The sequence below is a fragment of the Helianthus annuus genome, chromosome 2, assembly GCF_002127325.2.
Source record: "Helianthus annuus cultivar XRQ/B chromosome 2, HanXRQr2.0-SUNRISE, whole genome shotgun sequence".
NCBI classification, from domain to species: Eukaryota; Viridiplantae; Streptophyta; class Magnoliopsida; order Asterales; family Asteraceae; genus Helianthus; species Helianthus annuus.
Window position 1 is genome coordinate 113,873,992 of NC_035434.2, and position 72,089 is coordinate 113,946,080.

Below are 72,089 nucleotides of genomic sequence, written 5' to 3' on the forward strand. Positions count from 1 at the left end.
CTTAAAAGTTCAGACATCTTACTGGTTCAGCATTTAATGGTTCAGACCTCTTACGGACCTCTTACTGGTTCAACACTTAACCATTCAGAAGTTGACAAAGAGCCCCTAACTATGAGATACTCTGCAGAGAACAATGGACCAAATAATATAGGCTTATTTATAAACAGAATTAACTTATAAGTTATAAACATTAACATTTTTGTTTAACTTATATGGGTCAAACGAGCAAGCTTACCTTGGCATGAGCACAGCTCACTTACAAATTGATCTTAGCTCGACTCCTTTATAAACAAGTCGGTTTCAAACAAACTTATCTCGAACGAGCTTTGAGCCATGAGTTTTTTTACGGCCCTAGACATCTACATAAAGTAATGGAAATACCATCGAGTTAGTGGATTTCGGGTTAAAAGATTTTCTTAAACAAGATCATATGTTACTATATTAGGCTTGAATCAGATGTAACATGTTTGTCTTTACATTTCTCAAGAGGGAAATGTTTATTTCACAGGAGGCAGACCATGTTACATACAAACTTCTAGTTATTTATATAAGATGAAGAACTTGTACACTCTATTTAAAAAAAGAAAAAAAGAAAAAAAAAACTTGTACATTAAATAAAAAGACGAAATTGCCCTTTGGCTTAACAAAATTTTGGATGAGATTAGCAAATTGGAAAACAATGACAAGATATATGAATGATCCTTATTTGAATGCTCTCGTACATTTTCTTCATCAACATTAACTATCCATGTGTTCACTTTACACTTTACTCGTACTCGAATCCCATCTAAGTTGAAAAAATAAATAAGGGAACATCAATAGATGGATATTACTATTTTTTTTAACGTTGTCTAATTTAGGTTTTATAAAAAAACACAAATAACATCTAGTTCTGCCCATGGCTTTATAGCCTAGTGGCATCTTGGGGGTGTGATAAGGCTTTAGGATCAATAGGTCCTGGGTTCGATTCCCACAAAGGGGGTTTTTCCATATTTATTGGGTTTCCTTCTGAATTGGTGTATAGGCATTATGCCTAGTGAAGATGGATATGATCGGGTGGTTCCGCTGGTGGCACGATGATACTTCAGTGATCCGTCAGTGATCCAAAGTTTGCCGTTCAAAAAAAAAAACATCTAGTTCTAATATTTAATTGACTTGTTTCATGTGTCTCATAGAATTCCTGCCATGTCTCATTTGTAGTGAGTGATTCAGTTCAAGTGGGTCACTATATTTGTAGTGAGTTATCACAAGCCCAGCCGTTCCAAAAAGAAGTTATTACAAACCCATAAACCGAAACCAACTCACACTAACTGTTTAAAAATTTGGCTAAAACAAACTATGGTTTCCCATTTGATTCACTTATGGGTCTATATTTCTTCTACCAACCCTAGCTATAACTAGGGTATAGTGTGTTAACAAAAGGGTCCTAATATTAATACATGGCAAAAACTTATTTACACATGGTGTATACAGGCCCCGTATACAGTTATACGGCCCGTATAGAATAAAATAAAACTAACAAAGTTTGTGCCTTCAGACCTTGTCAGTTTTTTCATTCCATACGGGCTGTATAACTGTATACGGCCCGTATACACCATGTGTAAAGAATTTGCCTGGTCGTATACAATGGATACGAACAATGTATATGGGTCGTATAACTGTATACGGCCCGTATGAAAAGAAAATTAGATTTTACTAATGGATTTAAGGTGTCAATCACACGAGACATTTTACAGTCGTTAGGTGGTCAAATCTTTCCAAAAGTATAAAAAAATAAAACTTTAACAAGTAACAAAGATTAAAGAACAAAAAAACGTGTCATATGACTGTAATAAAAAGGAAGGGTGAGGCATTTGATGAAATTTGTAAGAAGAAGCGTTTTAATCACTTGTTTTCAACGGGGATGTAATGCAATGATTCTGCTAGTGGTCGGGCTTCCAATGCTTACACAGGGTGATAAACAACGCTGATATGAACACAAACCAACTGCTTTGTCTTGAGTCGTCGGGAAAACTTTTCCTCAGGGGAGGGTGAGTAGTATGAGTCTGAGTCCATTGTGGTTCGTGAATGTTTCGAATCATCATAGAAGACGTGTCGGGTTATGCTAGAAGAGTATCAGGATTTTGTTGGTTTGTTTCCAAGTAGGGTTTAGAATGTTTGAAGTATTCTAGGTTCAATACCAACTCTTCTGAAAGACAAGAATACAACGTTCATGTATCACAAGAAATGACCGATCTAAGGCAGAGAACCTGATTTAGATACACAAATTCATCACCGGTTTCTACAGCACAAGCACATACACAGTTTGTTGGAAGAACCCGACACGTCTTCTGCTAGTTACTCTTTTCTTCGATTTCAACAAATCTTTCAAGGTCTTAAGTGATGGACAATTGGTTAAAAGATGTAGAAGAGTTTGTGTAGAGATCTTTACGTACAAATTTGCATCATCCTTACGGTTATAAATGAAGTATTAAAAGATATTAGTTTCTTGACAATATGGTTTCTCGACAAATGAAGTATTATCTGTCCTTGCTGCCTCTTCGGTTGGTAAAAGACATAGGATGGTTTCTAATACAGGCTCTTTTAGAGAAGCGTTGGGATTCAAGGGTTTATGAGTAAAAGATGGTAGTTTCTTGACAGTATGGTTTCTCGACAAATGAAGTATTATATGTCCTTGCTGCCTCTTCGGTTGGTAAATGTAACACCCCGTGTTTTCGAATGTCAAAGTCAAAGTCAAAGTCCAAGTCAACTTTGACCTTCTTTGACTGTAAATAGTCGATTTTGTGTTTTAGTTGTATTATGTGGAGTAAGGGTTGTAATCAGCAAGAATCGAAGTAATCGAATGTGTTTTAAAGCGAACCTATCTACGACTGTGAATAATAGGAAGTAACAATGCGATAAAGTTAACTAATCAGTAATCAAACCGATTTAACAATCATCGAACTCGAGACTCGAAGTATGCGAATTTTGGTATTGTTATACGTGTGTGTGTGCCTTATGTGTTACTTGTGTGTGTTTACCTTATGTTTGGTGTGCAGCAAGAATCGAAGTAATCGAATGTGTTTTAAAGCGAACCGATCTACGACTGTGAATAATAGGAAGTAACAATGCGATAAAGTTAACTAATCAGTAATCAAACCGATTTAACAATCATCGAACTCGAGACTCGAAGTATGCGAAATTTGGTATTGTTATACGTGTGTGTGTGCCTTATGTGTTACTTGTGTGTGTTTACCTTATGTTTGGTGTGATATTCAAGCAAATCAATCGAAAATCGAATCGAAACTCGAAAGGCAATCAAACTCCAATCGAAACCGACATCGAAACGTGACTTAACGAAGATTGTATGTTAGATATAGTGGTTGGGATTAAAAGTAATTTGACTAGGAACTCTATCGAAATCATATCATCATACGTCGGAATCGAAACGTCGAAAAATCGTCGCAAAATACTCGAAGTGCGTGGCGGATCGAACAGGAAACATCCTGATCGATCAGGCCAGCCGATCGACTAAGCACCTTGCCAGCCGATCGAGCTGCTCACTCGATCGGAGTTCCCAGCCGATCGGCTGCCACTTTCCTCTTTTGGAAGCCTATAAATAGGGCTGTCATTGTCATACTTTCCATTTTTGGAAAGCTCTGACCGAACCAGCTATCTTCTTCACCTTTTCTCAGATTTCTCTCAATCCCGGTAAGTTTTCACTCTAATTCTTGTACGTTCTTGATCATTACTTGATTCTACACCTTTCTATCTTTCAAAACTTGGATTCTAACCGTGAAATCACCAAGATCTAAGTGTTCTTGGGTGATGTCATCATGGTGTTCTTGAAGAACATCATGTTTTGGCCTCATTCCACCATGATTAGCTTAGATCTAACCGATTTCCACATAAACAAGCTAAGATCCATCATGGATCTAAACATGTTCATAATATAAAGGATTGAAAGAAGGATTTCCAACTTTCTTTCAACTCTTTTACACTCAATACCTTCAAATCAATAGAAACGGAGCTTGAACCGGCTAACCAATCCTTCTAACAGTTAAAAGGTCCAAGATCCGGATTCTATATACAAGGTGAACTCGATTTCGAGTTAAACTCTAAACCGACATTCCAAACCGTTCAACCGGCCGGACTTGGGTGATTCCTGTTCGAGTCAAGGGAACAGGTGGGAACGAAGGTTATCATAGTTCAACATGTTGTCAAGACACCTTGAAAGAATGACAAATAAACAAACAACCAAGTGTTAGACGGAGACCCTACCAGGTCAGAAACGCTGGCCGAACGGCTAGGCTGTTCGACCAGCCCAGCCGATCGGACATGCCAGCCGATCGACCGGGCCAGCCGATCGGCTAGCACATGGTCATACTTTTCCAAACTTTTGAAGTATAGTATTAACGAAGTAATGTTCGATCGAATAGGTCACCCGATTGGTAAACATTACTGTTCGGATCATGAGATACTGTGCTTCAACACTTAATCGTTTTCACAACTTGTTCGTAGTAGAGAATGCCAGCCGATCGAACAGACTATTCGATCGAGTGACATTCCGTTGAGGGCTAACTTTGAAGCTCCTAGCCGATCGAGTGAGCTAGCCGATCGAGCGAGCTAGCCGATCGAACGAAGCGTTCGACCGAACGACTTGAAAAGGTAGGAACACTTCAGTGTTCTCAAATACTACAACAAAAACTTCAAAAGTTCAAATCCTCTAACACAAACACACTAGAGGAAGAAACAATCCACTTGAATGGTTCAGCCGATCGAGCCAACCGGCCGATCGAACAGGACTGTCCAATCGGATATACCAGCCGATCGAACAGGCCGTCCGATCGAACCTGTCGTTCGATCGACCATCCCATTCGATCCATCCATACTTGTTTACTTTTCCGCGTTACTCATCGTTATGCTATCGAACTATTCAGGCTAATCTTACTCTCAGCGCTCCTTTCAATCCACAATCAATCACTGTGAGTATACTCGATCCCTTTTTGCTTTTAGCACTTTTGGGTGTTACATATGTTACCTATCAAATCACAATCAAACACAAACTATTTGAACGCTAACCAACTTGCATGTGCTATTTGACTAAATGAATGCTGTTTATTATGTTTACACGTGGAGTGCTATCTACCTGCCTTAGCAACATAGTACTATAGTTTGGACTCAGCACCCGTTCACACGGGGGTTGTTAAGGACAAATACTTGCATGGATTACGGTGGTAATCATGTATTGCGATCCGTCTCGGACGGTCAACCCGCAGTCGTTGGTACCGATGGTCCCATGTCGATAGTTAACATGCATCGTTTTCCTCTGTGTACGTGCCTGGTTATGCGTAAACTATTCGAACTCTATATGCTACTATCAAACTTGTGTGCTCACCTTTACATTTTTATGTATTGACTTTATTTTAACGTATGTGACAGGTAATTAGGATGCTTACTTGCTAGGAAAGCGAGGCAATAATAAAGCTTTAGAGCCCATCTAGCAGTTGTAGGTCGTAGCCTACCTAGGGGTCTCTAGAAGTGAATAAACTATAGCCATGGAGCCGTTGGAGTTGTTCGATCAAGCATCTATGGCATTAGTTGTCTGTAGATCTTGTCCGGACGAGTCTTAATGACTCTGGGCTGTACTTTTAAACATTTGGTTTGTAATAAATTAAATCTGAGTTGTCGAAACAGTACTATTTGTTTAGTTGTATTCTATGATAACTTGTTTATTTATTTGGGATACGGTATGGGACGTATCACTTAACTGAATTTGTAATAATAGTTGTTGTGGAAACTTCTGGACAATCTGTTTCGCTCAGTGTCGCGCCCCGATGATTCCGCCATCGGTTGGGGTGTGACAGTAAAAGACATAGGATGGTTTCTAACACAGGCTCTTTGTCAGTTGTGGTTGATTTATAGGAGGAGGTTATGAAACGAATATATGTTTATGCGAATTCACAACATCCTTGCTTTATTCTATTTAATCTATTAGAACGATCCTTGTTTTGTCACGTACATGCGTTTAATTCCCAACATCCTTATTGTATCAGACTATCTCACCTCCTTTTCTCTCTCTGACAACCTAGACCCAAACCACCGCAATCCACCACGTTCTGCGAAAAAAAAAACATCATCTGTTCATCATTGTTCTTGTAGATGAAGATGAAGATGAAGAAACGAGGGTTTTTTATCTTTAATATATTAGAACGATCCTTGACTTGAATTTGTGGATTTCGGTTGGGTCAGAAAAACTTAACAAGAGAATCAACTAAAAAAATACAATTGATTACTCGGTCGAATAACCGGTCCGTTAAAGTTGAGCTTCCTGATGCAATTTTCACAGTGGTACCAATGCCTACTACTACAATCCTTCCAACGCCTGATTCCGATACAACCCTTGATGTTGAAACCGGTTTTACCTCATGAAAAGGAAAGAAAGAAATATTTTTTAGAGAAACGTTGGGATTAACGGTTTATGAGTGAAAGAGTTAACATTCGTATTCAGATTCAGGAAGCAAATGTTTAGTAGTGTTTGAGAAACTAACAAGGTAAACCTGAATTTTCAAAATTTTAGACACTTACTTGAACCGTTAGTAATGCTAGATGTCATTTTGGCTGAACCACAACCTATTACAGCACTGTATGAACCTGTGTTTTGAAAATAGGCTTTGTTCTTCGTTTATTGGATCGTTCTAATAGATTAAAGAGGTTTTTACCATTTTTTACCATGCGTATACGGGTCGTATACCGTTTATACGGTCGTATACGATTGGTAAAAAATATTTTTACCGATCGTATACTATGTATACGATGATTGTATACGGGCCGTATATTGTTATACGACCCGTATACTATGGGTAAAAAATGGTAAAATTGGTTTATTCTCTTTAATCTATTAGAACGATCCTTGTCTTGAGAACCTGATTCCGATTTAAACAATGGAATTTGTGGATCAACAGAATAACTGAAAAGAACTCGCCATTCTCTTGCATCTGTATACGTTGATTGTGGATTTAACTTGCAAGAATTGTGTCCGTCGCATGGACTCAGACTCATACTACTAGCAGAACCCGACACGTCTTCTGTGATGATTCGAAACATTCACGAACCACAATGGACTCAGACTCATACTACTAGCAGAAGAACCCGACACGTCTTCTGTGATGATACGAAACATTCCGAATCACTAGTAGAAGAACCCGACACGTCTTCTGTGATGATTAGAACGATCCTTGTTGTAACACCCACCCCGTAACCCGGGTGATTGTGCACAATTGATACACTTACAGCGGAAACAAACTAAACTTTCATTAAAGACTTATAATAGTCTGAGTACAACACTTTATTTATTCACAACTTTTGGCAACTAAGAACTCCTTGATTTTCTAAACTCCACAACTGTCAAGTAGTTCCTATAGCTTTCCTCATGACTCACCTGAGATAAGTATACTCAAAACGACGTCAGATATATACTGGTGAGCTCATACTATACAATTTTTATAAAGACAGACCCCGGTTTACATTATATGCATACACAATATGGGCATGTGACCACATTATAGTCAGGTTGGGCCTCATTGAACCTTATAGGTCACATTTGACTTGTCACAAACCACCGTACAAGAGACATACTGGTCCTCCAGCTGTGTCCCCCTACGGCCGTCACATAGGTATGAGTGTGTGTCGCTGGACCTTATAAGCACGAAGTGCCTGTAGGTACAACACCTTATTACCCTTCCCAGAGTGACACATCTCATTAAGCATAATAGGATCCCATATACCCCTACTGACACATGCATACTGTAGCATTCTCATTATTACCGGTTATGGACGAGTATACTATCACAGTTTAAAAGACAAGTATGATGACTCGCCTGATTAGCAATTGCTTAACAGCCGCTAGTAATACTGGGTTATGTCTCAAGGTCCTGACACAATTACATAATCCTAGGTTAGGTAATGGTACACCTAACTAGTCATTATCATGGTTGGATATTGGATAACACTGCCTTGTTTAAGCATGGGTGATCAGTCCATGCCTAACTAAGGCTAGGCTACCCAATACCTGCCCCTGACAATAACCCTAGTACCTAAAAATAATACTAACACTACTACTACTAATATATTATTACTAATAATAAAACTAATATTAACTACTAAAAATAAATAATAAATAACTAGACATAAACTTAAACGAGAGTATACCTCAAAATTATCTACGGCACGTTGATGTAGAGTTTCCTTACTCCTGCTCCTACTCGCGCTCCAAAAACGACTACTAACAACACCCAACGGGGTATCGTATACTCAGGATTCTCTATACTAGAGCATTCCCGTTAAAGAAACTGGTACCTAAACAACCTACTAAGACTCTTATTTAAAGCAAGCAAGCAGGCACCTCAAATCCCTATTTGGTCGATGTGGGATTCAATTGACGTGCCTACCTACCTGCTTGACCTGCTAGCTTGCTTGCTTGCTTATATATATTAATTCAGCTGCTTAACTCGTTTTTCTTGTATAACTTTTAAAATATGACGTTTTATAAAACGACGAATATGTCATTAGAACGAGCATATTTTTATCTACGTTTTAACCTAAGTTTCATTAAAAACGGAGTAAGGTAAATAAAATAATATATTTAATTATTAATATTAACGGTCTCCTATATTAGCCAAGGTTTGTCAAGATATTTCACCTTTCACACAATTATCTTACTCGTTTAACAATATATGAAATATAAATTACATATTTCACACGTTTATAACCAGCACATTAAGATTCGGGGTATTACATCCTTCCCTCCTTACAAAAATTTCGTCCTCGAAATTTGTCATTACTTAAAAAGATGAGGGTACTTATCTTTCATTATGTTTTCTAGTTCCCATGTAAAGCTGGGTCCATGACGTGCGTTCCACTTGACTTTGACTAACGAGATTTCCTTCTTGCGTAACTTTTTAACCTTCCTATCTTCTATTTGTAGTGGTTCTTCAATGAAGTTGAGTTTGTCGTCAACCCGTACGTCTTCCAGGGGTATTTGTTGGGCTTCGTCCACTAGGCACTTCCTTAAATTTGATACATGGAAAGTATTATGTATTCCTGCCAGCTGTTCAGGAAGTTTTAGCCGATAAGCCACTGGTCCTACTTTGCTTGTTACTTCAAACGACCCAATATATCGGGGTTTCAACTTTCCCTTCTTTCCAAACCGAATCACTCCTTTCAGAGGTGATACCTTAAGCATTAATTTATCCCCTAGTTGGAACTCTAGGGGTTTACGCCTCTGATCTGCATAACTCTTTTGTCGATCTTGAGCACTTTTCATCCTTTCTTTGATTTGCTGGATCTTTTCTGTGGTCTCCACAATGATTTATGGTCCTGATAGTTGACTTTCCCCTACTTCCGTCCAACAAATAGGAGTTCGGCACCTTCTTCCGTATAAAGCTTCATAAGGTGCAGCTTTGATGCTGGCGTGATAGCTATTATTGTAAGCGAATTCGATGAGTGGTAGATGAGTGTCCCAACTTCCACCAAAATCAATTACACAAGCCCGAAGCATATCTTCTAATGTCTGAATAGTCCGTTCACTCTGCCCATCCGTCTGAGGATGATATACAGTGCTTAGATTAAGCTTGGTTCCCAACTCTTGTTGGAAACTTTGCCAGAATTTAGATGTGAAACGACTATCTCTGTCTGATATGATCGATACAGGCACCCCATGTCGCGAGACTATTTCTTTGATGTAAATTTGAGCTAGCTTGTTCATCTTATAGTCCTCACGAATTGGCACGAAGTGTGCAGACTTGGTCAATCTGTCCACTATTACCCAAATAGTATCATAACCGTGACTTGACCTTGGGAGCTTCGTGATAAAATCCATGGTGATTTTCTCCCATTTCCATTCTGGGATCTCTGGTTGTTGCAAGTATCCAGAGGGTTTTTGATGTTCTGCCTTCACCTTAAGGCATGTAAGGCATTTTTCCACATAATGGGCAACAGATCGCTTCATTCCTGGCCACCAATAATCTCTCCTTAAATCCTTATACATCTTGTCACTGCCAGGGTGAATGGAATACTTAGACTTATGAGCTTCCTCTAAGATTGTATCCTGCAGTCCTCCAAAATTAGGAACCCATATCCTATTGTTGAACCTAAGGATATTATCATTTCCCATTGTCAGTAGCTTCAGTCTCCCAATCATTCTTTCTTTTACAATATGATTCTCTTTTAAGGCTTCTTGTTGTATATTCTTAACTTGATCTAAGAGACTAGTTTTAACCTCTATTCTGGTTGCACGAATTCTTATTGGTTGAGGTTTCTCTTTTCTACTTAGAGCATCTGCTACTATGTTTGCCTTACCTGGATGGTATTGGATCTCACAGTCGTAATCACTTAATAACTCCATCCATCGTCTCTGACGCATATTGAGCTCCTTCTGCTCAAATATGTGTTTTAAACTTTTATGGTCACTATAGATAGTGCACTTTGTACCGTAAAGATAGTGCCTCCAAATTTTCAATGCGAACACTATGGCACCAAGTTCCAAATCACGGGTTGTGTAGTTCCGTTCATGAATCTTCAACTGTCTAGAGGCGTAGGCAATCACTTTGCCTCTTTGCATGAGTACACATCCCATACCATAGTGAGATGCATCACAGTAGACGGCAAAATCTTTTATTCCCTCGGGAAGTGACAGTATTGGGGCACTACATAACTTATGCTTTAACTTGTTAAAGGCTTCTTCTTGTTTAGGTCCCCAATTAAACTTAGAGGCTTTCTGGGTTAGTGTGGTTAATGGTGTTGCAATCTTTGAGAAGTCTTGGATAAACCTTCTATAGTATCCTGCTAACCCCAGAAATCTTCTGATTTCAGTGGGATTCTTCGGTACTTCCCATTTCTTAATGGCCTCGATCTTTGCAGGGTCAACTTGTATTCCACATTCATTTATCACGTGGCCTAGGAATTGCACCTCAGGTATCCAAAATTCACACTTAGAGAACTTTGCATCTCAGGTGTTGTTCATGTTCTACCTCGTTCTTAGAGTAGATAAGGATATCGTCAATAAAAACGATCACAAACTTATCGAGGTAAGGTTTACAAACCCTGTTCATGAGGTCCATGAACACTGCAGGTGCGTTGGTTAATCCAAATGGCATTACCAAAAATTCATAATGACCATACCTAGTCCTGAAGGCAGTCTTAGGTATGTCTTCTGGTGCAACTTTCACTTGGTGGTATCCAGACCTCAAGTCTATTTTAGAGAAATAGCTTGCCCCTTGTAATTGATCAAACAAGTCGTCGATCCTGGGCAAAGGGTATTTATTCTTTATAGTGGCTTTATTCAAGTCTCTATAATCGATGCACATGCGCATCGTCCCATCTTTCTTCTTGACAAACAAGATGGGTGCTCCCCATGGTGACGAACTAGGTTGGATAAACCCCTTGTCAAGCAACTCTTGTAGTTGCTTCTTGATTGCATTTCTATCGGGGCTAGTCTGTACGGCGACTTAGCAATCGGTGATGTACCGGGAACTAGGTCAATGCGAAACTCAACCTGTCTATCCGATGGTAGTCCCGGGAGTTCGCCGGGAAACACTTCGGGGTATTCTCGTACTACTGGCACTTCCTCGACCTTCTGCTTTTCTGTAGTGTTTACGACATATGCTAAAAAGGCAACACACCCTTTCCTTAGGCATTTATGTGCTTGTGCTATCGTGATGAGGTTCTTAGTCTTGTCAGTGCGGTCTCCCGATACAGTTAGTTGTTTGCCGTTAGGTAATCGGAGTCGGACGATCCTTTTGTCACATATAACTTCCGCATGATATGGTGTCAACCAGTCCATTCCTATGACTATGTCGAATTCTCCAAGTTCCATAGGCATTAAGTCTATAGGGATAACATGGTTGTTTAAGCTTATTTTACAATTCTTAACTATGTCAACTATCTCTCTTTGACTTCCATCAGCCATTTCTACTGTAAAGGTATGATCTAGGGTTTGGGACGCCTGGTTCAAGTAAGGTCTAAAGGTAGTCGACACTAGACTTCTATTTGCACCGGTATCAAATAACACACGCGCATATACATCATTTACGAGATACGTACCCGTGATAACGTCTGTATTGGTCTTGGCTTCTTCCGTGGTGAGTACAAATGCCCGCCCTTTTGGCTGATTTGGTTGTGTCCTATCATTTCTTTTAAGTTCGGGACATTCAGATCTCATGTGGTTAGGGTCTCCACATTTGAAACATTTCTTCTTTTCCTTGCATTCTTGAAGAGCATGACCCGTCTTTTTACAATTTGGACAAGGAAAACGACCTTCCCCTGTATGAAAGCGTTTGCAAATTTGACATTGAGGAAATGTTTTAGGCCTTTTAAAGTTGTTATTCCGGGTGTCCCCCTTTCTTTCTTCCCACTTTCTTTTTGGTGCGGGGGAGATTCTGCCTGCCGCAGAATCATCTCAGCAGCCATGACGGCGCCAGCCTCAACAGTTTCTGCAAAAGCCTTGGGGGATTTGGATTTGATAAACACTCTCATTTCAGAGGGTAGACCCCAAATAAACCTATTGCTCAGTTGTTCCTCAGTCAATGCTAAATAAGAAACCAGTCGAGATATGTCGTTGAAACGAGAAACATACTCTCGATAGGTTTTATTTCCCATTTTTAACTGAAAGAATTCCACTTCCAGTTGCTCAGTCTCACTGGGAGGACAATACTTAGCAAGAAACTTATGAATAAACTCCTCCCACTTCATCTCCTTAACCTTTTCTTTTCCCTCTGTTCGGACCACAATGTTCCACCAGTGAAGGGCTTCAGCTTCAAACATATGTACGGCGAACCGTACTTTGTTGCGGTCATCACACTCACATATGTCTAATACTGACTCCATTCTGTTGAGCCAGTCTTGAGCTTCTAATGCTCTCTTTCTTCCGTCAAAGGACTGAGGTTTACAGGACATGAAGTGCTTATAAGTACATTTCTTTGATTTGGAATATTCACCTTTTCCTTCTAGTGGCATGGTTGCAATAGTGTTTTTCCTTTCGCCCATTCCTTCCATTCGTACTGGCGTGGAGGCTGCTGAGCTTTCTTCATGTCGTTCTCCAGATTGGTTAACATTACCGGTTTGTGCATTCTTCATTACTTAGCCACTTCCATAGCTATATTGTGGATATCCTCGGTATTTAGACGTATACTTGTACTAGACCGGGACCTGACACTATGAGAGGGAGTTCGAGTCCTATAAGAATCTTCCTCTCTCCTTCTGTTATTCTGATTATTTCTAGACCCTTGTTCATCTCTATGTTCAGACATTCTCTCCTTCCTATAGGAATATGAGTATAAAGAGTTACTAGTATTTATGATACATCATTATAATATAACAACTATATACATCACATAGATATATATATATATATATATACATACGTGTATATATATATAGCACATAGAAAGGCACAACATAATTTACTTCTTCTAGCGTCACTCAACTGACTATGCAAGTACTTTTCCTGAGAACATGTTATTTGGCCTAGTCTGAGTGTGCTATTAATCTTTAAAGAACTACTGGTTAAAGCTTAGGCATTCCTGCAATACCTAATTCGCTAAAACCTTGGGCTCTGATACCAACTGTGACACCCTCACCCCGTAACCCGGGTGATTGTGCACAATTGATACACTTACAGCGGAAACAAACTAAACTTTCATTAAAGACTTATAATAGTCTGAGTACAACACTTTATTTATTCACAACTTTTGGCAACTAAGAACTCCTTGATTTTCTAAACTCCACAACTGTCAAGTAGTTCCTATAGCTTTCCTCATGACTCACCTGAGATAAGCATACTCAAAACGACGTCAGATATATACTGGTGAGCTCATACTATACAATTTTTATAAAGACAGACCCCGGTTTACATTATATGCATACACAATATGGGCATGTGACCACATTATAGTCAGGTTGGGCCTCATTGAACCTTATAGGTCACATTTGACTTGTCACAAACCACCGTACAAGAGACATACTGGTCCTCCAGCTGTGTCCCCCTACGGCCGTCACATAGGTATGAGTGTGTGTCGCTGGACCTTATAAGCACGAAGTGCCTGTGGGTACAACACCTTATTACCCTTCCCAGAGTGACACACCTCATTAAGCATAATAGGATCCCATATACCCCTACTGACACATGCATACTGTAGCATTCTCATTATTACCAGTTATGGACAAGTATACTATCACAGTTTAAAAGACAAGTATGATGACTCACCTGATTAGCAATTGCTTAACAGCCGCTAGTAATACTGGGTTATGTCTCAAGGTCCTGACACAATTACATAATCCTAGGTTAGGTAATGGTACACCTAACTAGTCATTATCATGGTTGGATATTGGTTAACACTGCCTTGTTTAAGCATGGGTGATCAGTCCATGCCTAACTAAGGCTAGGCTACCCAATACCTGCCCCTGACAATAACCCTAGTACCTAAAAATAATACTAACACTACTACTACTACTACTTATTATTACTAATAATAAAACTAATATTAACTACTAAAAATAAATAATAAATAACTAGACATAAACTTAAACGAGAGTATACCTCAAAATTATCTACGGCACGTTGATGTAGAGTTTCCTTACCCCTGCTCCTACTCGCGCTCCAAAAACGACTACTAACAACACCCAACGGGGTATCGTATACTCAGGATTCTCTATACTAGAGCATTCCCGTTAAAGAAACTGGTACCTAAACAACCTACTGAGACTCTTATTTAAAGCAAGCAAGCAGGCACCTCAAATCCCTATTTGGTCGATGTGGGATTCAATTGACGTGCCTACCTACCTGCTTGACCTGCTAGCTTGCTTGCTTATATATATTAATTCAGCTGCTTAACTCGTTTTTCTTGTATAACTTTTAAAATATGATGTTTTATAAAACGACGAATATGTCACTAGAACGAGCATATTTTTATCTACGTTTTAACCTAAGTTTCATTAAAAACGGAGTAAGGTAAATAAAATAATATATTTAATTATTAATATTAACGGTCTCCTATATTAGCCAAGGTTTGTCAAGATATTTCACCTTTCACACAATTATCTTACTCGTTTAACAATATATGAAATATAAATTACATATTTCACACGTTTATAACCAGCAAATTAAGATTCGGGGTATTACACTTGTTTGGTCACATACATGGAAAACAAGGACCATTCACCTCTTTCAACCTACCAAAACACCAAAATCCGTACCGGTGATTGTAAGAGACGATAATACTTCATAGCCATATCGTCCGTTCAAGTTGAGCTTCCTGATACATATCGTTTGTAAGAAACTTTTCGTGCACTGAACCTTTAGTTGTGTACCCTTCAATCTTCTTGAGTATTTTTCTAACTTTATGCTTGCATCCACCACAGTGAATATTAACTTTTAGTGAAAGAGTTTGGAAACCGGACGGAATCTACGAAGAAACTGTTGGAATTTGTGGATTTCGGTTGGTTCAGAAACTTAACAAGAGAAGTAACTAAAAAAATACAATTGATTTCTCTTCCGGTTACCAGGCCTATCATCTCCGTCTATGTTTGGTTTCCTCAACGAAAAACCATCAGCCATTATCACATGTCGATTGTTGAAAGTTTGAACCGATTTGTTATCGGGTGAGTTTCTGCTTATAGTTCTTTCTCGGCACTTTTATATTTAATCTGATTTCTTGAAGTTAAACAACATGAATTTATAATGGCCAATATCCGTTCATAATCGTCGACGACGTCACTGCGGTTTTTTCGCTTCCGGTTACCAGGCCTATCATCTCCGTCTACGTTTGGTTTCCTCAACGAAGAACCATCAGCCATTATCAGCACTTTTTCCTTTGGTTTCTGGTTGATTTTGAGGGTGAGGGTTTTGAATTGATTCCTGCGCTCAAGTTTCAACTACTGGAGTGAAATATTTGTTAGAATTTGTGGATCAACAGAAATAACTGAATACAACCGGTCAAATCACACACTATATAAAATGTAAAGTTATCGTGTGTTGTAGCTTGGAAAAATGACCGAATAGAGATCTGAATCAAGATTTACGTCAGATGTCCAAGTTTGATCACATTTGACTTTGTTCTTCGTTTTTTGGATCGTTGTAATAGATTAAACAGAGTAAACCATTTTTTACCCTGTTTATACGGGCCGTATATTGCTATACGGCCCGTATACACCATGTGAAAAAAAATTACTGGGTCATTTTTTACCCTTTAAATACGGGTCGTATACTATTATACTACCGTATACAGTATGTGAAAATTTTTTTACCGATCATATACTATGTATACGATGATTGTATACGAGCCGTATATTGTTATATGGCCCGTATACTATGGGTAAAAAATGGTAAAAATTTGTTTATTCTCTTTAATCTATTAGAACGATCCTTGTAATCATCAACCGGCTTTGAACGACTGTACAACACTCGTAATCCTCAACCGGCTTTGAAACCAGACGGAATCTACGAAGAAACTATTGGAATTTGTGGATCAACAGAAATAACTCGCCATTCTCTTGCACCTGTATACGTTGATTGTGGATTTAACTTGCAAGAATTGGGTCCATCGCATGATAGAAGATACATATCGTCCGTTCAAGTTGAGCTTCCTGATGCAATTTGTTGGAATTTGTGGATTTCGGTTGGATCAGATCTCGGAAGTACTGAACAACAGAAATAACAGCTTCGGTTTCATCAACCGGTTTTTTTACAAATCATCTGTTTCCTGAATCTGAATCTGAAAGTTAACTAGACCCCTCAAGTTGTCATTCATAACAACTAAGCGTCTGGAGAAGAGTATGTTGATATAGGAGAGTTGATACAATTTTACAAGCATTTTGTCGTGTGTTGTAATTCTAATGAAGTAATGAATATTGAATATGCAAACCGCATCCGTCTTCTGTGATGATTCGAAACATTCCGAATAACTAGCAGAAGACGTGTCGGGTTCTTCCAACAAATTGTGTATGTGCTTGTGTTGTAGAAACCGGTCGGGTTCTTCCAAAGTTGTTGATCTTTGAGTGGTGATTTACTCCCGAACAAACCATGCCTACCTTGACCAAATAGATAAGCGTATCACTCGATCCACTTACATTAGAATAACGCTGAGAATCCACAATGCTTATGGCCAGATTCTTTCCTTCAATCTTGGCAAAATCAATGCCTGCTTGTTTTATTATCACGAAAGTACTGAACAACCGAGATAACAGCTCCGGTATTTATCACCAACTCAACTTTAGTAGTGTTTGTTTGAGAACCTGATTCAGATACACAACGGTCTCTTTGCTTCGTCCACTAGAACTATTTGTGTATGCATTCTTTTGGTAGTTAACAACGATAATTAGAAAAAAATCTGAAAAAAATTAATCATATCGATTGCTATAACAGGATGGATGTGATACACACAGATAGATAAGCTGTCACAATTATCAAGACTGTTTGTCGGGTTTCCAATGCTCACACGGGGTGATAAACAACGCTGATACAAACGCATGTGTTTCGAAATAGGCTTTGTTCTTGGTTTAATGAAGTTACACGTAACACCTAGTTATATTCAGATTTAAACAATGCCCGCCTAAACTGAGATAACGGACATCCATCAAGCTCAAAAAGAAAACTTGTGTTTCCCATAGTCACAAAAGATTGCGGTTTGTATTTCGCATAGCCACCGTTTCCGTAGTAAAAAACGGTTGGGTTTGCACATCAATACTTCATTAAAATACCACTAGTAGAAGAACCCGACACGTCTTCATTTTACGGAGAATGTTCTAGAAATTGAAGGAAAAGGAAAAGATTTGTTGAAATCGAATTTGACAACTATGACAGCTTATTAAAAGTAGCAATCACTTCCAATCATTTCCCTGGTCAAATCACACACTATAAAGTTTAAAGTTATCGTGTGTTGTAGTTTGGAAAGATGATCGAATAGAGATCTGAATAACAAACTGTGGAGAACTTGTTTGTGTCGGGTTCTTCTGCTAGTTACTCGATCAACGGACTGATCGGTAACGTTACTCTACTTGTGCTCCGATTTAAGCGGCGTGTTCCGATCAACGTTGTTTAAAGGTGATGAAGAGTTTAGAAACCCTGGAATGATGGTGTTTTTACGGGAAAAACATGATACTTGAAAAACATCCATATATACGGCCCGTATACAGTTATACGGCCCGTATACATTTGGTAAACATCAAAAAACCTCCCAAATAAATCCATTGAGCCGTACAACTTTTATAAATCGTATACACATGTATACGGCTCGTATAACTATATACGACCCGTATATAGTAAAATCAAAAAAACATTCTCTACGCATTTTCCTATTAAAAAACATTCTATACGGGCCGTATATTTTGTATACGGCCCGTATACACTAGGGATGTGAAAATAAGATATAGGGGGTGTGGGAACAAGGCACCCCTAACAAAATAGTCCTCAAGTGATAATGTAGTATGGTGATAAATGTGTTCTCTCTCTCTCTCTATCTTTTTTTTCTTTACTGGAAGGTATGTGTTGTTCTCTCTATCTTGAATCTAGGGATGGCAATGGGTCGGAGTTGGATCGGGTATTTGTAATCTCATACCCATACCCGGTTATAAAATCATGTCCCATACCTGACCCAATACCCGTCGGTTATCGAGTATACCCGCGGTTATCGGATATACCCATTAGTTTGTTAAAAGATATACGTTGAGATTTCTAAATAAATTTATTATATAATTTATTGATACAACAACTATTATAAATTAAAAATGTACATTACATACATATAAGTTTTATCATAAATTAATAATAACTTTATAATATTTATACACTTACATGTATATATTTCACAGTATACAAAAATGTAAATACTGTTATCGAAAGCATATACTAAAAGAAAAATTATTTTTTTTTTCTTTATAAACATACTAAAATAAATCATCAATAGACAAGGGTTCATGGAAAATAAAAATATAAACTAAAAAAATCGGGTATATGATCGGGTATATAGTTCAGGTAAACGGGTATGTGGTTTCGGGTAATCAGGTCGGGTATCACCTAATCCCATACCCGATCCATACCCGCGAAAATTTTTTAAACTAATCCTATACCCGGCCCAATACCCATCGGGTATCAGGTATACTGGTCCTATTTGTGTTGGGTTTCGGATATACCCGTCGGGCTCGGGTATTTTTGCCATCCCTAGTAGAATCTGAAAAGTGGATAAAAGTAACTAAGAGTTGGTTTAAAAAAATCAAATAAAAATACATTTGACCAGTGTCAAAACCTCCAACACCTCACAACATGCTGAAAACACCCCCACTGGCGACCCCCAAACCTCGACTCCAATTCCTCCGCACCACCATCAATTCCGTCACTAATCACCACTCTCGTCGGAAAATCATCCGGTGTCAACATTCCAATACCATCACAAACCGAAAACCCAGAATCCTCTGCCTCCATGGGTTCCGAACAAGCGGCCAAATCTTCAAAACCCAAATGAACAAATGGCCACAATCAGTACTCAATAACCTCGACTTGTTCTTCCCCGACGCGCCCTTTGATTCTAACGGCAAATCGGGAGTTGAAGGGGTTTTTGATCCGCCCTATTACGAGTGGTTCCAGTTTCATAAGGTTTGACTCGTTACTTAGTTGGTTGAGATTGGAAATGGTGGTTATTGTGTGTGATGAGTTTTAGGGTTTTTGGATTGCAGGATTATAAGAGATATGAGAATTTTGATGAGTGTGTTGAGTATATAGAAGAATGTATGATTGAACATGCACCCATTGATGGTTTGCTTGGGTTCTCACAGGTTTTTATGTTAATTTGGTTATTCCATTATCGCTTTTTCATATTTAAAACGGCCCGTATAGCTAGTTATCAACGGCGTAGGATAGTCGGGGCGGGAGAGGGGGCTAACCCCTGAACTTTTCGTTCAGCAGTGAAGAGTATGCAGTTTTCATATATAAATTTTTGGGTATACACAGTGACGGAACTAGCCCATTAAATCAGGGATATCCTAAAAAAAAAATTTTACCGTGCAATCAACAATATTAAAAAAACGATAATAAATAAATTATTAAAAATAGACAATAAATAAATAAAGTAAAATAAGTGCCTAATAAATTTGTTCTTTTCTCATAGCTTGAAATCGTTTAATCACATCGTCGTCTTTTACTTTAAAAAACAAATACCCAAGCAGGGGCGGAACGACCGGAACCAGTGTTATCACAGCAGCAAACAACAGGATTGTGGATTCTTTTATCGAACCGGTGTTATTGGCAGCAGCAAAACAAGAGACCAGTGCGTAAAGGATGACCAGCGACTTTTGGTTTTCTTCCAGAACCTAAGCGACGATGAGAAAGAATGCCGCCATACGTATTTTTGTGTTTTTTGGGCTAATCTAATCAGTTGGGCTTATCTAATCAATTGAGTCATTGTTGCAATCGGACTCCCTTATTTTATAAGTTTGGGTTGGTTAGGGGTATCTTTTGTATAAAACCAAAAAAAAATATATAAAAAATACACTACGCATACGGACTTCAGCCGTAGCCCGTGCTACGCCTCACATACCTTTAGTTCCGCCCCTGGGTATATATGTTTTTGATCCCCCGTTTTATAGAAATTTTTGGGTGTGTACGTTTACGACCCCCCTGTCGGACATCTCAAGCTTCGCCACTAGCTATACCATCCATGTAAACAAACGCACTTTAGTTCTATGTGCAGTATATGTATGTTACACAGGGCCGTATGCTACATGTTATACGACTTGTAAAGCCTTTTCTTAATAAGCAGCCAAATCAATTAGGGGTGCATTAAGTAGTAGCAAGGGGTACATTCAGCAACACTTGAATTTTATGGAGTTATTTTTGTATGTTCGTTTAGGGAGCAATTTTGTCAGCTGCGTTGGCAGGACTGCAAGCTAAGGTATGTTCGTTTATTCTTTCAATAAGCACCATAACCATTAACCACCTCTATTGTTTATATTTATATCTATACAAGCAGTGACTGCTAGTGTTAAAAATGTGTATTTATATGCTCAGTCTATAGAATTTAATGTTGACTTGTGTGATTTTGTGGCTTATAGATTTTGGATAAAAATGTGTGGTTATATACTTATATTCCCTGTTTCCACGTATTAGGATTTGATGATGAAAATATACTAGTGTATTTTACGATTTGATGATGTAAATCAAAGGTCAGGAATTGTTCATTTAGTTCACAAATACACTAATGTTCACTCTAGAACTGCACCCTATATATATATATATTTACAAAAAGGTCCTGAATTTAAGTTATCTTTAGACCCTCAAAGAGGAAGAGCCGGCCTTGTATGCGCGCGCACACACACACACATAATTACCAAAGAGAAGGGTTGTGATCTAGTGGCGAAGTCAGGGCCGGCCAAACGTTTTTGGAGGCCTACGCGAACTATAAAGTCGAGGCCCTTTTGAAGTGATCCCTTTTACGATTCGACATTGAGTCATAGTTATCAAAGGTGCGAAGCGCACTCAAGGCACTTAGGCTCCGCTTAGGGCCTAGGCGACAGGCGCAAAAAAAGCGTGGGCCTGAGAAAAAAAAGCGCACTTAAATAAAAAAAAATAAAAAAGTTCATTAAAGCAATAAAGTAATCAAAACCAAAACAAAAAATGTTCATACTCGCATTTAAAAAGTCTCAGATAACAAAATACTCAAAACCAACATGTTAATATCCGAAAACAAATAGTTCATTAAAGTAATAAAAGAGTAAGCAAAAAAATACTGCAGTAAAAGCCCTATAAATACTGCAGAAAAAGTGGAATTTACGAATTAATACAAACTGAGTATTACTAAACGAGATTTTGATCTTTAGTGATATTATTTGTTAGTAAAATCCCTATAAATACTGCAGAAAAAGTGGAATTTACGAATTAATACAAACTGAGTATTACTAAACGAGATTTTGATCTTTAGTGATATTATTTGTTAGTAAAATTCCCTATAAATACTGCAGAAAAAGTGGAATTTACGAATTAATACAAACTGAGTATTACTAAACGAGATTTTGATCTTTAGTGATATTATTTGTTAGTAAAATTCCCTATAAATACTGCAGAAAAAGGGGATATTACGAATTAATAAAGAAAAATATTAAATATCATTAGGATTTAGGTTGCGCTATAATTAGCTTGGAAGCAAAAGCGCAATTACTGGGAATCGCCCAGAAAAAACGCCTAGGCGCCAAAAACGCACGCTTTTGATAACTATGCATTGAGTTATTGGTAATATCATAAAAAATATTACAGAATATTAGGCAAATAACAATCAGATTAAATTATCACAATGCCTATATTATCAATTGCAATGAAATAATCAGATTATCATAATGCTTATATCATCAATCACAATGAAAAAAAAATATGATGAATCGAATTGTGAAAAAAGAAAAGAGAAAAGAAGTGGAAATTAGCAGGAAAAAATCCGATTAGTTACCAGGTTTATTAGACAACCACACCAATAATCAAATTGGATATTTTTGGGCCTACAGGGCTTGTTCAATAAAAATGTAAAAAAGAGTATTGAATTGATTCGAACTAGAGCCTAGACGATGATCAAATGGATTTTTTTACCACTAAACTACAATAACTGTTTGCTTATACAAACAAATTATATATATTAATACCCACATTAAATTAATATATAGGTTTTTTTTTTAAACTGAAGCCCCAAAACTTTTGGGGCCTAAAGCCCTAGCTTCACTTGGATGACTCTTGGGCCGGCCCTGGGCGAAGTTGTGTTGGAAAGGTGTTCCTCTCAAGTGGTTGATGGCTCTAGTCTTATGGTGAACAAATGTGCAGATTTAGGAGTAAGATTATATTGTATGTGCCTGTAAAAGAATAAAAGTTATATATAATTTCTAGTGATAGTTTTCTTTTTGATAAAACACATTATACAGGGGATGGCATTGACAAGAGTACCAAAGATCGGATTTTTAATGATAATTTCAGGGGCAAAATTGATAAATGAGGCATTGGCTGAGAAGGCTTATTCACCCCCACTCCAGTGTCCATCTCTCCATTTTTTAGGTACTTCTCTTGCAATGTTATTGTAATTGGATCTGTCGCCTATACGACCCATCTGGTTGAGGACTTTTGAACCACCTTTATTTGGGTGGCTCGGTTATAACGCTGACCAGTTAACTGATGAACTGGATCGACGGTTGGGCAAGATTTTCAAATCTTTTTTCTCGTTTACCACAGGCTTCATGTTTTAATAGCATTTAAAACGAGAACAAAAAAGTAAAGTAGTTTCGTATGTGGTTTTAAATTAGTTATAGTATTTTTAACTATTTACAACGTAATCCGATTTTTAAAACACGTCTAACCAAGGTTAATGCTTTTATACAAGTTTATAAAAGTACGTTTGATAACCGATCCTATTATGAAAACATTTGATTTTTGTTCCCATTCTGTGTTTGCCGGGTTGATGTTTTTATACAAGTAGGTCCCAGAATATTTAATTTTATAATTTAGGGTCAACTTATTGTGCTTAGTAGATTCACGAGCCTAAACGACCATATCCTGTAAAATATTAATAATACATGTAATAATAACAATAACGATGATTATTAAATTATAACAGAAGTAACAAAATGATATATATTATGTTATTTGTAAAAAATAAATTACAAATGTATATAAAATATTTATACATGTATATAAATTAGTTAATAAGTAACAAACGAATTGAGTCCTAGGCAAACTCAAGCTTTAGAAATATAGCGTGAAACAGATCGATTTCGAGCTTGAGTTCTCGTTAGTCAAACCAATTGAACTTGAGCATTCGGACTTGACTCAATTACACCTCAAATTAACATATATGATCACACATAAAAAGCAACTAGACTCATCTAAAATATGATCGAAATGTTAAACTCAATTAATATTGTAAGTATTATTATTAGGGGTGTAAACAAGCCAAGCCTAGTCTGAGCTTGTTTAACTTAACTGAGATTTGGATCGAGCTTTGCTCGTTTAGAGTTTTATTTTTAAAGTTCGAGTTCTGCTCGTGAATAGATTTTCAAGCTTGGACCCGACTCATTTATTGTTTATTAATTAACCAATTTTTCAATATATTTTTATAATTATTTTAATTATTTACTTGTTTATAATCATAAATTTTGTACAATATAACATTTATTATTTAATTATTTGTATCATGCTTTTATAGATAATACTTATTATAAAAATATATGTATATAATATAGGGGTGAGAATCAAATAGGAAGTTTATTTTGGCTAAGAAGGATAAGAAGCAATAGGATTAGGACATGTGGCAAAATTTAAAATAAAGAGGAAAGGTATTTTAGTCAATCTTATCATTTCCTTCTTCCTTCTTCCCAGTAATATCAAAACCCACCATTTTCAAAACCCACAATCTTCAACCATTTCTTCACTTTCTATCTCAATAATCACTACATTATAGTGCGATTTTCGTCACCAATCAATGATTCAAACACCCAATCAACGTGTTCTTCAGCTTTTTTTGAAGAAACCCAATTTAATTTCATTCAAAATCTCGTTTTTTCCCGTGATTTTAAAGATAATGACTCGAACCGTTCGATTCGATCGCTGATAAGTGTTTCTATCATTCAAATTTCGTCAATCGTTGAAGAAATCGGCTTCGATCCATGTAAGAAATTCTTTAATTTCATTTTTACGATCTGGGTTTTTGATTTAGTCATTGCGTTTTACGATCTTGGCGGGGGACCGGGGGCAGCGCCCCTAGTAGCATGGTCCAAGGGGCGGCAGCCCCTGGCGGGGTCCAAGGGGCAGAGCCCTTGGCTCATTTCGAAGACAGTAATTCGTAGACAATTCAAACAATTTTTGATGGTTCAGACAATTCACAGACAGTTTTATGTGTCCATTGCGTTTTAGAAATAAGATAGTTTTATGTGTTTCTGGCTATTGCGTTTTAGAAAAAACACATTTTTAAGTGTTTTTAGTCATTGCGTTTTAGGTAAAACACATTTTTAGGTGTTTTCAGTCCATTGCGTTTTAGATAGAACACTTTCTTTTGTTTTTTTAGACCATTGCGTTTTAGAAATGAGACATTTTTAAATGTTTTCTGGCCATTGCGTTTTATAAATAAGACATTTCTTTGTGTTTTTGGTGCATTGCGTTTTAGGTAAAACACATTTTTATGTGTTTTTAGGCTATTGCGTTTTAGAAAACAAACATTTTAAGTGTTTTCTGGCCATTGCGTTTTAGAAATAAGACATTTGTTTTTGTTTTTGGTGCATTGCGTTTTAGGTAAAACACATTTTTATGTGTTTTCAGTCCATTGCGTTTTAGAAAGTACACTTTGTTTTGTGTTTTTAGGCTATTGCGTTTTAGAAATAAGACATTTCTTTGTGTTTTCTGGCCATTGCGTTTTACAAATAAGACATTTCTTTGTGTTTTTTGTGCATTGCGTTTTAGAAAAAGTCATTTTTTAACTTTTTTTTTTCATTGCGTTTTACGCAACTGGGTTTTCAAATTTTTTTTCGAAAATATAACAATAGTATACTCGTTTTAAAGATTAAAAAAACGCTCGTTTTTTTGGTGCAATTTTATAAAAAAATAATGCCGTATGAAAAAGTTATTAACGTTTAAAAAATGGGGGGAATTGGAGGAGAGAGAAACTATTGTTCTGGATTGACTACAATGCCCTTATACAAACCCACGCGCCTCTTTTTCTTCTCTTCATTTTCCCTCATTTAATCTTGACTCTTGATTAAATCAATTGATGGTCAAGATTACTTCCTAGCCAAATAAACTTCCTATTATATCCTAACCCTATAATATAGTAAATATAAAAATTAAGAGTTTAGGCCCGCAAGACGGCTTGAGCTTGTTTATTAAGTGAGCCTCCATAAAAGCTCAAGATTGTTTAAGCTCGGCTCGATTTGAGTTTTTGAAAAGTCAACGTTGAGTACCTTATGGATGGCTAGACGTTCGCTCTCCCAATTATTATTCAAATAAACAAGAGTCATAATATTTCACCGGTCAATGTTTAAATGTGATTTGAAATTCTTTTGTAAACCGGATACTTTTTCTAATACCCCACTCTCATAAAAATATGTGGAGGTTATTCCAACATCTAGACGATTCTTATCCACAAAATTCAACTAACACTTGTAAAAGCCTAGTAATTGATGACCTATTGACGTGTATGGTGTAAATAGCTATAGCTATTCACATTTTCCACATGTTACGTCCATCACAATTGTGCATTTATTTTTTTTAAAAGTAAACTTCATTAAAACACACCTCCGACCCAAGCGGGCAAAAGGCCAAACAACAAGACAACACCCTCGACCTAAACGGGCAAAGGGCAAACAATTACAGCATATACATCGGGTATTTACACCAATCCATCCAACTAATATCTATACAAGAAGATCTATTTTTAATCCACCCATAACCCTTCGACTTTACCTCCCCTAAAATATCTTGCGGGCTTCGTCTAATCTGGTTGAAAACCAATTCATTTCTCCCTTTCCAGATACACCAACACGAAATAATTACCAGACCTTGAATAAGACTCTTAGCTTTCTTACCTTGTTGCGTGAAATTGTGTATCTCCATAATGTCTTTGAAATCGAAAGCGTATATCTGCGGCAATTTACACCAAGCACTGAAAGCCGACCAGACCCTCTCCACCACAGACATGCAGTAAATAAGTGCTCCACCGTTTCCTCGAATTCTTCACAATAAGGGCACATAACCGAAGTAACATTCACATTCCTTCTTCTCAAGTTAACTCTTGTAGCTAATCTATCCACATTACCTCTCCACGCCATAATATTGCATTTGAGTGGGACCCATTTACACCATTCAAAGTTAGGGGGGTGACTAACTCCTCTGTCCTCAATGAGAGCCAATTTGACGGACTTCACCGAGAATCCTTCCTGTTTGTCTACATTCCACAACCATATATCCTCATTATTTGAAAAAGACATCCCACTGAGAACCTCCTGACATTCCTGCCATTCCTTAAGCTCTACGTCCAACTCTGGCTGCCTAGACCAATTCCATACAAATCCGCTATTCCCTTGGTTCGCATCCGTTTTTTCAGCTACCCTGCACATTTTAAACAATTCCAAACCAAACAAGTGTGGCCATCTTTCCACAAAAGGCATATCACCCATCCAAGTGTCCAACCAGAAACGAATCTCCTCCCCATTCCCAACCTTACCCAAAATCAACCCGTTTATACCCTTCCCGTTAATTTTCAATTTAGATATCGTATTCACAATATTTTTCCAACAACCCTTAATATTTCCATTAATCGGAAGGAAGTTCTTATGACTGTTTTTACCATGACACGCTTCCACCACCTTTCTCCACAAATTCTGATTTTATGTTTATTCAATAAAATCACAATAGTCTAGATATGGTGAAGCCCTAAATACCAGTTGAACATTTGAGTTAGGGTAAGCCAACCCTAATGTGCATCAACAAGTCATTGGCCTAGGCCTAAGCCTAAACCCTAAGTAACTAACCTTTCCATCAAACCAAACAGGGTTTATTTTAGAGTACACTGTCAAAATGATCCCAGATGTTTGGTCATTTTTGCCATTTTATTTCAAAACTTAAACCTTTGAATTTGGGCCTTGTGGTTTCAATTTTGTTGGCATTTTGAATCAAAATCAAAATCTTGACATTCAGTTTTTTTTGTCTTTTTCCTCCCTTTTAATAAAGGGCAAAATGGTATTTTTAACGTTAAAAGACCATTTTACCCTTCATTAAAAAAGAGGAAAAAGACAGAAAAGCTGGATGTTAACCGACAAATCTGACAAGATTTTGATTTTGGATGAAAATGGCAACAAAATTGAAACCACATGGACCCAATTCAAAAGGCTTGAGTTTTGGACTAAAGTGACAAAGGTGACCAAACCTCAGGGACCATTTTGGCAGTTTACTCCATTTCTTTTATAATAAACTAGTAATATGTTTAACTTGACAAATCATAATAATTAATATATTCTATCGATATATAATAATAGAAACTTTGTAAAGTAGCATTTATAATTAATAAAAAATGTAACAAGGATAATTAAAAGAAATTTAATTATAACTTCTAACTATGACAATGATGAACTTTTTAGGTGATAAAGATTTCATAAAGCCACATGGGATAGAACTCCTGAAATCGTTTGAAAATCCTATGGTAATTCATCATCCTAAAGGCCATACAATTCCAAGACTTGGTAAGCCTTTAATTTTTTCATCCATTTCACTTTATCTTGTATTAAAGTAACGTATTCATTTTCTTACCTCATCACAATCACATACTCAAAAATGACAAAATAGGCTTACTTGGATTCGTTTTCGTTAACTTACACATCATGTTTCAGATGAGGAAGGCTTGGAGACGATGTTAAAATTCATGGATAGGATTCAAAAAATTGTTTCCGACAAGGAAGATATAGTCGCATGCAATAACAATTAAGCATCTTGTTATAGTCATCATCAATAAAACATGTATCAATTCAATGTTTGTGGTTAGATCTAGATTAATTGAGAATATTCTTGTCATGTGAAATCCACATTCAAAGTTACTTGCTATATCGAGTTTATAGTCCCTTCCACATACTCGAATCACAATCTAGTTTCTAGCTCAGGTGGACACTTGCATTTTCCGCCGATCTTCGCTTTCTCTTGTAGAGTTGTTATGGAGTTTCACAAGCATTTGAAGCTGGATAAGAAGCAAGTGGAAGTCATACATGCTTTGGCTATCATTGTGTGTTGGTCCATTTTGAAGTCTAGGAATTTAAAGGTTTTTTCTAACATTAATCGGAGGGGCTTGGATATTATTGGCGAGGCTAAGTCATTAGGTTTTTTATGGTGGAAGCGTATGTCTAAACATAAGTCTCTTGTTTGAAGAGATTAATGTAAAGATCATTTGTATATGTTGCAAGTGTTGTTTGGTTGGAGGTTTTGCGTTTTTGTGGGTGCCAGCCGTTTTAATGAAGTTTACTTCTAAAAAACAATAAAAAACCCTTATACATTAGATTGGAGTTCTCACTCTTGTACCTCATACATAAAATTATGTGGAAAACTAACGTAAATGCCTACATTTGGGGTTCATTATTCATCTATCATCCCGTTTTTTATAGGGTTGTGAGTGGAAAAATGTATTATCTAATTGATTATGAATATAAAAGAGGAATCAGATGTGAGAGGCTTTTAAAAAATGATTTTTTTTTCAAGAATAAATATGTATTTTAATTAATTTTGGATGATTTTAAACATCAAAGCGGTACCAAAGTGGTCAGGTACCAAAATTGAGGTACTGAACCAATACATTCGATAAACCGTCCCTAATATTCTTGAAACATGCCAATTCCGTCTAAAAAAACATGAGTTAGCTGCCATTTCCGTCCTTGTGGTTTGTCCAATTATTTGATCCAACCTTAGTTTTTTTGGACAAAACTGACATATTTCAAGAATGTTAGGGACGAAAATGGTACAAATTTGAAATTTGGCCTGAAGTGGTATAATTGAACAAACTATAAGAACGAAAATAATAGTTAACTCTAAAAATAAACATCTTAACTAAATCTAAATCCAAAAATTTTATGGTAGTTTCTTGTAGAATTTCACACCACTCAATTAAATGAGTGTACTTCAAAATTTATTACAAGTATCCCAGATACGTAACGTTTTATCATCATTAAAATAACAAAATACAAACGTAAACGCTGCATGTATGTTTAGCGTGTTACATCTGGTATCTGATTAAGACATTTCGTTAAAAATTAAATACGCATATAAAATTATCATATCCTGCAATGGTTTTCGTTCTACTTCAATTTTCACGCCCTTAGCACCTACTACTAAATTACAATGTTAAGAGTAAGAGACTAAGATAACCAATCCTTAAACCAAAAGGATGGTATTTATAGCTGAAGAGTGTGGAGAAGGAGACGGGATGATGGGTCTTGGGCCCAGGGTCGTAGCTTCCTTGGGGCGGGAAGGGGCGCCCGCCCCCCGAACTTTTCGACGCGTAGTGTTATGAACAGATTCGTATAGAAATTTTTAGGTATATACGTTTTCGCCCCCCAGAATTGGGAAAAATCGACCCCCCCAAGCTTTGCCAATGCTTGGGCCGGACGTCGCCAACAAGGAATATCTTGTTTGTTTCCTCTGACACGACCGTTAGTGTTTGCAGATGATAGAGACGTTGGCGCACAATGATTGGAGCCACGTGGACTAACGGTTGTTCTTGTTGTCGAGTATGTCACCAACTGTGGGTGGACATCATGGAGCAGTGAACGACACCACTTGATTGGTTCCACGTCACTGTCCTTTTGTACTTCTTATCACCTGCACGATTGGCTATCGTGGGAGTTGTCTAGTTAGGGCTTGACACATGTTTATTGGCTACAACCCCTACCATTAGTACTGTTGTACTTGTCACTGCGCTGCACGCGCCGGTCTGGGCCTGCGCGCATGCTCTTGTTGTGGCTAAGTATAATTTTGTTAAGGCTGGATATGGATTTGGGACTATACCCCTTCAGAAAGCGAAAACTCAATGCATTATTATGGTTGCGTGTTTGAGTTTTGTGGAGGTGAGAAATGACAAAGGTTTTCGAATATTGAAGTTAAAATAGAAAAAATCATCAAAGATGTTAAGTCCTTAGGTTTTTTTGTGGTATAGAAATAGATCGAACGATAGGAATGTCTCATGGGATTTGTGGTGTAATTTTGATTTAACGTAAGTCGGGGTCTTTGTTTGATTGCCTCCCTCCGATTTGGTGGGTTGGTGTTGTGAATAATACTTACATTAAAAAAACACCAACTCCTTAGTGTACACTTCACCGGATTGTATGATGGGAAAAAAACATATACAAGTCGTATATATTTATTGGTGGTCACATCACTAATTTTTTTATTTAAAAGATCATACGAGCCATATGACTTTACCCTCATACAACTTATACAACTTATCTGACCGTTTTTCATCATATCATATAGCCCACGTGACTATACAACCTGTTTTGGCCCTATTTACGACCCCTATGACCATACTCCCGTATAGGGGTGTGCATAGGCTGGTTTTGACCAAAAACCATAACCGTGATGCCGGTTATTGGATAACCATAACCATAACTGATCGGTTATGGTGGTTATGGTTATTCGGTTTTGATGGTTATAGCGGGTCGGTTATGGGTGATTAACCGTGTATTTAGCTTAGCTAAAAATAACTTAATTTTTTTTAACATGAAATAAATTGTTATTGCATATTTGTACTATATTAGTAATCTATAATATTAATATCAGTTATTATCGAATATCCAAAAGAGTCATATGATACATTCCATAAATTCAAATAAACATTCAACCAAAACCACAAATTGATATGAAAAACTCATAAGTACTAAAAATCTTCAGTCAAAAACATAAAATATTAAAAAATATGGTGAAAAGTCCTAAATCCTACAAAGATTTATTACATGTCGGGTTCGGTTCCGTTATGGTGGGTATAAAGAAAATGATAACCATAACCGACCCGCTACTTTCGGTTTTCAAAAAAACCATTGACCGACCCATCGGTTTTTTATTTGGTTTGTTTTTTTCGGTTCGGTTTTGTCGGTCAATTCGATTATGGTTCGGTTAATTTGTTTTTTTGCACACCCCTACTCCCGTACGTCTCGCATGACACGTCATTGGTGTCTAAATAATGTCATTGACCAAATTTGCACGGTACTGGTACTCGTTAGAGTTTACGACACCAAATTACATTCGTTTAACTTTTTTTTTTTAAGAAAACAAAATTGTATTTAAATTTGGTATCGTAAACTCTAACGAGTATCAATACCATACAACGATATAACAAACAGATACCGAACGATATAACAAACAGATACCGACCGAAACCAAATTCTCAATAACAAAGGTTATGGTTGACCAATCTAGAAAGTCAAAACACCAACCCACCTCATAACCCCCAGTCTGTTGGCTGTCCATTCCACCATAAATAACCAACCTTCAACTCTCCATATATAACACACATCCTTCCTCCAAACTCTCCGGATCATCCACAATCACATATCAATTCAACAATGCTCGATCAAATCATCTCGATTGAACCATCCGATCGGATCGTAAACCGAAAGCCACGGATCCTCTGCCTCCACGGCTTCCGCACAAGCGGCGAAATCCTCAAAACTCAATTGAAAAAATGGCCGGAATCCGTGCTCCAAAAGCTTGATTTATTCTTCCCCGACGCTCCGTTTCCTTGCAACGGTAAATCGGAAGTCGAAGGAATATTCGATCCGCCTTATTACGAGTGGTTTCAGTTCAATAAGGTTCGATTCGTTGTTTATTGTGATTTACTCTGTTTTGAACAGTTAGGGTTTTGAGATTCGATTTTGTGAATAAATTGCAGGAGTTTATAGAATAGTTATTGTGTTTGATGATTGAAATTGCTCTGTTTTTGAAGAATTATAGTTTTGAGATCCGTATCGGTGAAATTGCTCTGTTTTGAATAATTAGGGTTTTGAGATTCATTTTTGTGAATAAATAGCAGGAGTTTACAGAATATTTGTTGTGATTGATAATTGTTATTGCTCTGTTTCGATTAATTAGTGTTTTGAGATTCGTTTTTGTGAATAAATTGCAGGAGTTTACGGATTATGAGAATTTCGACGAGTGTCTTGAATATATCGAAGAATGTATGATTAAACATGCACCGATTGATGGATTGCTTGGATTCTCACAGGTTGATTTGAGAATTTGATTGTTGCGGTATTAGGTTTCGGATCCAAATTTTGATTTAATTATTGTTAGTTTGTGTTTGTTTAGGGTGCAATTTTGTCAGCTGCGTTGCCTGGGCTGCAAGCTAAGGTATGTTCATACTTCTTGTTACTGGTACAATCATTAAGGCATACGGTACAAGTCACAATTCTAGTGTGAAACAAGGTTTTTGAAATACTGTCATACAAAACACATGGGGTGGCGTGTTAATTAAACAACATAGTGTTGTTATGGCCCAGAAACAAAGGAATTAGACGTTTTGATTTTGTCGGTTTTATATGTAAAGATGTTCATTCCCGGTTCTTTCAGATTGGAGATCTTCATGAAGCCTGTTGTGTCCGGTTTGGGATACGACCCAAACCGGCTGCATGGGTGGAACCGGGCTAAGAACTAGTTTGATGTTTGAATTGTTTTAGTTTTTTATTGAAAGTTAAATAGGGTAAAACAATATGCTGTAACTTTATACAATAATAATGAATTTTCTTAACTGCTCAATCTATGTTTTACAACTTGAGGCAAATAAAACATGAATCTTGGTTATTCTATATTGACGATTTATTTTCAATTTAACTTGAATTTAACTTTTACGAATGTTATTTATTATTTAATGAAATTTTCATTATTAATTTAACTCTACTTCAAGTTAACTGGAAAAAAAATGATCACTTATTGATAATCAAGATTTGTATAGGTTAAACATTTATAAAGGTATTGCTTTAGACTATAAAACCTAATGAAGGAAATTTGTGTGAAGTTTTTCGTAAACATATGTGCAAAACAAATTATATAACAAATTAGAAAATAATGTTAGAATCAATAAAATGTGCGTAGATGCTGGTTGCGTACAAGAATACAAAAAAGTTAATCGATGAGTTTTAGTTTTCAAATTGTGTGGGCTTAGATTTAATATAAATAAATAACTGGACATGGTTACTTTTTGTTGTGAGAATAATAATAATAATTAAACAGTAGTGTGATTTTCCACATGAAAATAATTAGATTCTGTATTATTCTTTTTACCTTATTCAATCAAACATACTATTTTTCTGTTAGACATATTTAATCCGTTTGATTAAATCAAATGTGGTCACATCAGGTTGTATTGAATGAAAGTAAACAAATAGACCGGTTTACAACTTGATTATAATTTTTAAACATGTTTGACCCGTTTATATGAATAGGTTAGTGGTTAGGCGAATTTAAATGTGTTGATGCATGTGATAAATAAAATATGGATCATGTTTGAGTTTATTAAATTCATCTGTTAATAAAAATATAAAATCAACCTAAAGAAAGATATAGACACAAAATAAAATCAATGATAAAAATAACAATTAAGTTTCTCAATGTACTTTATATAATTAAGATATTTTGTCCCTAATTCAAGCAATTAGCAAATAATATGTTTTATAATTATATTACAGGGAATAGCATTGACGAAGGTACCAAAGATCAAATTTTTGATGATAATATCAGGGGCCCAATTGAAAAATGAATCATGGGCTGAAAAGGCATATTCGATTCCCATCCAATGCCCGTCTCTCCATTTTTTAGGTAACTTAGTTTTGTCCTCTTCATTTTGTTTGTTGTTTAGTTGTGATAGAATAATATTAAGTTATAATAATTTCTCTATTCAAAAAGTACCCTGTAAATTCGGACCCACTTTAGTAAACACCAATAATTTATTTTATACTTTAAAAAGGTAGTACTGCGATATTCTCCACATGTCAATCCCACCATAAATTCCTTTTAAATTTCTGTCCAACGTTCAATTTTGAAGAAAATAATAATTAAGAAAGCCAAAGTTGACAATCACAGCCTTAAGTATCATTTGGTTTAGCCAACCCTACAATGCATCAATGAGCTCTAGTGTGAACCCCCATGTCTAACCATTCCAATTAGATCACCAATACGTAGGGCTAAAGGCACAATTAGATTTTCGTGTTCGATGGTCCATTTTGTACATATTCACCAACTTGATACAACTGTTTATGTTAAATAGGTGATAATGATTTCTTGAAACCGTATGGTAATGAGCTCTTGAAATCAGTTGAAAATCCAATGGTAATTCATCATCCTAAAGGCCATACGATTCCAAGACTTGGTAAGCCTTTACTCTTTTACGTCAATTTCAATTTCAATTTCTTGTACCAAAGTAATAATAAGGCTTGGAGACGATGTTTATATTCATTTTCTTACATAATTTGTATTTCAGATGAAGTAGGCTTGGAGACGATGTTTAAATTCATTGAGAGGATTCAAAAACTTGTTTCTGACAAGGAAGATGTAGTTACGGTTTAGCCTACACAATTACAAATAAGACTTTGTGTTGTAGTCGTTATCACTAGAAATCATTACCAAATATCTTATACATTCATGTCGGGTATGTAAAATATTTAAAAAATGATTATAGTTTCCTTGTAAGATTCACATCATTTGCTCATCAAAGCATGCCATGGTCGTTGACTCAATGCCTTCGCTATGAAGACCATTGCCACAATTATTGTAAACGTTGAGTTTATTCGATAGTGTTGAGAGGTCACGGGTATACTTAAACCAAGAATAATTAAGTACCCACTTTATAATAAGGTTACATAGGGACACTATATATAATACAGTATACTATTACACTTGATACCTTTTTATATAATACTAACAAAATCTACCTACAAGCTAAAGATGTGGAACATGTACCTTGAAAAGTAAACAGATTGTAATATGCACCTTCTAAATATGATAATAGAGTAACTGGTCTAATATGATAACTTATAACTAGTCTTGTAATTCAAGTATTATAATGAGTTTACAGTTATTGTTTTCTAGATTTTCTAATCCAAACAATTCAAAAATTAGATTAGTTCTTATAAAATGCAGTTTTCACAGTCAAATGTTAAGACACTGATTATTTAAAAGTAATTTGACGAAAAAAGTGTATCGGGTAAACCCAACGCACCAAAAGCATAAAGAGAAATCCATTTTGACCCACCAACCTCTACAATAAACTTTAGAAGAAAAAACAACATAGGAGTAAAATTCAAGATTAAAATGAGCAGGAAACAACAAAAGGAAATGTCATACCATGAGAAGACATTTGCCCTTTTTATACAAGGAATCAAAAAACTAAAAAGAAGCTTAGGAGGAGCATTGTGGTTCGCCGGAGGTAGGAGACATGATCAGAACTCTGTTGGAGGCTTCAACCTTATCAGCCTTTTGATTCTGTCCTTGTCTGTGTTCTCCAGCAACCCCTTCATAATCAATAGCAATCATTAGTAATTTAGTATAAATGTTTTTTTTTGTAAGCTATTTGCTTCCTCATTTTCCAACATTGGTGGCAACTTTAACCAATTTACTAATATATGGGTCGATGTGAGTTATGTTTTACTAACTCAACTGAGCCAGAAAAAAATGCGCTATAAAAGAGAGACTAAATTATTGTTGTACAGTAGTTTTTGTAATCATGCTTGACCCGACCATGCAAGATAAATATAAGAGGAACAAAACGTGTGGGTTCAACCCAATCCCATGCACAAACTTATTTTGACTTGTCACACAACCCACCTGGCCACCTGACCCACCATTTTGCAAGACCATTTTGTATCCATTCATTGCGTCCATTAAACTCAATTACTCATTTTCATAGCGTTTGTCCCATATTATCATCTACTTAAAGATTAAACAAAATGGGACTGAAAGTAAATTGCCGTCAAAAAAAGTGAATAAGCATATCACTATTAGGGGTGTTCATAAACTGTTGAAACCGACTGAACCACCCAAACTAAAACAAGTCAGCCGGTTTGAGATCCACATGGTCTGGTTCACGATTCAATTTTGATAGTTTTCCGGTTTAACAGTTCAATCTGGCTTAACACTTGGAACCAGCTGTGCACCGAATTACTGACCGTTTACCTTTTATTAATTGTATTATTATTATTATTATTATTTTTTAATTTTGGAATGGTTATATATATGTAATTATGTATTATGATTATGAAACATCTTTATCATTTTCAAACTTTTAATAATAAAGACTAATAACTTCGAAGAAAAATAATATAAAAAAAACGCTTCAAACCACCAAAACTGAACTGTTAAACCGCCAAACCTATCGATCTATGTGCCCTGTCAAGAGTTGCACTTATTCTGGGATGTATTGCAGAAATAAACATAAATTGGTCATTTGTTTGACCATTTCAAAGTAATTTAATTCGGTTATTTCTCCAAGCATACACACATTTTTAGAGTGAGTTGAAAAATTGTAAAAACTGAGGGGAACTCACCTTCCATACAATCTCATCAAGACACAAGCATATTCTACCATACTTGTCCAGAAAAAGGCGCTCTGTCGGTGGCTTCCCACATACATCTTTTATGGCTGAGGTAACAACAAATATTGCTTCCGACACTTCACCAAAAAACACCATTATAATTAAAAGTTATAATAAATAACTTAATAAAAAGAAAAACAAGATTGATAACCCGTTTAATAAATATTGTATTTTGGTTTTACTTGACACATAGATTAAAATAAGATGTTGACAACTTTTAAAAGATCTAAAGTATTCTTAAACAACACAATCAAAATCATCAGTTTATTTTGTTGTAAAAGTCATAGTCACATGGTTCGCGGTCCGTTCCGGTACCGGAACGTGGAACAGAATCACAATCTAAAATTCGGTTCGAGGGGGGGGGGGGGGGTAGGCTCATTTCGGATCGCTCCGGTACGATGTACCATATAATGTGGTATGATGTACCGGTTAAACTTGGTTCTATTTTTATAGTTTTATAAGTTTAAGGAGAAAATGTAAACTAGTGAAAATAGAGGGAGTTATGTCAGAAAACACAAACTAATTTTTCACTTTTTATGTAAAGTTTACAAGTTTTAGAGATTAAGTGTGAACTAGTAAAATATAAAGGGGATAAGTGTTAAAACACCTAAAGTTAATTAACCCTAGAAGGCTTAAACGCAGAAAAGCACCGCTGCACTTCCTAGTCTCCGGCAACCAGCAGAAATTGCCGCTCTCCTTGCTTTCCGCTCATTTCCTCTAAATCTTTCCAATCAATTATTCGAACAATTAATTGAATTCGATGTTCCCATTTAATAACGAAACGTGTTTCGCAAATTAGCAACTCGCAATCCCTAAATCAACAGGTACGAATCGATTAGCTGTTTGGAACGCTAATTTTAATGCCGAATTCGCGATTTGTAGCGTTCCCGGAACACGTTCGTACCGCAAATCGGTACGGACGATCCGGATCGTAGAACGTAGGATATCCAGCGATTTATGTGACTATGGTAAAAGTAATGAGAATGGTTGGAGCAACAGAAATGAAGATATGCTTACAAGCAAGTTCATCATACTCATCCTTGCCGACAAGATAGATGCTGACATGTCCAAGCACAGTGTACACAATGTATACAGACCTGAAAAGCCAATGACCGATCAAAACAACAGAAAAGTTAACATATAGAGCAATTTAGTTTACAATATGAACACTTGCTGTCCCCAGTAGTAACTGCTTCACAAGTTTGAGCCGTAGTAAAACAGATAATCAACATTTTGTAAATAACGAACAGCAGACAACATAAATATGGAGTGTTAAATAATTGTTTCTAAGAGTATTTATGTGTACATTTGAAGTGCCTCTAATTTCAAAATTACTATTCCACGATCAGCAATCTGATAAGCATGCAAGCACTAGTCGGGCTTTTTAACTTTTAACATTAGTAGGGAGGACTATTGTATGTGCCCCTTGAAATTTCAAGCATGAATTCCACAGGCCTCCAGCGTGTAATGAGAAGTTCAAATCGAAAGTAATTATCAGTTTTCATGTATAAAGTTGTATGTTAAAGCCAATAATGTTGCATAGTGCAGATAGTCTTAATTACAAATTATTTTAGTCGCATAAAGATAAACAGTCTCATGCTGTATGTTAAAGCAAGAAAGGACTATCAAAAGGGGGGGACTAAATCATGAAAATTTTTAACAAAATTCTTTGATTAGAAAAAAACCACTGAGCTGAACATGTAGTCCAGTCCAGAGCCAATTGTTGTAAGTCATAAAAAGCAACTACCAATTCATAAAAATACAAGAATATAATGTGCAATTTCCATGCTTGAATCGTGATCATATTAGGAGAAAAAAGGAAGAACAGCATACTTGTGGCATGCAACACAAAGTTCTTCATTCTTGACACCTTTAAGGTTATCTGCTCCAAGTTTGACTAAGAAAGATCGCCAATGCAACCGTTCCTCACCCGGAACACCATTGAAACTGCACATTTGCATGTGATATACAAAGATATAAAACATATCCAGTATTTGAACAGGGTAACATCATACAGGCTAGTAAAAAGTTGCATCACGTGCATTAGTATAGAAAAATATTATTTGAAGTCGTTAAATTTTACTCAGTGATGACTATTAGACTATCCTCTATAACTTCTGTACTTGGTTCAAAAAAGCAAGAGGCGCGACATGCACACATCAGGTACACGAGGCAGGCGTTTATGTACAACCAAATAAGCTTTATTTGCAACCAGAAGTTGCATATCTCTCATTTGGTTTGCATATAAACTCATTTATCAAGTGAACCTTTCCCACCATCTTCACCCCTTAGGTTGCTTTTACATATAAACCTCCTATGGACCCTAACTTAGACTACATGAGGCACACCATTTTGCACCTGTTGCGTTTTCCTCCTCGGTGCCTTTGTAAACCAAGTTCTCAAATTGTCTTGGTATTCATATTTACCCGATCCAGCTACTAACACTTACCTCGGGTAATCATGATGGAAATACAACTACATATTCAACTATAGATCTTAAGGCCCTTTAAAAAACATATTTTTCCATGATCTAATCTAAACCAGAAAAACATCAAATGTCTCTACTTTTTAGTAGCCTCTTTTACAATCAAACACAACTTAAAAAAACCCTTGCAAGCACATCCCATTCTTAACATAAACACACATAGCATATTTGACCTAAAACCCCTTTGTAGAACATATAATAATGGTTTGAAGTTTGATGGTACCGTTCAACGAGGATATTTCCCTCGGAGTTAGCGATCAACACAGCCAGCAACATCCTCTTTTCAAGTCACCGATCTACAAAATCAAAACACATGGAATTTCATTTCAATAGATCGAATCAAGACCGATATTGGTGGATTGACAATTGTTGTGATTTGTATCTGCTAGGATTGACGAATTATACATAGGACAACGATTATAGCAGAAATCTAGGGTTCGTATAATGGTGATTGATAGGGTTTTCAAGTACCTGGAGCAGTTGATGATGGATGAGAAACAACGAATCGCGCAAACGTAGCTTGAGAGATGCAAAAGGCTGAATTATTCCAACAAGATTATCACTTTCACTTGGGTGCTAAACCGATAGTTTTCGTGGGTTAAGGGGGGTGTTTGGCCTAGCTTTTATTTTATTTTTTTGCTTATGCTTATATTTTAAAGTGTTGTGTAATAACTAGAACCTATTAGCAATGTATAGAAAAGAATGGGACTACAAGAGATGAATTTCTTATTGATATCACATACAAAATACACGAGCCACTATATATAGGCTATAACATTAATACAAACATAAATATGACATGGGGGTTAGAAATGTGGATAGTCACTAATAATGGATGCATTCATAACACTCCCCCTTGACTATCGACATGATGATATACTATTCTTTAATACGCTTGGTGATGCTGCCTCGTTAAAAACCTTGCTAGGAAAACCCAGTGGGACAAAACCTCAGCTAAGGGAAAAAGAGTACAGCGCGTATTGTCTCCCCCTGATACTTCTGGATCAGGTATGTTGCCTCATTAAGGAAAAAGAGTACATACACTGTGTATATTATGGGTACATTACTCCCCCTCAATTTTACTTGTATATCTTGATGATGTTGAATCCAATCTTCTGTGACAATTGCTTGACTTGATATTTGGCGTAGTGTTCTTTGATTTAAGTGTTGTTGTCTACATTGTCTTCATACAGTATGGCTTGAGCTTCTCTTGATCAACTTTAATCTACATACTTCTTAAATATGCTGAAATCTTCGACCTTCATAACTTGTATCTGGATTGAGATCGAACTCTATGCAAGTCTAATATATATCAATCATAACCCAGGACGCCATATTGTTCTTGTGGAACTATCCCGTGTCTCGAGATTGTAAATATGTCAAATAATTATTTAATGCGCTTTATAATTCTGCCTCGTTAAAATACATGCCAGGAAAACCCAATGGGACAAAACCGTAGCTAAGGGAAAAGAGTGCACTACGCATTATACATAATTAACAACATGATTTATGATGATGTTAAATTAGTACTTCGGGACCTATAAGATAAACTGATACTACTGGATCAGTTATGTTGTCTCGTTAAAAACCTTACCAAGAAAAACCCAATGGGAAAAACTTAGTGAAGGGAAAAAGAGTGCAACATTTGAGATTATAACTATAATCTTACCTATACAACGTAATATCAGATGTCGTCTTGTTTGCAAGATATGTCAATGCTCTGATCGCAATTAAGTATGGTACTTCTTGACTAAGTAGTTCAACATCCTTTTCTTGGGGTTGATAAGAATAATTTTTCTATGTCAATCGATCAGACAATCGTTCATGTTCTCAACGAATGAGCTTTTTCTATATAACATCTACTAGATGTAGTCAGATTCATGAGCAAAAATAGTACATATATACTCGAAACTACTGGTCGAGGATAACTACACTTTGTAAAGGTCATTCAAAATTTTCCTCTTTAGTTTGAGAGTTCCCTCTCGATAATGTTAACATTATCACTGTAAGAGTGAAATCTTGTTAAATAGATCTAGCTCATTTTATCAAAATTATACCTCTCTTTTCAGAGTATAGTCGAAGGTACCATATACGAGTAGTTTCCTTTAAGATTCATATATATAACACATATGGGGTTATTGTTTCATAATGCTTTGAGCATTTTTAATCCTTCAGGGGTTTTCATACAGATGCCATTTGCAATTGTCTCGTACATGTATACGGTGATGACATCCATAAGTTGTTTTATCTGAAGTCATTCTGAGATTGCGAGGCCGCTTAAACATCTAAAGATTATCGCATCCACTACAGGGGTATACGTTTCCTCATAATCAACTGCTGGGATTTGGGAAAAATCTTTATGTTAAAATGCGTGCCTTACATCGCAAAAACTCATTATTTACGTTTCCTTTTATTTAAAGACACCCATTTATAACCTACTGGTTTGACGTCTATGGGTGTTCGAACTGCTGGTTCGAAAACGTTTAGTTTGTCGAGCAAATTTAGTTCAACCTTAAGTCATGTAGCCATTTTGACTATTTGTGTGCATACACTCTTGCACACTTTCTATATATGTAATCCTTTTCTTCATTGATTACATCTATTGCTATAGCATAATCAAATATATCATTTTACACGTGTTTCATTACGGTTCCATAGTGTACTTATTTTGTACATAATTCATCGCGATCTCATATTTGTTTGGTACTAGAGTTTCTTTTAGAACTCCATTAGCCTCTTTTGGGGTTTTGACAACAACCTTCTTGAAGGTTCAGTATGCAACCACTTCTAGAGTTTTGTATGCAACCACTTATGGTGTTTTGTGTGCCACCTCTTTTGGGGTTACACCAACTGCGTTACTCTGCTCTTTTTGTGTTTGTGGGTTTTATCTTTTTGGAACCGATTTATCTCTCACAATTTATTAATATGATAATCATTTTGTGAGTACTTTCATTCGAGCAGATAAGTTTAAGCTGGTATATGTGACTTTGTCACCTTATTTGTGTTAGTGAATGCATCTTGTATTTCATTTGTTATTATTTGCAAATACACGCTCTTTCTTTTGGACTTCAGATTTGTATTGACCACTTCAGGGGTCGATATATAATATGATGCATTTTTTTATGTTACCAGTCTTTCATTTTCTTGTCTCCCCCTAAGACTGGGAATACGATGTACATATCCCATTTATATGTTATGGTAGTGCTATTGGTACATAGGTTGCACAACAAAATATATAAAAAAAATGGAAACTTGGTTCTCTTCAGGAGATCAGTTGTAATGGGGAGTATTTGTGATAAGCAGTTGGTTTTGAATTGATATAATCAATCGACGAATTCCGTCTCGACTACGTATGCCTCTCATTATATTTCACATTGTGCCCAACAATGGTCCCTACAATTGGGTTGTCAAAGAACGGTGTTAAACCATGTAAAAAAAACAACGTTCCATAGTGTTGGGCATATGCTACATACGAGTAGCTAAAAACTCACATGTAACCATGTATGAATGCCACAATCCACACGTACATTTCAATGGTCCCATATAAGAGGGATTGTTTGTAGGAGTCTATTGTTTGGAAGGGCATAAAAATTTATTTGCCACAAAAAAACTAACTAGACATATGATAAGGCATTTTGGGAGCAATGTTTTTAGATTACTTAGAGGTGCTAAGGTACCGGTTAGCATGTTTGATTGTTTAGCATATCATGATGCTATCTTGATGACCTATTTGGTCATGCCATGTGGTGAACGTATAAATATTCTAGTAACTTCTGGTTACTCACCATATTGATTTAATGGAATATTGTGGAAAATTAGTATCATTTCTAGTAACTTCTAATATAGTCTTCTGGCCTTATTTGCTATATGATATATTTTAGATATTTAGTACATTTTCTTTTACATCATTCCAAGGTGATGACTTTTCATTCAAACATAGTGGAAACTTATAAATTTCTTCGGTATACATTAGAATATGATGCATTATGAATTACAAAATTCGATATCAGCGGGTAAACTATCGATGCTCTTCTGGAGCATTTAATATGCTATTAACACGTGAAATAGTATCAATAACGTCTCTACCACGTGAAATATTATAGTTTTAGCCTTTGTTTAGAGGGAAAACATGTACTATTCATAAGGTTTTCCATCACTAGGCTATATGTTAGCCAAAAACGCCAAGTGCGATGAACTAAAATTTGGGTTAAACTTGAAAAATCATTATTAAAAACAAACGGGACTTTGTATACTTTTGGGAGAACTTCGGGTTCTCATCATTGATTTAGGATTCATGTGAGCATCAACACTAACTCAAATGAATTATTATCTATCAATTTAAGTAACTAACATCAGAGTAGTTTACTTAAGCTAAAGTCCATTAATTATTTTCATAGCTATTTTTCATCATTTTCATTTTCATGTGAGGGCTCATTTCTAATGACTATATCAATGTCTATTAATATTTGTTTAGCAACAACAAACAATTAGAAGAATAACCATACAATTAATTATGATGACTATGCATAGCATTATAACAAGCTGAAATATCAAATCACTAAAGCATAACAATGTTTATCTCAGCGTAGTTGTTTTGGTAACCAGCTACCAATGAAATTTGTATTAATTTATTTAGCACATTTAACTTGTCAAAAGGCAATACATATAACATATATGCTATCTAAAACAATGAGACCAACAGAAGTATTGCTAAACAAATGAAATCCGTAATATCTACCCATAAGCAAGTTATATGCATGTTAATTCTTCACAATTTATATGCATATCAATTACATATATAAATCACACACAATCCTAGGACATTATACGTATACATATATATGTGTGTGAGTGTTAAAGAGATTAAGTTCTTATTAATTTGCTTGTCATTTCTAGAAAAAAATATTAAAGATCATTTAAAGTAATAAGAATTAATCAAATTTCTAATTAAAAGATATTAATAAGAATGAATTAAAATTAATAAAGAATGAATTAAGTGGAAAAAATGATATTTAATGATTTTAATTTCTAAGCATTAACCAACATCATATATATTAATATCCATGTTCATAACTCCATATAATTTAAGATTGTAATTAAATGAATATTAAAGATCATTTAAAGTAACGTACCCATTTGTTTATGATGTGTTGTGTAATTTATGCATAAATGTAACATGATATAGCCAATCACAAGTATATCATATATACACATATTTGTCACTACAGTTTAAAACATAAACAAATGTCACTATCAACTTTCTCGATCATATAATAACATATGAATCTTTATTACTCGTAAATGAGCTTTCTTATACTAATAAATTTTGTTGCTCAAGAAAATATAACAGACATCTTGAGAATTTTTGTGTCATGTTAATTTGCAAATAATATCTTTTACCACACAAATATTTTATAGAATCAACTCACATATTTAAATATCTAATAGCAACTAAAGGACTTATACAATTGTAATAACAATGATATACAACAAAGTTGACTAAGTAGTTGTCATATTATAACATATTATCATATAAACATGTGCATTATTGTAATACCAATTGTATTTTGGTAGTTATCATAAATTGTCTAAATACTAATAACAAAAACTAATTAATGGACTAATCAAAACTCATAACCATAATAATAAAAGCACATAATGATTTAGAATTTGTAATCTCTCTTTGAAACCCCAAAATCTAATTAATGGACCAATCAAAACTCATAACCATAATAATAAAAGCACATAATGATATCAAAATTCATAACCATAATAATAAAAGCAAATAATGATTTAAAATTTGTAATGTCTCTTTGAAACCCCAAAAACTAATTAATTGACCAATCAAAACTTATAACCATAATAATAAAAGCATATAATGATTTAAAATTTGTAATATCTCTTTGAAACCCCAAAAACTAATAAATGGACCAATCAAAACTCATAACCATAATAATAAAAGCACTTTATCCCACAAGTAATAAGTTGATTACAATTCAAAAACCAAAACTAAATCTTCCAAGAGTTAGTTGACATACTAGTAGAATTATATTATTAAAATCTTTAGAGTGGTTTCAAAATGAACAATTGTGGAGATTTAAATATATATTGCATATTTGGGACAACTAAATTAACACATAAATTCACTAGATACTTCAACTTTTCAAACCGTTAATGAAACATACCTATTCAGTTTAGTGTACCAAAACTTCTCTTGAAATCCAATAAAATATTTAACGATAAAAGGGAGATAACCAAGAGGGGTAAGAAATTAGTTACAATACTGTAAATAATCAATTAGATAAACTAGAAAAACCATTGTGTTTTTGGTTTACTTTTACTTTCTTTTCTTCACATCTCAATGTTTTTCATAGGTGTTTGTTTGTGAAAAGAAAACTATTCAGATATGTTAACACATAGTAAAGTAAACAAAGAAGTAAAAACATTATGATCCTGGTTAAATAAGGATGATATCAATGTTGTTTATGATAATTTTAATCTTAAATCATAACCAATAAAAAAGATCAAGAAAAGCGTAAGTTAATTTTAGAGTTTTATCATACCAACAATCGGTGAGAAAAGAGGAAATAAAATTAAAACAATTAAGGGTTTTCATACCAGATCAACAATTTTGTCTTTTATCTCTTTCGCCAACGTTGATACGACATGGTGTCTTGTGTTGATACAATCCAACTTCAAAAGCAATTCGTGCTGATAACGTGTTGTGTAATAACTAGAACCTATTAGCAATGTATAGAAAAGAATGGGACTACAAGAGATGAATTTCTTATTGATATCACATACAAAATACATGAGCCACTATATATAGGCTATAACATTAATACAAACATAAATATGACATGGGGGTTAGAAATGTGGATAGTCACTAATAATGGATGCATTCATAACATAAAGTAGCTTATGCTTATTTTCTTTCATTTGATAAGTTATTTTCAAGTGTTTGGATTATCTTATATCCTACAAGTTGAGTTAATCCATTGTGTATTATGGAAAGGGGTAGAATACCATTGTGTGTATCATATTCAAATAAGTTAATCCACCATTTGAGGGCAAATGAGTAAAAAACCATCTTCTTCAAATAAGCTTATTCAAATAAGCTAAAAAACCATCAACCCATAAGCTTCTTGAAATTAGCTTATATAAGCTAATAAGCATAAGCATAAAAAGCTAAACCAAACACCCACTAGTGTTTATTTTATAAAAATAAGCTAAAAAAGTTATAAGCTTAGATAAAAAAAGCTAGGCCAAACACCCCCTAAAGGATTTAACCCAACCTCAACCCAAAAAAATTATAAGAAGCAATCATGTAAGATAGAAATGAAACTTGACAGTCGATCCGAGAAACAAACACTCGTTTAACCCGTTTTTTTTTTTTTACTTTTTCGCATATTAATATTTGGGAAAACCACGAAAATAGCCGAATCAACGCCGTCTTTTCCAATTTGACCAATTGACAGCCCTCACCAAGCCGTTTCCCCATGCTAAAACGACACAAGATTTTCTTTTAACGGCCAGCCAACCATTGAGTGCCACGTGTCCGACAAAGCCTGTAACGGCTTAAGGATGTTGCAGTCCACGCCACGTGTCCGACCAATGTTGAAAGATCATAGCCAAGCCATTACAATCGGCTCATGTTGAAAGAACTTAGCCGAGTTCCTTCAGTGAGCCAAGCCGTGTGCTTGGGTTGGAGCCGAGCCGTTACCATACACACGTGGACCCCATTGCTGCCAGCCAAGCCGTTTCATCTTTCTCCGAGCTGTTTCGCCCCATTGTTTGTGCCGTCTCAACTGCTCCGAGCCGTTTCAGCTGGCTCCGAGCCGGTACAGCTGTCTTAAGCCGTTTCAACCTATACTTCGGGCCGGGTCAATGTGTTGTTCGAGTCGTTTGATCGTCTGTTCCCCTGTATATTTACCCACTTGTTTTTTTGTGTGTGCTTGTTAAACGGATCCCTCTACCACACTTAAATCTCATAGAAAATGTTATCCTGCTTTCTTTATTTGATTGTCATAGATGTTTTCGTGTATCAAAGGCAAGAAATATTTATGAAACCTCACGTATCCGTTAGTGTAAAAGACGTGTTCCTGGGCTTTAATTGTCATTTGTCAAATTAGCTTTTGATATCGTTTCTCATATTGGAGTGTCATTCTCTTCAGAAATTCCACCTCTACTTACCCAGTGAGTGTGGATGGAACTTTCGAGTTCAAGACGCATCTTTATCATTGCTACAAGCGTTTTGACTCGAATTCCAGAAGAAGAGATTTGGTTCACTCCTAACTTTCAATTTCATCTCGGTTATCAACCGAGTCCTAAGCAGCGGTTTGGTGAAGTTATGTTGTTATCTGAAGACTGCTTGCTTGGAGACCGAGCTTTTTTCTCTACTAGCCGTTTCAGCGGTTTGGCAAAGTTATGTTTGTATTTTTACATGTTATATCTTTTATGTAATTTGTATTAAATAATAATAAAAGTTTACTTGTTTTTCATTCGATATATATTAGTGCAGTAAATTACCATGCAAATAATTTTAAATCTGTTTGGGTTGTTTGAGCTGTTTATGTGTTTAGGCCGTTCATTTTAAATAATTTTAAATCTGTTTGGGCTGTGTTTGTGTTTGGACCGTTCATTTTAAATAATTTTAAATATGTTTGGGTTGTTTATGTGTTTGGGCCGTTCATTTTAAATAATTTTAAATATGTTTGGGCTGTTTATGTGTTTGGGCCGTTCATTAGAAAAATTAACTTAACAAGTTAACGAAAAAAAATAAATAAAGAAATGTGAACCGCCTTTATTAAAAGCTAACAGTTGACCACGGCGTTTCAAGTCCCCACGTTTACCCACTATATAAACCCTCACAACGTTCAATATTCACCACGCCGTTTGAAATCAAAAAATCTCAGCCGTTTTCAATACAAAGCTTCTTCGACGCTGTCAACCACTCACCTGAAAATGGCCACTTCTTGGACAGACGTTGAAGACATCGCTTTGTGCGAAGCCTGGGAGGAGGCCATGACCGATCCTCCACAACGCGGACAGGGGGGCTCTGGGTTCGGGTTCAACAGATTTTTAGGCAGCTGCGTGGTCTGGACCATAACCGGACCGTCGACGCCTTATCCTCCAGGTTTAGTGTCCTGCGGTTGGAATGTGAGAGGTTTGACCGATATTTCAAGAAGGTGGAGAGAGAAATGTCGGACCTTGTTGAGGACGATCAGAAGGAGGTAGCCCTGATCAACTACCGTCACGACGAGGGACATGAATTCAAGCATGTGTCGGAGTGGGAGGCTATTAGGATATGGTTTTAGATTTTTTTTTTAATTATGTTTTGTTTACTTTTATTATCTTATGTTTAATGTTTAATATTTATGTTTGTTATATTAATATAAAAAAAGTTTTTGTCTCCTTTAAAAAATAATTTAAAAAATTAAAAAAAAATCTTACAGAATAAAGTCTACAAACGATTTGGGCTTAAATTTATGTTTTATAATATTTGAGTCCGTTAATAAACGGCTTGGGCCCAAGTATTAGAAAATTAAACGGGTCGTTCATTTAAAACGTACCGGGCTGTTTGGGCCCAAACATTAGAGAAATAATCTTTTTGGGTCGTCCATATATGGCGTGTGGGCTGTTAAGGCCCTAATATGTTTTATAAAACATGCCCAAGTATTAGAAAATATGTTTTATAAAAGTGGCCCAAATATGTTTTATAAAAGTGTTGGCTGTTAGGCCCAAATATGTTTTATAAAAGTGGCCCAAGTATTAGAAAATAAAACGGGTCGTTAATTTAAAACGAAGTGGGCTGTTTGGGCCGAATATGTTTTATAAAACAGGCCCAAGTTTTAGAAAATATGTTTTATAAAAGTGGCCCAAATGTATTTAATAAAAGTGTGTCAAAGTATTAGAAATTAAAACGGTGTGGGACCATTTAAAATGTAGTGGGCTGTTTGGGCCCAAACATTAGAGAAATAATCTTTTTGGGTCGTCCATATATAGCGTGTGGGCTGTTAAGGCCCTAATATGTTTTATAAAACAAGCCCAATGTAACGCCCTGCTTTTTCATACTTTCCATAATTAGAAAGCTCGCCTTGTAATGCTATTTTTGGAAATCTTGTATTATTGTAGTCGTCTTTTCGTTGTAAAATCCAAGACTTGGATCATAAATAAAATTCGTATTTCTTTAAATTCACCATCTACATATTCATACATGTTCATACGTTCGAATTCATTGTACATCGAATCCTTATTTGTAATTCATACTTATACGATACTTATTCACGATGCATGTCCATGCCTGTCCTTAAATTGTTGATACCTAAAAACCCCTAATAATATGCTTATTTATACAACGGTTAATCATCTAATATGTGACATATACTTGTTACTTACAAACATGTTACATACTTGTACATTACACTTTTTACCTAGTTAAATCATGTTTTATTTCATATTTCACCTTGTTACAAGTTAGGGGAAACATTGTTGCATATTATTACACAACTTAATTAACAAAATTACTCATTATAATGTTTAAAAAAAAATAAAGAAATATGGCAGCCCCAATTCAGCAAAATTCAGCCCCATATAGTTGGGTTTTGTGGGCTAGTTTCAAGGTGTAACTCCTTCTAAACACTTCCAAAGCCCAACCCATTGAAACCCTAATCCTTCCCCCTATAAATAACACTTATAACCAGCCTCCCTACCACTTTTGCAACACTAAAAACTCTCAAAACATCCTCCAAACCGTAGCTGAAAGCAAGGGTTCGAGCAGATTGACACCCCTTCACGAAAATGAGCATAACTCACTCAATTCTTATCCGATTCACTCGATTCTTTTTCCTACTACTTTGTATTGACCTTATCTACGTTTCCATGGGTTTTTCACAGTAAATAAGTCCCTGGAATGTCCCCAAATAGGCTCCAAAGTGGGCTGTTCATTTCTGTTTTTATCTAAACTTTGTTAAACTCATCCAACTTGTGTCTAACACATCTCACACCTATGTCCTAATGCTTACAACCTCACTTATGGTTGGTTAAGCTTAAAAACAAGGTTGAGACACTATAAATCAGAGGTTAAAACCTCAAATACTTTCTGTTTTGTTAGGGTATTTAACCCACAAATCATTTCAAGCTTAGATCTTGATGAATGAGTGATTATGGAACAACTTGGGTTGTCCTACATACAATCCTCACATGATTTGATGATTTCTCTATAGTTAGGTTGTTTATGTTATTGTGCTAAACCTAGTTCGTGACCCTCCTTGGTTGTTTTTACATCAAGTGAAGTGGTGAACATTCAAGGGGTTCCTAAATGGAAGCATGTTCTTCCTACCCCATACATGACATCTATGATAACACGAGGTGCCTAAATGAAGATCCTAATCTTCTACCTCCTACTTGAATTATTGGACTAAATAATATGTAGTACTTAACCTAGATATATATATACACTCATTCGAACCTTTGATGTTGAACTTATGTTTATATGTTAAAGTAGTAGAACATCACCTAAGACCTAAACCTTGTTGTGATTCTTATGGGTGTTCAACTCATGAAAACATTATCATAACCCTTGTGGTTACCAAGTGTCATACAAGTGTTAAGTGTTGAAGATGATTATTTTCACATGCTATTCTCATATCTTACTTTTATGTTGTTTTAAATACCGAATCTCGACTCTAAGCATACTTGAACTTTAACCCTACACATTCAATCTTCTAACCTCATCAACTCGTCAATAATTGGATAATTGGAAAGCATATGCAAACTTTGTGAGTATACTCGTATTCCCCCTTTTTACTTTTACCACTTTTGGGGTGTAACATGTTTATCTATCAACAAACTTACACATGAACTTTTGCTTAAACACATGAACATTCCTATAACATGCTTGTATACGTGATGGCTTGATGCTTTAAACTTGGATTTATCTTATGTGTTGAATTTATCATTAACTTCGTACGAGCCAAACCGTGACATATGTAGCGCTATAGGATTAACGACCCGCCTCTTTATCTTCGGTTATGTCATGAGCATATTGCGTTTCCTTGGTTTGATATGTTAGACACATACCATATTTAAATGTTCATCTTGAATCACACGCTTGCTATGAGGAATTGTTCAAACTCATCTTTTTGCTATGTACGTATCAAAGTTGTATACTCGCCTTTGCTTTTGCATTGAACTTTATTTTAACATGTTACAGGTGGATGTTGACGATGCATGGAATCTAGTAGGATGCTTAGATACACACTTAGAAAGAATTGTATTTGTATTGTATCATTTTGATTATTCATGTTGTTGTATTTTGTTTCAAACCTTGTACTTGTTTCTTTAGAAATGAAATGAAACGATTATTTGAATACTTGTCACAATTATTAGCGTTATGATGTCTCGAGCAATCTTCACACTTCGTCTCATCCCGATGTTTCCGCCATTGGTTGGGGTGTGACTCCCAAGTATTAGAAAATATGTTTTATAACAGTGGCCTAAATATGTTTTATAAAAGTGTGGGCTGTTTAGGCCCAAATATGTTTTATAAAAGTGGCCAAGTATTAGAAAATAAAACGGGCCGTTAATTTAAAACGCAGTGAGCTGTTTGGGCCGAATATATAAAACAGGCCCAAGTTTTAGAAAATATGTTTTATAAAAATGGCCCAAATATGTTTTATAAAAGTGTGCCAAAGTATTAGAAAATAAAACGGTGTGGGACCATTTAAAACGTAGTGGGCTGTTTGGGCCCAAACATTAGAGAAATAATCTTTTTGGGCCGTCCATATATAGCGTGTGGGCTGTTAAGGCCCTAATATGTTTTATAAAACAGGCCCAAGTATTAGAAAATATGTTTTATAAAAGTGGCCCAAGTATTAGAAAATAAAACGGCCCCTTCATTTAAAACGCAGTGGGCTGTTTGGGCCGAATATATAAAACAGGCCCAAGTTTTAGAAAATATGTTTTATAAAAGTGGCCCAAATATGTTTTATAAAAGTGGCCCAAGTATTAGAAAATAAAACGGCCCGTTCATTTAAAAACGTTGTGGCCCCAAACATTAGAGAATTAATCTTTTGGGCCGTCCATATATCTTCTGTTTATTATCTTTTGTTTAATATTTTTAGTGTTTATTTTTATTTTCTTTTGTTTAAATATGTTTTATAAAAATTAATCTTTATAATAAGTTAAACATAAAATAAAACGGTGTTGGACCAAATATTATAAAATAAAACGTTGTTTCCTGTTTGGGCCGAAACATTAGAAAATTAATCTGCTTGGGCCGTCCATTTGTTGCTTGTGGGTTGTGTAGGCCCAATGATGTTTTATAAAACAGGCCCACGTATTACAAAAAAAAACAGGCCGTTCATTTAAAACGTTGTGGGCTGTTTGGGCCCAAACATTAGTTTTTTTAATGGCCCAAACATTAGTGAACATTGTTTATCTGATGATACTTATATTTTGGGCCCAAATATGTTTTATAAAAAGTTATGGGGTGTTTGGGCCCAAATATCACTAGAAATAGAATTTAAAAAATAAAACGGGCCGTTCATTTAAAACGTTGTGGGCTGTTTGGGCCCAAACATTAGAGAATTAAACTTTTTGGGCCGTCTATATATAGCCTGTGGGCTGTTTAGGCCCGAATATGTTTTATAAAAAGTTGTGGGCTCTTTGGGCCCGAATATCACTAGAAATATAATTTAAAAAATATAACGGGCTGTTCATTTAAAACGTTGTGGGCTGTTTGGGCCCAAACGTTAGAGAATTAATCTGTTTGAGCCTGTTTGGGCCGTCTATATATAGCGTGTGGGCTGTTTAGGCCCGAATATGTTTTATAAAACGTTGTGGGCTCTTTGGCCCCAAACATCACTAGAAATTTTTGTTGTCTTTGGGTTGTTTTGGCCAAAATATGTTTATAAAAATTAATGTGTAAAAAAAGTTAAAAAACTAAAATCACGGTTCACATAGACAAACGGTTAAAAGTCATACATTTAAGTTGCACGATACAACCTAAATATTACAAATTCATTTCGTGAATTATAGATAAATTTTTAAAGTTTCAAACACTGAAAGGTGTTCAAAGTCCTTGTCGTAAAGTATTGCGTAGTTGAGTAGGGCCTCTTCAACGACCTCTTTTTTCTTCCATGTTTGGATTAGTTTTCTTTAACATTTTTGCACCTTCCTAAAAAACGGTTACATTTAAAGTGTAGAAAAGCAAGACGAGTCCTCAAGGCATCGACACTTCGGGTCGTCTCTTGTAGGTGAATGCAAAAGTAGTTGAAAACCTGCCCCCAGAAAGCAGTATCGGAAATTGAATAAGTGCCCAGATCACGAGCGGCAGCGTACGAAACGACAACATCAGTATCTTCCTCGTCGGTCCAAGAATCCATTTTTTTTGTTAGTGGGAACTTTGAGATGAGAATGGGGTTAAATGAGATGAGTAGTGTATGTATTTATAGCTTTGAAATGAGAATGGGGTTAAATGGGAGGATATAATATTAAATATTAAAACATATTAAAAAGAAGAGTTATTTTATTTACCAGCATTTGGGCGTGGCAAACACCGCCAAAAATACAGTTTATCAGCCACGAATCGTCTATATGACAAACATATTTGTTTTACGTCTCCAGTAATGTTAATTGGTTTGTCCGTAACAAGATGCTCCATAAGCATACACAGATAGACAGCTTCATTGTCTACGATTGACCTGTTAGAAATCACGTAGTTATCGTTTAGCTCATGAGTTATGCAGCATTCTGGTTTGCCTGTCTTTTTCCAATACTGCAAATGCACCAGCAAACCAGTTAAATACACCTTAAGCTTCGTCAACCGTGGAATAATAACTGCCCTAAATTTGTCTCCTCGTCCACAAAAGTTTTCAAACGGGTACAAAACTAATTCCTGGGATGCCAACTCTAATCGTACCAACATCCATTCATTATTGTCAATCGGCAGTGGGAAAAACACAAAATCTACGTCAAACATTGAAACAGCTCAGAGCCAGGGGAAACGGCTCAAATAATATATTGAAGCGGCTGTAGAAGCCTGTACCGGCTCGGAGCCAGCCGAAACGGCTCGGAGCAGTTGAGCCGGCACAAACAATGGGGTGAAACGGCTTGGCTGACAGCAGTGGGGTCCACGTGTGTACGGTAACGGCTCGGCTCCAACCCAAGCACATGGCTTGGCTATGATCTTTCAACATTGGTCGGACACGTGGCGTGGACTGCAACATCCTCAATCCGTTACAGGCTTTGTCGGTCACGTGGCACTCAAAGGTTGGCTAGCCGTTAAAAGAAAATCTTGTGTCGTTTCAGCATGGGGAAACGACTTGGTGAGGGGTGTCAATTGGCCAAATTGGAAAAGACGGCATTGATTTGGCTATTTTCGTGGTTTTCCCTTAATACTTTTTTAGTTAGAATCTCTTTTCTTTATTTTTTTCGCATATTAATACTTTTTAATTAGAATTATATTATATTATATACATATTAAAAAACGAATGAAATGAACAGTGTTTTGTTAGGGCATTTCAGGTATTTAACACAATTTCTTTATTTTTTTCGCATATTAATACTTTTTAATTAGAATTATATTATATTATATACATATTAAAAAACGAATGAAATGAACAGTGTTTTGTTAGGGCATTTCAGGTATTTAACACTAGACACGTGGGAGGCTCCTTAGCCCTCCACAGCTTTCAATCCTGTTTTCATTTGTTGTATCAAAAGACACAACAGGGAGATAGAGAGAGGTGTGAGAGAGATGAGTTCGAGAGAACGGAGCGACGGTGATGGAGGAATCGGCGCCAACCGCCATGGAGGAAACAGTAAGTTTTGTTTCGACGTCCCCAACCGTCGCCGGCTGAACCAGACGTCTGAGATGGCGGCGTCGAGTTCTAAAGTCCTGATCTGTCAAGTGGTCGCCGGTTGTAGCTTCTCCATGGTGTTTGACTGGTTAACGGGGATAATCCACTGGATCTGGCGGCTGAGTTGGGTTCTGGTGGTTTTCAGTGCTCAAGGTTACAGGATAGGGAAATCTTCCGGCGGCAACAGTTCCAAAAGATGAAAAAAGGGATCTGACGAGTATTCCGGCCGCAAGCAAACCAGGGTTCCGGTGATGGTGGACGGCGACCTCAGGTATACGTTAAGGTTGCATGACACTTTTTCAGTTTGATCTAATTTTTATTAACAGTTACAGTGCTTCATCATTCTTTTAATATTTTTGGTTTACTAATTTTCTCAATCTTGTCTTTAGTTAGTAATATTCACACACCTTAGTTGTAATTACCACAAAAGTAAGTGTCATCTCATCTTCTAGATAGCATGTATATCATAAGTACTTCTAATGGGTCAAGATGAGCTCATTGTGAAAGCTACATATAAACAGAGAATTGTGGTTGCTGAAAATGATGTTTTATTTTGTTGATTTATTTGTGTTTTTATCATCTCGATGTAAGTATCATTTTTTAATACTTAAAAGAATTCTCATTCCTGTGTGTAGATTGTTGCTTTTGTGAGATATGCTTTACTTTCTTATGCTAATTACCTATAAGATCTTGTTTCCTTATAGAAGTTTATGAACAATCTTAGGTAACTAAATGGGATATGCTTTACTTTTGAGTTTAGATCAGACATTCATTCTGTTCTGCAGTGTTCGTCGCTGGTGGAATTGCCTCTATTTTGTAGTGTTCGCCGCTGGTGGAGCTTTTAGGTTCAACCTTTTGCTCTCACCCGGATGGACCATTCGGCCTTTTTTGGTGTATGAACCGTCTAAATGAGTAAAAAATTGCATCACTCTTATGTCACTTTATTCATCTGCCTTGCTATGATTGCAGGTAAAGTTTTGAGTTTGGCTTGTATAACCTAATCGACGCGTATTGGTATGAAAAATTGTGAGTTGTTCGGTTCTTATTACAGATTCAAAGGGCAAAAGTTTGTTTAGTCTTCAGAGAAAATTTCATAAACAAGCAAGTCGATTTAGTTTCCATAAAGTTTTTGATTGTTTCTTTTGGTTGGCTAGGTACTCGGCCTAACAAGGCAACCAAAAGACAAGACAAAATCTTTTGTAAAGCTTTTGAAGCGAGGCTATCAAGCCACTAACATAACAAAGACTCTTATGCCAAACACCTTTTGTGCACAAATTATTATACATACTAAATTACAACTTACAACCCCATCAACTTTCGAAGTCTTTTTTTTCCACAGGATTTACAGATGCCACCAGCTGTTGTCTTCATTGGTTGGCGATGGACACGTGTATTTCCTATCTACGGTTTTCTCTATTTCACTTTGTACCAAAAACACACACACACACTTGACAAGTGTGGCTAACTGATGTCTTGTCTTTTCCAATAGGTTTGATAGCCAAGAATTCAAATAGTTAACAACAAAGATTAGTCAGTCGCACCCTATGGCTTTAGAAAAAAAAGGGACAAATTCTAGCTTATGGATAGGTACGTTATTATGTACTTCTAATCGTAGCCACACTTAAGTTCGTCTATGGATTTTTGGATTGATACATGGACACAATAAAAAACTTTCATCCTTTATTTCCCTTTTATTTAAAAAATATTGGATGTCTAGAAAAAAATATAAGTAGCCTATATTTGGCCGTGGAAGTTGATGATGACGATTAAGATAGATTGGAGTTTAGTAACTATTAACCATGTTAAAATACTATCAAGCACTTAGCGCCATGAACCACCTTAAGAGTTCATTGTAGGGAATACAAGGTTATGAAATGTATGTTCTGTACATGTGTAAAAGATCAACCAAGTAGTACAACAATTGGTGGTGTTTGTTTTTATTTCATGAGGTACACTACATATTGTTTTATTTTAATGATGGCACTACCATCTTCTTGGTTAATTTTCGAAATTGTCATTTTATAGCCGAAATTTGCATTACGAACTATGAAGGTAGACACTAAAAATGCATTTTCCAACTCTAGTTCAAATTTTAGATAATCAAATGGGTTTGCAATTTAGTAACATGTATATTTTGCATGTAGGCAAATAGACGAATTCGACCTATGGAACGTCGCGTTGTCGTTGGAGTTTCATAAATCATAGTAGGTTCTCAGATCTCAAAGAAATCAAGACTGTTAACAGAAAATCAGAGAGAAGGAAGACAGGCGGTGTTATTGCTACCCGTCGGTGTTCCTGACTTGTCTATGATACTGAAGGAGGAGTTGAGAGAAAACAATCGTAAGGCAGATGGCGGAGAAGATGATTTTGATGAGGATATGTGCCGTGATAATCTCCTAATACCGTTGCACGGGTATTTGGTGAGGGGGAGAATTGCATCGTTGTCAGTTGAATCAGGAGGACAAATTGTTCAACATCACAAACAACCATGCTTAGTCTTCTGTAATATGGCATGGCAGCTTCGTTTACCTACGAGAAATAGTTACATTTTGTAATATAGTATCTACCTTTACAGTTAACATGACTAATGCAACTAGAAACACTTGCACTCTGTACACAATAGTTTCCATTTTAGATAACAAGAACGACAAAAACAATTTACGCCACAACGTTCATGGATAGTAAAACTACTATCTATATTAAAGAACAAACTAAATGGATAGTAATAAGTTGTTTAAAAAAGAAATCTAACTACACTTTCTGAAGTTCAAATTAGTTGCATTTAAAATAGAGTGTTTCTTTTGTATCGTTGGCTATATGATTGTCGGTGTCGTGGCGGTACCCTAAAGAACCAAATCGACTTATGCTAGATGGTTGTTTTATATCGATGTAAATCACGTGTTAATATTTTTTTGGGGTCATATCACAGTTTTATTTATTTATTATTTCCTCTTTCAGGGTATTGTAACGAATCAAAACGATACCGATTAAATTCACACCAAGTAACGCGGGAAATCCCCGGCGCAACGCGCCGGTCATAATACCACTAGTTTTATTAAAGAATACAAATGTATATAAAACAATTACATTTAATTATAAAATCTAATCTCAGTTTATCTTTAAAGTTATATAATTTATGTTATAAAACACATTTAAAAAAACAAAACAAAACAAAATATAGTATAAATGAGTAAGCCGGTCAACCCGCCAATTCAACAAGTTGACACGAACCAATCTATTTAGCTAAATGGGTTCACAGGTTTAACCTGGAACTGACCTAATTTAAAGATACACAGTAATAAAAATTACATGAATACTTGATGAAACAGTGGTTAACCAGGAGAGGTTAATTCACTGGTCTCGTCAAGTAGGGTTAATCCCTTCTTTCCGAGGATTGGTGGCTGGATCGTCCGCTGATCTGTCTCCTGCACAAGGAAAACACACCGTGACTCGTAACAAGGAGGAAGGGGTGGGGGTGCTCCTTGTTACCACTCTCCGGCGTGAGAATCAGTAATTTGCTTGGGAAGCAAAGTGTGTGATAGTAGTAGTAGAGAGGGAGTTGATAAGCGATACCTCAAACCTGGTCCGGGATGGGTATTTATAGCCGAGGAGTGAAGGAGGGTAATTGAGTGGCTAGACTGACAACGCGCCGTCCTTATGCAGGTGTGTCAGGCTTGTCGGTTGTGGAGGTGAAGCCATGTCCTACTGCGGTGTCAGTCTGTTGCTTACGTATGGGCTGACAGGCGACTGTCATTGGTGCCACATGCTCTGTGGTGTCAGTCCCACTTGCCTCGTGGGCAGGATGCGGTGCCGCGCCGCATCGCTGCTCGCGGTAACTGCTATTGTTTCCGCGTTCTCGCTCTGGCCAAGACATGTGCGGGATGCGGTGCGAGGCCGCATCGCCACTTGTGGTGACTGTTACTGTTGTCCAGAACCCTTGTCATGACGAAAATGTTCATAGGATGCGGTGCCAGCCGCATCGCTATGTGTAACACCCATTTTCATACACAAGGTAAGTCTTCTCATCCCTTGATCGATTGGATTCGACCGCTGTGTTCGCGCGTGCCTGCATGGACACAGATAAGTTCTTGCCAGTGGGGGTTTTCGATAAGGGTGATGGTCACTCGCGCCCATGTTGGTGCGAGATCTGGGACCATACCCCTTCAAGTCCCCTCAGTTTAGTGTTGTTTCCTCATGCAACTTGCATGTGAGAGGAATACTGGACTATGAGGTCGAGTGGGTACTTTGGAAGTTGGAGAAGATTCTAGGCCAGATCGATGGCTCCTGCTTCAAGTAAATCAAGTTGGGGATCTGGTAGAGTCGTGTGACGTCTCTTCCGTACCGGTGAGTGTGTTCCGTCTGATGCGGAATTCTCAGCTGAGAATTTTGATCTGGTAGTATGGTCTACCTTTTTCTGATGTCATCAGGGTCGGTTGCCACATGTTAGTGTGCCAAACCAACCTTTGAGACGGTGAATGAAGATGTCAGTGTCTGCAACTCTAGTTGTTGGTGCACTACATCTGTCGACTTCGTCTTGGATCGAGTCTTAGTCTTAGAATGTTAGATCAGGGCTTATTTTACGAGAAAATAGGATATTGTTTGTGTGATAAGTGATAGGTTCGCTTATAAGGACATAGGTAGAGGTCCGCTTATGTGTTACCTGATAGGTCCGCTTATTTGTCAGTTGATAGGTCCGCTCATACGACCATGTCCTTTGGAGCAGAACCTCATCACCTATATATAGGTGCACATAAGCGAACCACAGTGACAGACCTTGTAACTCGTACCGAAGTGCTGCCGGATCGAGATTTGGATGTAAACTGCTATAAATCAATACAGAAAGGTGTTTAAAGTGATTTGAAAGCTGTTTCTACGTTGATTACTTGTTTTCTGCACCTGTAATTGACGAAAACTCCTCTGAACGACTCATTCGGGTCGATACACGATCCTACAAGTGGTATCAGAGCTTCAGGAGGAGGAGTTCTGCAGAAAATAGCTGGAATTCATCAAGTTTTCTTTCTTCTACACCTTCTTTCTTCAGTTCAGAAAGTTTCACCGGTCAAAATCAGCTCAAAATCTCACGAATTGTGCGTAATAGGATGTAGACAAACCCTGGAAAGTTTGATGTTAAAATTCACATTAAAAATGGTTCAAAATTGCTTCCGAGTATGTTCCGCTTTTACGGACTTCTTATAGTTCCGCTCGTGTGAATGTGTTAGGTCTGCTTATTGTTACACTTTTCAAAAGGGTTCGCTTGTTTGAACCAAGTAGGTCCGCTTGTTTGAACCAAGTAGGTCCGCTCGTTTGAACCAAGTAGGTCCACTCGTTTGAACCAAGTAGGTCCGCTCGTTTGAACCAAGTAGATCCGCTCAGTTGAACATCACATAGGTTCGCTTATTTGACCTTGGGTACTTTCGCTCTTGTGTCATCATACTAAAGGTTTCGCTTTTATAGACAGTTGTGTTAAGTGTTTAAATTTGAAAATGGACGAGGAATTTTTCAACGCATTCGCTACTCCGGTTACTCCGATCACTGTTGCACAAACCACAATGCTCGAGAACGAAACGGGAACAATGCAAAAACCACCCAAATTATTGAACATTGAAGAATATAAGGGATGGGAGAGTCGTTTCGAGAACTGGGTACAAGCTAACTACCTTGATGCATGGGAATGTGTGGAAACAAAGTATGTGAGACCGCTAAATGATGATGAAGAGGAAGTGGCGATCAAAGACATGAGTGCCGATGACAAGAAGAAGTACAAAAATGAGAAGATGATGTTAAGCCTGCTACAACAAGCTGTGAAAGAAGATATTATGGTTTTGTTACAACACAACGGGAGTTCATATTCAATATGGAAAGCGTTGCGTTCAAAGTTTGTTGGAAGTCAGGAGATGGTGAAAAACAAGAAGTCGCTTTTGAAAAAAGAGTTTGATTTGTTTAGAGGATTGAAGAACGAGAGTACAAAACAGATCATTGAACGATATTGCAACTTGTTGGTGAACATGAAGAGGTTAAGCATTAACAAAGACAATGAAGAGTTAATTGAAAAACTTGCTGATGCTTTACCACATGAAACTTGGGGAACTTATTTGATGATGCTCAGGAACAAAAAGGGTTTTAGCACGTTAACTTTGAGCAAATTCATTGAAAAGCTAGAAGCTCAGGAGATGGAACAAAGAAAGATTGTCAGAATGAAAGATTTTGATGGTGAACAGGATATTGGGTTGTATTACAAAGCAGGGGTGAATGTGAAAGCTTCCGAAAATAGAAACTGCTTACAATGCCAAGAATTCTCCTGGAAGTTCATCACCAGGATCAAACAGTAAAACAAGTTTCACATCATTTCCGTCTTTTGATCCAAACATTTCAGCAACGAAAAATGGGAGAAAACTTCAATGCAATATTGTATTAAATCTTGAAAATGATCAAGATTATTCTGAGGAAGTTGCAAAAAACCAAATGTCTTTATTGGGAATGGTTTTAGAATCTTACAGTTGTTTTGTTGCAGGTCGTATCGGGAATCCAATGCTAATAAAGGAAGATTACGACCAGATAGATGCTGAAGAGATGGAGCTGATGGACATAAAGTGGTTCTTGGCTAGCGTGTTACGGAGAGCTGAGAAATTCAAGCAGATCACGGGGAGAGATGATCTTCGTGAGGCAATTGTTTCTACTTTAGGTTTTGACAAATCTAAAGTCACTTGTTTTCGTTGCAGGGAGAAAGGACACTTCAAGAGGGAGTGCACTAACCGCGAAGCAAGTGGAGCTCAGAATCCTTTCAACAACAATAATGATTACTATCGAAAAGCCATCTACCGTCAAGTTGCTCAACAACCATCTCAACAAAATCAACATCAAGCACAAACGGCACATGGAAGATCTATAATTGAAGATTCTGGAAAGAGAGCTTGTGTGGGTAATCAAGATTGTTTGAAGAGAAAGGATGGTAGTGCTTTAGTAATTGATCAAGATGATGAAAAGTTACCCGAGGGTTTTAGCTGGGAGAATTTCACTTGGGATAACTATATTCCTGATCAAGATACAGCTTACACAGCTTTTGTTGCCAAAGTTGAAGATGAAAGTGATGATGATACTGAGTACTATGCTAAACAGATGGCAAAACATTTGAAGATGTTAGCAGAAAGTGACAGTGAGAATGAGAAGGCAAAGAAGAAAAAGAAGAAGGTGAAAACACCGGTGAGCAATGATGATGAAACAACTCCAGTGATTCGAAAGAAAGTGAAAGTTACAGAGTTCAAGATTGATGAAGAAGCTGTTGCTAAGAAGAGTCCAATAATTTGTGAAAATTGTGAAGTTGTAAAGAAACAAAATAGTTCTTTGATTCACAATATGAACAGATTAAAGGAATCTTATGATGTGCTCAACAAAGCGATGAACATGTACAATAACACAAGTGAAGAGCAAGCAACTGCAATGAAAACACTTCAGGGAGCTTTCATGGTCAAGCAAAAAGTTGTAAACAACTATATTGAGAAGTGTGCTGAACTCGAACAAAAACTTGAACTTCAACGAATTGAAACTGAAAGAGTTAACCGTTTATTAAAAAGTTACTCATGTTCGTCTTATGTCATTGACAGGATTTATCCAATGGCTGAAAGCTTGAAGGCATTTGAAGACAATGAAGTAACTGAAGAAAAGAAAATTTTAGAAGAAAAGATTGAAGAAAAGACTCCAGTGGAAAAGACCAAAAAGAAGAAAGACACTGAAAAGACACCATCTGGTAAGAAACAAGGTGTTAGTTACAACAGATGTCCACCCCCGCCGGAAAACGGATATCTGGCTAGAAATCCAAATGATGAAAGAGTAAAAAAGGCAACAAATTTACAGTGGGAGTCGGAGTCGTCAGTAAACTTGCCAGATAGTATTGATGTTGTGTTTAGATCGTCTGACACTGATCAACAGTCTCAATTGATGAAGAAAGTCGTGGATCATGTGTTAGAAAACGATGAAATAGAGGAGTCAAAGTCGGAGTTCGCGTCAGAATCAAAGTCTGGGTCAAGCACTCCGTGTCAAACAGAAAAACAGGACAAAATAGTTTATAATAAAGAATTCTTGTTATCAAAATCTAATTTGGATGATGGATTGTTTAAAGTTGCTTACACTTTGAATGATTCTGACAAATTATATTCTGATGAGGAATTTCCAATAAGAGGTGTCAAAACTGAATTGATAAACAAGGTTTTCAAACTCACAGAAATTAATATTTCTGAAATAAAAGACTTATGTCTTAATGAAAAATCTAAAAAATACACCTCAAGAGTACAACAAAAGATTAAACAAGAAAAAGAATTACAGTTCTGGTTCAGGTTTCCAAAAGATATCAAACCATAACGGTAATTTCAAAAAGAAAGGGTTAGGTTTTACTCCTACAGAAAAACAGAAAAATGAAAAATATGTTCGTGATTTTAAATCAAAAATGACATTTGTTTCAGGAACGTCATCTGAAGAAGAAGAAAAGAAAGATTTCTGGAGACAGTCAAACAATGAATTCCTTGCAAAGAAGCAAGATGAATTGAAGAAAATGGCTGAACAGAAGAAAGATACGAAAACCTGTTTCCGATGCAACATTGTTGGACATATTGCCCGAGATTGTTCTAAGGCAATACAATCAAAACAGGGAGTATTTCGTAAACTCAAAGAGAAAGTAGTTGAGTTCGAACCACCAATTGATAGAACAAAATTGTTTAAAGATTCTACATTTGAAATTGGTGAGAGTTCGAACAAGTTCTACAAGAAGAGAGCTAAATCTGACAACCAGAAATGGGTTGTTAAGAAAGTTGGTGAAAGCTCTAGCGATGATTCTGATAGGTCAAAATCAGAGGAGCTATCTTCTGGCGATGAAACTGATTCCATAAAATCAGTTGAGCCACAAGTTGTTTCAAAATGTGAAGCTGTTTTAAAAGATGAAAAATCAGTTCCGATTGTGAATGATGAGGATTTTCCATCACTTCGGGATGAGAATTATAAAAAGAAAATTGGTAAAATTGAAATTTCTAACCAATTTTATAATGATAAACAGGAATTTGATGTTGAAAAGGTCTTTAATCCCAAAGTTCAACATATCTTTGGTAAGATGATTGATCGAAAAGTCAAGGGGGTTAAAGAATTTTATGAGAAGAAGAGGAAAGGTAAGAAACCGAGTGATGGTGACTCGGTGAAACCCAAGGCTGGTCGGGCTTGGGTGGATATTTTCTTCGACTAAAAACCTGACTTGCCGGAGCTCCCAGGTTGGTAAGTGTGGAGCATGAATCGGCATCTTACTTGAGAAATTGGCTTCGGTAATGTCAATCATTCAAACGGTAAAAAGTTTGTTTGTGTTTGTTTACTAGTGGTATTTGTTGGTTATAATTACAAGTGGTTAGGTGAGTTGTTTGTGTATTGATTGTATATGGTAAATCAAGGACATTAATTTGTACTTGTATTTTCCTACATATTGTTGAGAGACAATATGATGAACCACATCCCCGAATCTATTATTGATAATCCTACAAGTGGTAAAATCAATCAAACTTATTTTCCGGAAAAACCATTTTGATTAAAACAAACTTAAGTGTTTTGAAATCTAAATGGGAAAATAGTTTGTTGATAGGGGGAGTTCTGATTGTTTAAGCCAAGTGAATGGTGAATTGATGTGATTTGATATCGGTTGTCGTATTTCTGTATAGTTTGGTTTACTTTCATGTTTCTAGTAGGTCAAGAGTCTAGATAGTTTTCAAATTTCTTTAGTGTGTTTGCATTTTAGGGGGAGTAGAAAATTTCAGAAAATCCAAAAACATTAGAAAATTTGAAAAATACAAAAACATGATAAAATCTAAAATGAGTTTTGTTGTAAAAAAGAGGAAATGATAGTACATCAGTGGACTATCACAACATGCTAAAGATATGCAATGTTAAAATGTGATAAACGATCTTACTACGGATGTGTCAGTAGGTTTTCGAACATTCAGTAAATTGAAACGAGATATAAACCTAAATTCAAACTTGCTTAATTTGTGGGTAACTATTCTTGGATATATGGGTAACCCCCGAAATCTTGTTTGAAAGGTCCCTCTTTCTGAGATACTAGGTCTTTATACTCAGTGATATCTGGGGTATTATCCCGGGACTTCTGCTGTATGGAAATACTGACCTAGTCCCCGGATAATACTTTCTGCAAAATGCTTGAAACACAGCATCGCCCTCAGCAAGCTGATGAAACAATAAAATTGATAGTCGCTGCTGTTGTAATCAAAAGATCCTCTAAAGGGGACACACCTAAAGTCGAAGCCGTCATCTCTCTGCGTATACGGAAGTATCGACCTGAGCTCTCACGGCCCTCGCACATAACCTCTTTACAGATATCGTCTGTGGTATACTCACCTGTAAGACTGAACATTGGGATCTGGATACAGGAGTATATTCAAGTGGAGTGATACACAATTAAGTTTAAGCTTCTAAAAAATTAATATCGTATCTTGAATCAATTGAAATTTGTGTGAAAATTTAAAATGGACCAATATACTGACAATCTAGGTAAATTGTTTAGAACTGAGAATGTTTAAAGCTTAACGGTGTTAGTGATTTGTCACAAAACTGATATATCCTCTTACACAAACTCACAAAAATATTGTTTGTAAATATTTCATTTCTGCAGTCTCTTGATTTACAAGTGGTGTCAGTTATTATCTTTCAGAAAATTCAAAAAGATTTTAGTGTGTTTTAGCATAAATTTTGAAAAAGTCAAAAATATTTTCGACAACTGATATTGAAAAGCTGATTTTCAAAATTCTAAGTGCTAAACATGATGAACAGATGGTTTGGAAGTTTGTGTTATTTTGATAAAATAATACAGTTTCAAGTGGTTCATCAGTATCTGATTGGTTGATTAGTTTGTGACTAATGGTGTTTATTTGCTTAAATGTTTATCATAAAACTTATGTTTGTGGTAGAGTTTTATGCAGGAAGAGTCAATATTTGAGGGGGAGTGCATGTTGGAGCTGAGGAACTCAAAAAATGTCAACATTCAAGAGAAGAAGTGTGTTGATGATAATAGAGATGAAGATAGAGAGAGAAGCCCAGAGACTGATCAAGACTGAAGGTGTGAAGACACGACATTGTCAAAGACTCGATGAAGGACTCGTCAATATCTGAGGGGGAGTTTGTTGGTGCACTACATCTGTCGACTTCGTCTTGGATCGAGTCTTAGTCTTAGAATGTTAGATCAGGGCTTATTTTACGAGAAAATAGGATATTGTTTGTGTGATAAGTGATAGGTTCGCTTATAAGGACATAGGTAGAGGTCCGCTTATGTGTCACCTGATAGGTCCGCTTATTTGTCAGTTGATAGGTCCGCTCATACGACCATGTCCTTTGGAGCGGAACCTCATCACCTATATATAGGTGCACATAAGCGAACCACAGTGACAGACCTTGTAACTTGTACCGAAGTGCTGCCGGATCGAGATTTGGATGTAAACTGTTATAAATCAATACAGAAAGGTGTTTAAAGTGATTTGAAAGTGTTGATTACTTGTTTTCCGCACCTGTAATTGACGAAAACTCCTCTGAACGACTCATTCGGGTCGATACACGATCCTACACTAGTTGTAACCTCTGCGGTTGCGGATGCAATGCTGTAAGTGCCTTGCTATCGCTTTATGTTTATAAACTGGACATGGAACGTGTAACACCTCGAAAATCCATGTCCAATATTATATCGACACGTGTCATGGACTTAAAACGTGTAAAGAATTGATTTAGAGGAACTAAAGTTGACAAACAAGGAATCTATGTGTGTAAAAGGATTCAAAGTGTCAACAATGGATAAATGTATCTTTCAATAACCCTACATGATGTTCATACCCTTAAACGAATAAATCATGGATCATACGAAGCTAATTGTGAAAGAAAGTGAGAGATTACAAACTACAGGGGTTAAATGTGTCAACATGTATAAAGTATACCTCTGAGTGACCTTTTAGTGAACCCGAAGCTTTGTAACGATAAATTATACTCACGAGAATAAGTGATAAAAATTTCACAAGGTTTCGATAAAGTATGAGAAAGTTATGACAATATTCGTATACGAGAGGTTAAATGCATCAACATTGAAATTTAAGGCCTTACGGGTGATCATAAAGTTAACCGAGGACTTAACGGTGTTTGGTTATGCATTGGAGCCCTTAAAAGTCAAGTTAAAGGGCCAAAAGTGCAAGAAATAAACTTGAAACCATGTTTAAAAGGACCAGGGGCCAAATTGCAAATAGCTGAAACTTATTGACTTGTTCAGGGGCCTCATACCGGCCGTGTAAGGTATGTAAGGACCCTTACGCGGGCCGCTTGGCACTGCCAGCATCAGAAAAACTGCACAGGTGTCTGTTTCAGCAAGTTACACCGACTTAGGGAGCTTGTTTTTTATACCAGGGGCTTGTTTGATGGTTTATGTTGGCCTAGGGACACTTGGGATCATCTGAATCACCTCCTAGGTACATTTGGAATGATCTTAGAGCCTTAAAAAACCTATATAAAGGCCATGAGTTGAGTTGTTCAAATGCTCATTCACATGCAAACTCCACAACTCACTCTCTGAAGACTCCTGGAGCTCAAGGACATTCTCTAAGGAACTCTAGTCATACTTAGGACTTCAGTAAGTATTCTTAACCTTCCTTGATTCAGTTTAGCTTAGTTTATTAGCTTAAAGTAAAACCGTCGTAATTAAGGTTTGACTTCATAATTAATTAAGATTTGTCCAGTCAAATCTCAAATTGAAAGTACTTATGAGTTGGTAATTATGTGGGCAATAAACCCTTAAAAGGGTACTCTCTGATTCCCACTCTAAGTAGGTCAAATGTCGGGTCAAATTTAATCCTAAAAAGTCAACAGAAAGCGTATTTTCAAATAAATGCATAATTAGCAATGTAAAAGCTATGCAACCTGTTTTATCACTCATATAACTTGGTAATTAATGTAAGAACATGTCTAAACATGTTCAACCCGACAATTTTCAGTTTAGGCTCGGTTCGGGACCGAAAGTCGCATAATTTGACTTCTGCTTTGACTTTCAGTTCTGACCCGTTTAAGCATAGTTTAGGAATGCCTTAGAGCTTTATTAGGACCAAGTTACCTATAATTATAACCCTCTGAGATTATACAACTTGGTTCGTTAGTTATCCGATTCATATGCATGTTTCCGTTAAAGCTTAAATGTTGACTATTATGCCCTTTTCACCTTAAAACGTGATTTTTGAAAAAGTAAAAGAATAGAAACCTTCATTGCTGATTTATAAACTTGTCCCTAAAATTTGACATCAGTTTGAGGTCTAGAATAGGAGTTATGCTCATTAGCGTAAATGAAAAGCTTTTTAGTAATTAAACGGCATAATTAGCATATAGCCTATCTAAACCCAATTTTTGATACCAAACTTTCTACCCACTGATGTAAAATAATATTTTGGGATTTTTGGAGATTTTTGTTTATTTTTAGGCTGAGCATAACATAGGGTCTAAGCTTGATTCGGTAATTGCCGGTTTTGCCCTTTTGGCTTATAAAATGAGTTTTATAAATCCTTTTGACCCCAAACCTTTTGCTACTGATTTTATATGATAAATAAATTATTTTAAGCCTTATGGAATAATAAAAATATCAACTTTTCTTATAATTCCCGGAAATCGCTTAAAAGCGCCTTTTTACGTGTTTTAAGCGCATAGTATGTATCAAAACTATTTTAAACATATAAGACTTGATACCTACTGATATTTTTAGTAAATTCTTATATTCTAACAGTAAGCAAAAGCTTTAAACTCAGATTTCCGGTTTTAACCTTTTAAGCTTATGTGAAACTACCAAAATGCCCCTACGATGCATAGTATGATTATAAATGATAAATTTCACATATATGTAATACCCTACTGTTATAACTTATTAAATTAAGTATTTTTATTAATTATATCAGACCTGTAACTCAGGTTAATATTTAAACTCTTTTATAACCTTTAAAATGACCAAAATGCCCTACGGGGTATAGTTTGAGTTTAAATTCGTTTTGGGCATAATAGAAGATATCTTACTGATGTCACAACATATTTAAAGCATATTAACTTAGGAAACCTGTATATGACTCTTATGGTTACTCGTTACGCATTTTCGCGTTCGGATCGGCTTATGTAACTAGTTTGCATAAATTAGCCGAAACGGGTCAAACCTTATCATTTTTGTCTCAAAATCTAGAATGTGTTTAAGTTTCCCATATTAAACAAGCATACAAGCTTGTCGGGTCAAAACCACATTCTAAACCGGTCTTCGCTTTATCATGCGTTTGAACCGTATCTTCCTTTTGAAAACTAACCGGTCTAAGTCTAGGCAATTAAAGACCCGTTAGGATTCTAATAGGTTATTAAAAACCTTCGTTCCAGATTAGGAGCCCAGTAAAAGATACGTGCACTTGCTGTTTTTGATTTATACATTGCTCAGGTAAATACTCTTAACTTATTTTCCCTATACGGGCTTGGGATACGGTATTATAATAATACCGCTTGGTCGGGTATGTAGTCATTTAAATCGGATTGTGATTAATGCATTTACATATCTCGTTTAATATGTATTATTTGGTGTATGGCCTTTGGGGGTTAAATGACCTTGTCCCGGATATCCTTGGCATCATTCAAAGAAATGTCCACGACCTAAGCACGGGGTGTAGGCGTACACCCGACAGTTGCATTATGTAAAAGCTGGTAATCCACTTAAAGGAATCAACCTTGTGGGCATTATACCTGTGGCGTGTCAGTTAATCTTGTCCGGCCCTACAAACCGGCCCTGATGGACGACAAATAAGTAAAACTGTATACAAGATTATTTTAATAATTGTCCCAAGTTATAAAAGAATTTTCGTGCCATGTGCATTCAAATCAATTTTCAAAAACATTTTCAAAATGAGCCAGTTAAGTTGTATTTACCAGTGTAAACTGACGTATTTTCCAAAAAGACTAAGTGCAGGTACTATACGAAATAGGCTGGCTACTCCAGGCATCAATAATGAAGTCTCGCAAGATCTAGATGTTAAAGTTTGTTGAACAATTTCCTTTTTCTTTCGATCCGCTTGTGGATCACTTTCAAGTATCTTGTGATACTTAATATTACAATTTATCCGGTTGAAATATATCCATCTTTTGCTTCCGCTGTGCATTTAAAGTTGTGTTGTTTGACTATGATGATATCAACTACGTCACGATACTCCCCACCGGGCCCACCGGTAATACATGGAAATATCGGGGTGTGACAGAACGATAATCCCTATTTTGTGGGTATTCGTGTTCTTCCAGTTTAGCTCTCAAGTAACCGCACGTCCTTTGCGGTTACCTCGTTCCCTTATATTGTTGGCCATGTTTGGTCGAACAATGTGGGGGATTTGCGTCATTGTTGGTCGTGTTTGGTCGAACAATGTGAATCGTTCAGTTGAATTATGGGCAAATAAACATGGTCATAAGCATGGTAGTGCCCACCATTGTTTATTCTATGCGGTCTATAGGTGGGCAAACAAAGTCATAAGCAGACTTGTTACCACTGTTGCTTGGCTTGTTGCTCAAGGAGATTACCTTGGATAGTTAGGAATCTGGATGAAACTCATCCGCATTCGTTCTGTAGCCACTTTATTTCACGCTTAGTTGGAAAGCAGTTTTTCTGGAAGTAACTTCGCTCACCCGTGTGATGACTTAGTCGTGGCTCTTCCGTAGCTACCGTTCGCATAGTTACGTTTCGCCGCAGTGACTCATGAGTGCCTGTGGTTTGTAACAGAAGACTCGCTTTAAAAGAGTGTGATGCTTTGATGTACCTCTTGAAGGATTAGGAGTCAGGGTTGCTGATGTGCGGTCGCTCATCATACTTATCCTTTTCCCTATGGAGAAGTTGTTTGCGTTCCCTCTGTGGTTGTGAACCGGACACGAGGGATTTGAAGCTTGAAGAAGCTTTAAGGGAATGCGGTTTGCCTGTTCCTGAGAAGCGGTTTTCGCAGTCCAAAGAACAACGCTGGTTCTGAGTATCTGACACACCTGTGCGGGCTCGTGTGTGTCATCTCCGCATATTCCACGTGTGGGGAGTGGATATATGAAGGTGTTGGTTATTCCCCTTTACATAGTGTAAATATATATTTTTCTATTTTTTGAGGGGTATGTAAAAAACGACATGCGGTCTAGGTTCTGGTTTGAGAAACCATAAAAAACCGCATGCCGCGAAAATGAGAGTTGTCTTCACTTGTCGCTTTTTGTAAACGTTGTAGACCGCACGTGTGGGTTGGTAGAAGTTGGTGGGATTTACCTGGCATGTGCTGAAACGAAAGGACGTTTGCACTGCCCAAGGTAATCAATGCACTATAGCAGAAGTGCAAAAGTCTAGTAATGTGAGGCGCGTGTGCGGCCTCGCGTGCTGGTAACCGTCATAGTAACCGTCGCTGGACACGTGTCGAAGTGTAACTCGTTCCTTTTTTGCATGACATTTTGGTTTTTGTAATGCATTAATTGCGATGAGTATAAAAGGGGAAATCGTTTGGGGTTTCCCCTCACTTCTTCGAAATTTCAAACAAAATTCCAGTTTGAGAAAGTGAAAACCTTCGTCTTCTTCGATCAACCCTTTGATTTTCCGGTGA

General features: G+C 36.4%; 3 protein-coding genes across 6 annotated transcripts; 2 read left to right on the forward strand and 1 right to left on the reverse strand.

Annotated features, from left to right (window-relative positions):
- Positions 1–19,265: 19,265 nt before the first annotated feature.
- LOC110920575 (esterase FUS5) lies at positions 19,266–28,961 on the forward strand. Of its 4 annotated transcripts, XM_022164740.2 has the most exons (6): positions 19,266–19,624; positions 19,705–19,803; positions 20,877–20,918; positions 22,927–23,056; positions 28,123–28,224; positions 28,372–28,961. In XM_022164740.2, the coding sequence occupies exons 1-6, from the start codon at positions 19,295–19,297 to the stop codon at positions 28,464–28,466; spliced, it is 798 nt and encodes a 265-aa protein (XP_022020432.1). In that variant the 5' UTR covers positions 19,266–19,294; the 3' UTR covers positions 28,467–28,961. The 4 variants fall into 4 exon arrangements, 3 of the variants coding, with proteins under 3 accessions (XP_022020432.1, XP_035842709.1, XP_022020439.1); XR_002581753.2 differs by lacking the exon at positions 28,372–28,961 and having other exon boundaries at positions 22,979–23,056; XM_035986816.1 differs by lacking the exon at positions 20,877–20,918.
- Positions 28,962–31,989: 3,028 nt separating this feature from the next.
- LOC110920562 (dihydrofolate reductase) lies at positions 31,990–35,247 on the forward strand. Its single transcript, XM_022164734.2, has 6 exons — positions 31,990–32,328; positions 32,643–32,741; positions 32,825–32,866; positions 34,201–34,330; positions 34,779–34,880; positions 34,992–35,247. Exons 1-6 carry the CDS (start codon positions 32,083–32,085, stop codon positions 35,075–35,077), a joined length of 705 nt encoding a protein of 234 aa, XP_022020426.1. The 5' UTR covers positions 31,990–32,082; the 3' UTR covers positions 35,078–35,247.
- Positions 35,248–35,662: 415 nt separating this feature from the next.
- LOC110920546 (TSET complex member tstD) lies at positions 35,663–40,217 on the reverse strand. The gene is made up of 6 exons (XM_022164733.2): positions 40,058–40,217; positions 39,810–39,882; positions 38,935–39,048; positions 38,119–38,198; positions 37,054–37,178; positions 35,663–36,021 (listed from the first exon to the last, which is right to left on the reverse strand). The coding sequence occupies exons 2-6, from the start codon at positions 39,860–39,862 to the stop codon at positions 35,950–35,952; spliced, it is 444 nt and encodes a 147-aa protein (XP_022020425.1). The 5' UTR covers positions 39,863–39,882; positions 40,058–40,217; the 3' UTR covers positions 35,663–35,949.
- Between the last annotated feature and the right edge of the window lie 31,872 nt (positions 40,218–72,089).

Coding starts and splice junctions, on each gene's coding strand:
- LOC110920575 (XM_022164740.2), top strand. CDS start 19,295: ATGCTGAAAACACCCCCACTGGCGACCCCCAAACCTCGACTCCAATTC. Junction 20,919..22,926: donor TGGCAGGACTGCAAGCTAAG/GTATGTTCGTTT, acceptor CACATTATACAG/GGGATGGCATTGACAAGAGT. Junction 28,225..28,371: donor CCATACAATTCCAAGACTTG/GTAAGCCTTTAA, acceptor ATCATGTTTCAG/ATGAGGAAGGCTTGGAGACG.
- LOC110920562 (XM_022164734.2), top strand. CDS start 32,083: ATGCTCGATCAAATCATCTCGATTGAACCATCCGATCGGATCGTAAAC. Junction 34,331..34,778: donor CCCGTCTCTCCATTTTTTAG/GTAACTTAGTTT, acceptor TATGTTAAATAG/GTGATAATGATTTCTTGAAA. Junction 34,881..34,991: donor CCATACGATTCCAAGACTTG/GTAAGCCTTTAC, acceptor TTTGTATTTCAG/ATGAAGTAGGCTTGGAGACG.
- LOC110920546 (XM_022164733.2), bottom strand. CDS start 39,862: ATGTTGCTGGCTGTGTTGATCGCTAACTCCGAGGGAAATATCCTCGTT. Junction 38,199..38,934: donor CTTTGTGTTGCATGCCACAA/GTATGCTGTTCT, acceptor TTGGCTTTTCAG/GTCTGTATACATTGTGTACA. Junction 36,022..37,053: donor TTGATGAGATTGTATGGAAG/GTGAGTTCCCCT, acceptor TTGATTATGAAG/GGGTTGCTGGAGAACACAGA.